Source organism: Zalophus californianus, chromosome 6 (genome assembly GCF_009762305.2).
Source record: "Zalophus californianus isolate mZalCal1 chromosome 6, mZalCal1.pri.v2, whole genome shotgun sequence".
Lineage (NCBI taxonomy): Eukaryota > Metazoa > Chordata > Mammalia > Carnivora > Otariidae > Zalophus > Zalophus californianus.
In genome coordinates, this window is record NC_045600.1 from 45,244,285 (window position 1) to 45,316,373 (window position 72,089).

At 38.5% G+C, this 72,089-nt stretch overlaps 1 long non-coding RNA gene across 1 annotated transcript; it reads right to left on the reverse strand.

Annotated features, from left to right (window-relative positions):
• Positions 1-23,708: 23,708 nt before the first annotated feature.
• LOC113910577 lies at positions 23,709-57,555 on the reverse strand. Its single transcript, XR_003516096.1, has 3 exons — positions 57,433-57,555; positions 51,113-51,183; positions 23,709-23,858 (listed from the first exon to the last, which is right to left on the reverse strand). It is a non-coding gene; the product is annotated as an uncharacterized LOC113910577 (long non-coding RNA).
• Between the last annotated feature and the right edge of the window lie 14,534 nt (positions 57,556-72,089).

Consider the following 72,089-nt stretch of genomic DNA (forward strand, 5'->3'; position numbering starts at 1 on the left):
CATTCATGCCTACGTCTCCTCTGCTTCCTCTCCCTCAAAAATACCCATGATGTGTCTCCTCCCTGTGGCTTTCCTGCCTTGGCCAGTGGCATGGACAATCTTCCAATCATACAGACCATGGTCTTGGTTTGTGTCACACTCCGCCTTCTCCCTCATTCTTTCTTTGCAGCTGCCACTTCACAGTCTTGCTAATGTTTTGTGAGAATGCCTCTTGAATCCAAGCTTCCTCTTCCTTCCCACCTCCACATCCTAGGAGAGCGTTCATTAATCTACATCTGCGTTACAGTAATGCTACCAGGCAACCTCCCTTGTGACAAGCTTGCCCATGCTCCAAGCCTTGGGAGATTGTTGATACCACAGACAAAGTCAGGAAAGCCCCAAGAGGAAGACACATTATGGGTCTTTTTTAGGGAAAGGAGGAAGTGAAGAGGAGGGCAGGGAGGTATATGCATGAATGAGTTTGCTTCTAGATATGTCTGTTTGATTTTTGGCATTTACCCAAGTGGAAAGCTAGGTAGTTCGTTGGAGATTTGGAATTGGCTCAGGTGCAGGTGCAGGTGCAGGCAAAACACATTTTAAAAAACTATTATCAACACACTGCTACTTGATCATAAGCTTTCACTGGTTGCAAACATCCCTGCACACTTGTAAAAGTGTGAAGACTCTCCCGAGGTCAAATCAGACTTTTTCCTATATAAAATTAATTACCTCCCTGTAACTCCTACCCATTTTTTTCTGCATCAGAGAGGAAGAACTTCCTTCTTTCTTCTACCAAGCTCTCCTTTAGATATTTAAAAATAACTTGCATGTGTCCGTTTAATATTCTTTCCTTCAACCTAATTCCTTTCTCCTCTCTTCAGATGACTTCCTTTTTTCAGATCCCTCATCATCCTTGTTTAGACCCGTTGTGAGAGCCCCACTTAAAATGTACAACACTCTTGAGTTAAATAATATAATTATACTTTTCTGCCTTTTCAAATTCCTCCATGACCACCCAGAGTAATAGGAAATCCCCCCCCGTAAAGTTGTTGGTAAACTAGTAACAGCATGAATATGTTTGAGATTTTAAGCTAATGTAAGAATTTTTTTTACATTCTACTTTTATCCTCAACATGGCACATTCATTTGCATTTTAAAATATTTGCTGATTAGTTAACTTCAATTAATTAGGAATAATTGTGGTTGAGTAGATGCATGGGAAAAACAAATCGAAGCTCTTTGCATATAACTTAGGCAGAAAAGAGCTCACTTTACACAGGCATTGTATCTTTAGCACCCCAATATTGTTTAAAAAAAAAAAAAGCCCAAACCAAACCAAAACAAAACAAAAAACCCTGTAGCTACTGTCAGACAAGAGTTAAGCGTCTTTAAACATACTTTGTGGGGAAACAGTCACTCCACTTTCATTCCCCAACTCTTAAGCCAGTGACCTCCCTTGATCTCTGAGGTGACAGTTTGCCAAGTTCCATGAAGACGCCTTTCACAAATGACCCCATTAGGTTTCCTAAAGACCTTAATTGCCCAATTCCTTTCACCCAGGTTTCTGAGGTTCAAGGAATGCTATCCTTCAGTTACTCCTTTGCATAGGTTCTAGCTATTGTTACCTTAATCCTTTCTGAATCCCCGAGAATGCAAAGAACTGAAGCAGACTTTGATTCTCCTACTGAATTACAAGATACTTTACATACTTCTGTCACAAAGTCATTCCCCTGTGTTTACTGTTCAACAATGACATTCACTTTCATGTCTACGCATAGACGGGAAGCACCACTGCAATAAATATCATCTTAAAGATTCAAAAGCCGATTCCCTTCAAAGGAACATGTTAAATACCTAAGAAAATTAATCACTTCCTGCTGCCCTAACCCCATGGTTCAATCTTATCTGGACAAACACTACAGGCTGAGGGCCCACATATCCACTCTGCATCTATATTCGAAAACATTTTGGGGGCTTTTACTTCCCAATTACATCAGCATACATGTATTGGGTACTCACTGTTTGAATGGTACTCTTCCCCGGGTGAGTCTCCTGAAAACAAAGAAATTTCATTTAGCTTTTCTTTCAGTGTTTGTGATGACCTTGAAGAAAGTATTACTCTGCATATCTGTAGATCTACGTACTTGAAACCAAAATGAGTATATGATGTAGGCGGGGACACCAAAATAAGCAAAAACAGATTCACAAGTTGACTGAAAAAAATAGGAACTCTTCTATATTTAAATAAGTCATACCAGAATTATAATGCTTTAATTTCCTTGTCCAAAATTCTTAACAGCATTATACTGAAACTGAATTCAGTCTCTCAATTCCCTGAAATTGCTCTGCCAAATGGAACATCTGTGGGTACTAATGTTTCTTTTACTTCCAATGCAATTTGCTTCCAGTGGCAAATAAAAGTGCATGGAGAGCCACGGGGTTATTTTATACTCCTGTCCCACCAGCACTCTCTACACACACAGCACACATGCACACACGCCTAAAGCATCCAGAGGCTAAAGGTTAAACACTCCTCTGTGAAGGGAAAAACAGGATACGTGGAGGAGGCTTTACTTAAAGGGCAGACACAAAGGAGAAAAATTACCCCATAGACCCACTAAGGGCTTCTAGCATCTCCAAGAGACTGTGACATCATTAGATAATAAATATGCAGCTAAATCACTCAAGTGATCCATGAAATAAAATAAACATTTCTTCAGTCAAAACATAGTTATTGAAACAGCATTCTATTACTCGACAAGAAATTGAGCTGAAAAAAAAATCTCCGAAGACACACACACCAACTCTAAAATTTTCTGAGTTCACCAGTTAGTCCTGGAAGAGAAAGGGTAAAAACAGAAAAAACTAAAAGAGCATCTGTTGAGGAAAAGGCTAATTACACTGTTTTGTGATGAATAGAATACACTTCAAAATTTGTATGCCATGTACTTTTCTACATTTATGTTTTATTTCAATACAAATGCCCCCAAATATGTTATGGTAAGCTCATCATTTTTCAAGACTGCTACTATTGGGGACCCAGCATCACAGAGGGAGCAGAATAGAACATGTGGTCCACAGATTAAAAGGGGAGAGCCAGAGAAGAAAGGGGTGTCTGATCAATGAAAAAACAAACAAACAAACAAACAAAAAAACCAAGATGAACTTGGTAAGGGAAAGGGATTAGGTGTTGCCTCTTCACCCTCCAAAAAGGCTGGGTCTGCACTCTGACCCTGAGCTCAGTCGAGGGAAGCCAGCACCCAGACAAGGATATTCCAGAGACCATGAAATGGCCTGAATCCCAGAAAGGCATGAGGTGCTATGTTGAATCACAATCCCACTGGATTGGCATGTCAAGATCCTGAAGTAGAAGTAGGAGGCAGACAGAGAGGAACACAGGCCAGAAGACGCCCCGCATCTCTAGCAAATATGAATCAAACGAAGGGCACCCCAGGTCTGGGAAGTTTGGGGGAAGGAAAAGTGGGTCATCTTCATATTTCAGCTAGCCATGTTCTTATTTATTGTGTTTTTGGGAAAAACCCAATTCTTTCCTTCTGTGTGTCTCCTTTGCTCGTACACAGAACACTTCGCTTCTGACACCGGATGTGTGAGGGTTTTTCCCACATCAAAGCAATTCTGCAACACCAGCTGGAAGTCCTACAATTTAACTCCATTCTGACACTATCTGGAGATAACATCAGATCCCACAGGTTAAGGGCTCAGCCACACAGACTACCTCCACCCCACCTCAGGTGCCAATTCCAAGTCCAGCTTGTCACCTGTTCTTCTGACCTAGCTGCTATAAATCTGAGGTTCTCATGACCCCCACCCTCTGGTTTGATTAGTTTGCCAGAACAGCTCACAGAATTCAGGGAAAAACTTACTTAAATTTATCCAGCTTGCTAAAGGACAGGATAAAGGATACAGATGAATAGCCAATTGGAGAGACGCAGAGCACAAGTCTGGGAGGCTTCTGAGTGCAAAAGTTTCTGTCTCCATGGAGTTGGGGGGGCATCACCTTCCCATTACATGGATGTGTTGACCAACCTGGAAGCCCTCCAAACCCCGTACTATTGAGATTTTTGTGGAGGCTTCCATGATCAGTCATTAACCCCATTTTCAGCCCTTCTCCTTTCTCAAGAGAACGGGAGAGCAGGACTAAAAATTCCGAGCTTCTGTTGAAATAAATTTCGAGGCCCAAAATGGAGCCACTTGTGTTTGAGGGGCCACCTCAGCAACCTGAAACTTGAATAACTTGCCTGTCCCTATAAATGCTTCACTTGACCAGAATATCTCCAGTCAGCCAATCCCAAACCCCAAGCCAACTCTGGGCCAACTTACTTCTTTGTTCTTTATCATTTTCTATCTTCCTCCTACTTGCTCCTTACTCTTTATCCTATAGAAGCTTCCTGGCTTCCACTCCATTTTGTAGTTCTCTGGACCCTTGAGAACAGAGACTGCCCACTTCATGAGGTGTTAAATAAAGTTTGTATCACCTAAGTTGTCTTTTTAAAAACACTTCTAGTCATGGCTTGGTCTTTCTGCTGACCAGCCCTCAGCCAGAAGCCATCTGGGAGCCCACCTAGCGTCACTCCACTGAAACAGAACACACTCTTATCACTCAGAAAATTACAGTTTCAGGAGCCCTGTGCCAGGAACCAAGGGCAGAGATCAATAAACATGATTGTGATTTCACACAGTTGTTTTCTGCTTTGTGAACTTCTCGATGTACTCTTTCTAAGAGCACTTGCAAGATGTAGTTAGTGAGGAACAAGTAATTGCCCTGTTTAGTGTGGTTAATATTTCCAGGTTCATCAGATGCCAAAGTGAGAGAATGTTCATAGCATCATTCTCTGGACCCCCTCAGATAACACTGTATTGGTGGGAAAGAAGTTTCCAATAGCTGTCCCCTTTTCTTTTATACATTATACATATACTTTTCTGCTTCTGGGAAATCCAAGGAAAACCTCATTTCTAGGCTCCATTTCATTTCTCTAGGAAATCCAATCTATTTCATTTCTCTCTTCTTAGGGAGTCCTAGACTCCACAGTTGGAGTCCTCGGTACTCCAGATATGTGTATTTGCATGGTTTGTACTAAGATATTATATGATCCTTACCCCCAGATGGCATCATCTCATTTGATTTACTCCAATCAGTCTGAAAAGTCCTTATGTGCTAAACGGCAAGTAAAGTAAAACAAAAGTGTTCTTTTGGTCATTTCAGTATGTTTGAAATCTTAGATATTAAGCTACCTGGAAAATGAAAAGAGATGAGGAAAAGAATATTATCCGTTTTTTTTCAAAGGAGTTACTACTCTCATAAGAGATAACAAAGCCTCATTGCTAAGATTGCAGACTCTAGAACTGGCCTGGCTGGGTTCAAATCCCAGCTTCACCAGCAATAGGACCATGGGCCAGTTACCTAACGTTTCCCAGTCTCAATTTAAATGAGCTAACCCATGTAAGAAACTTAGAACCTTGCCTTGCTTATAGTAAATATTAAATATGTACTAATTGATTATAATCAGATGCTAGTTTCCCTTCCATTATAAATTATAAACATAATAACTATGAATAAATACACCCCATCATAGCCCCACATACCACCTTAATGCTCTCCTGGTATTAGAGCAGGGATCCAAACATTGGAGTCCACAGGCCAAATCCAGCCCCAGCTAAGAATGATTTTTATAGTTTTAAGGAATTGCTTAAAAAAAGAAGAGGAAGAAATGCAGAAAGAGCAGGAAAAGCATACATGACAGAGACCAAACATGGCATACAAAGCCTGAAATTTTACTATCTTTCTCTTTATGGAAAAAACTTTGCCAAACCCTTGAATCGGCGTATAAGAATATCATTATAGTCTAAGAACAGGGTGGTTTTCTAGAATATTTCACACACCTGTTGATTCTTTTAAGTACCATACCTTTTTAATTAACTGGTGGAAAGAAATATCAGGGCCTGGTGTCAGCAAGCTATTAGGTGACATCATTAATGGCAGCTTTACCATTTCTTCTGCTACATCATCTTTAAGGAGGAGTATCCTTTGCACATCTTCTGCTCGCACCTGCAAGCTCTTGCTAGAACTGACAACGCTGAGATGTGCCCACCAAAGGGCAAGGATGCACACAAATCCTCTCCATTCCAAAATGGATTGAGTTGCCAGATTTAGCACATAAAAATGCCCAGATACATTTGAATCTTAAATAACGTATTTTTTTAGGGTAACTTCAGTATACACTTTAGTATATCCTTATACAGGGCATACTAAAAAATTACTCATTGTAATTTTTATAATTTTATCTGTCAACCTTAAAATGGGGCATCTGTAAAAAATAACGAAGAGGCTTGTTGAGTAGTAAGAAATTTCCTTCTTTTCTTTTTAAAATTAGTAACAATAATCAATAGCAACAATATATTCCATTTACTAAGAGTTTCTCTATGTTCGGGGCACTCTTCTAAGCACTTTATATATAAACATTTATTTGGTGCTCACCAGCACACACAAAAATGATGTTAGTTATTACTATTTTCCCCATTTCACATATGAGAAAACTCAGGAAAAGAAAGGTGAGTAATTTATGCCAGATCACACATTTAGTGACAGAGATGGAGAACACAGAATTCTCTCACTCCATCCTATTTGGCAGTTAATTAAGGGATTCCACCTAAATATAAACACAAATCATGCTGGAGAAGTGAATATACTTTGGTTGGGATTTTGATCCTGGAGCTAGACACAAAGATACCGTCCTACCAATTGTCTTAGAGCAGGCTCTCTCAGCCTTGGCACTATTTACATTTGGGGCTGCATCCTTGGCCTCTACCCACTGAATGCCAGCAGCACCTCCCTCCCAGTCATGACAATAAAAATATCCTTAAACATTGTCAGTCCCCAGGGTACAGCATTTACACGTTTATCAAATGTAAATACAAGACAGCCAGTGGAATTTGGACTTCCAAAAAGCAACAAATAATTTCTCAGTATAAGTATATCCCATGCAATATTTAGGACTTATACTAAATATTATTCGTTGTTTAACAAAAATCTAATTTTACTGTGCATCCTGGATTTTATCTGACAACCCTTCCTGGAGGACCAAAACACCCCCGACTGAGAACCAGGTTAGAACTCTGGTGCAGGAGCATCCAGGAGAAGCAAAGTTTCTCCCCCTTCTCTGTGTTGAGTCCCCATGAACGTTCCCATGAGGCAGCCAGAGAGGGAACAACAGGTTCCCTGGTGGCAAACTGGCAAAGTGTCAGAATCAACCTATCCCCTCTTCCCTGCCACCACACACATCCTTGTTTAGCACAATTCAGATATGTCTTAGCCTCTCAAACTCTTGAAAACCTTTCAGGCACATGAAAACTCCTTAGCCTTTCTTCTTGGTACTAATGAGCATCAGCTCCTAATTTCTTGTTCTCCATTCAGTTTGCCCTATATTTTAGAGTTTCATCTCAGAATAAGAATTGGGAATCATTTTCCCCCTGGCCCTCATATCTTTATGTTCTTCAATATCTTCTCCACTTTCTAGGATCCGCTAAACCATGCTCATCCCTGGATCCTGGTGTTAGGTTCCCAACCCCTACTCCTTTACCCACCTAGTTAGGAAACTGGATTTTGGTCTCATGCTGTTCCCGAATTCTGACTAGTTTCTGCCTGGTACTCTAGACCTTCTCCCTATGCCTGGAGTTTAGCCACAACTTCCAATCTGAAATGTGGGCCCTGATACTCTGCCAGGTAATTGTCAGGTATAGGATCATGCTATTTCCCACACACAGGCTGATATGGGAGAAGCCAGCGTGTGCAAATCCCTTGGAACCACAAAAGGTGCCTGGGCATCTCTGGAGTACTCCACTGCCACCTGCATGTCATGCTGCTTTGCTAGTTTAGTGAGATACAGATGCACAAGTTAGCACACATGTGCAAGGGGGTCTGCTACAGTTAAGACAAAGGAGAAATTCAAGCTCTTTCCTAGGAGTTACTCATAAAAAGGTCAAAACACAGAAAAGGGGAGGGGATTATTAACATATTGGAAGGAAGAGAGGGAGAAAGAAGAGGGACTTATTTCAGATCCTAATTCTGCTCCAGCCTCAGACAAGTTACTAATCTAAGCTTCCATTCATTTATAGGTAAGTAGAACAATAATACCTACCATAAATAGTTATTGTCAGAATTATATGAATGACATACAAAGGGTCTGAGCACCTAAGTCTTGTGTATGTCTGTGTGTGTGTGTGTGTGTGTGTGTGTGTGTGTGTGTGTGTGTGTGTGTGTGTGTCAGGGGAAGGGGGATTTCCCTCGCCACCAAGCAAGTTTCTGACATTTGCTGGGTGTCCTACAATTCAACTCAATTCTGACACTATCTACCTGGAGATAGGGTCATGTCCCACAGATTAAGGACTCAGTCCCACAAGACTGTCCTCCCTTCCCCATTTCAGACACCAGTTGTAAGCCCAGGTCATCACCTGTGCTTCTGACCAACTGGCCATAGATTGGAGGTTCCCACAACACCCTCCTTGGATTCGAGTAATTTGATAGAGTGGCTCACAGAACCCAGAAAAACATTTTATTAACTAGACCACCAGTTTATTATAAAGGGTTATAACTTGGGAACATCCAGATGGAAGAGATGCATAGGGCAAGATGGAGGGAAAGGGCTTGGGGCTTCCATTTCTTCTCCAAGTATGACACTACTAGCACCTCCAGGTGTTCATCAACCAGGAAGCTCTCCTAACCCTCACCTTTTTTGGGCTTTTTATGGAGACTTTATTGCATATTCATGACTGATTAAATCATTGGCCAATGGTGTTTGAACTCAACCTCCAGTCCCAGTCCCCTACCCAGGGTTTGGGATGGAAATTTTCAAGCCCCCTAATCACAGGGTGGGTTCTCTTGGCAACCAGCCCCCATCTTTAGGTGGGGGTCCAGAAGTCACCTCATTAACATAAAAAAAGACATCTGTGTTGCTCTCATCATTTTGGAAATTCTAAAACTTTTAGGAGCTCTGTGTCAGAAATGGGGACAAAGAACAAATATATATTTCTTATTACATATCAAAATATCACTTATGCTCTATCTGGGCCATGAAAAGCACTCAGGAAATATTAGATCCTCTCCTTCCTTGCTCTCCCTATTCTTCCTGAAATACAACAAAGATTACTATGACCTTCAAGAGTGGGCCGATTTTTTTTTCCTCCCAGCCACCCCCAACCCCACCCAGCCCACTCTTCCAACTCTCCCCTTCTCTGCCCCTTCTAATTTCATTCTGTCCTGTCATTCCTTGTGCCTCTGTGAGGCAGTCTAAATTCAACTAATGGGATCTTAAAGGGGTCTGGAAAATCAATGTTATAATAAATTATAAATACAAAAATTAGAGCAAAACAAACTTCATGCCTTGGAACAAAAGTTTAGAATTTTAATGTGTAAGGAAGCCATTTGTCCTTGGCCCCAATCCAACCCTCTCTCTAAGCATCCATAGTTAGCCTCACCCAACCATTTAAATTCATTATGAAAATATGGTTGCCTTCCTCCCAAGGAACAGCTATTGGTTACTGCTGGGGGTTATGTACTACACCTGGCAGAGCAATGTAGTATTCTGCTTTAATGGTTGGTCAAGCGCTGAGACTGCAGTCATCTTGGTCACCCTGCATTACCTTAGTCGACACACCAGCTCTGGAGATCCTGAGGAAATGATCTTATCATCACTCCATTATTAATGTACATCTTGCCAAAAGGAATTTGCCAAGCTATTAGAGGGACATGATTTGCAGCTTTTGTCACTATAAAATTCCTTCAGGATTATGAATTGAATGAATCAGTGGATTATCACATCTGGCATTATTAAGATATATCAGGTATAAAGATGTGACTCCCCACTGACTTCTGTCATGGAGAAAACTGAAAAAAAAAAATGTTTACATGTCTCTGTTCTACTCCATAACCCCACAGCCTTTCGTATTGTTCAGTTTGCTTAGCTAGTTTCAGCAACACCACTTCAGTGGATGATTTCACTGGGCATTTATATTTATAAGGGAGTATTTCTCAATTGCCTTTTTTTTTCTTAATACTTAGGTTTCTAAGGTACTACTTATCTCAGTGAGCCATCCTCCCTTGTCATGTCCTCTTTCCTATAACTTTCAAAAACTCTCTTTAAAAAAAAAATCGTACTATTATGATGATAATCTTCATGGTATTATAATGAGTGAGAATTTCTCATTCATTTTTTTCCACTGAGTGCTGACTAGTTTCATCAATCCCCCCAAATTGATAAATATTATTTCCTTTCTCAGTAGAAAAAGAAAGCCTGAGAATTCAGCCTTCCCCAAATCATTCATCTTGTACAAATGATTCTCTGGTTCTTTGAAGGGTAAATGACCTCCACTTCCTTCTGAACGGTGTTCATGAAATGATAGAAATGTCTAATTGCCTAATTACTCTTTATAACGTTTCCAACTTCTGTGAGCCTTTTAAATGGGTCTCCATCCATTTCTTTCTTTCCCTCAGCTGTAAGGACCATATTCTGTAGATTTCTTCCTTCCCCTCTCAGCATCACTTTCCTGACCCTCCTCGGAGAGCCTTTCCCCCTCCTTTCCTTCTCTCCTTCAGCAGGCTCGGTGGGTTTTTTCCCTCACAGCACACTCCTCTTGGAAGCTCCCCGTCAGATGGCTTTAATTACCACCTGAATGCAGATGACTCCCAAACCTCCAGCCCCAGCCTTGACCTCTCACCCTTTCTTCAGTCCCATATTTCTTTCTGTCTGCAGAATATCTCTACTTGGGTGTCCCACCACCTCCTAAAACTAAACATGTCAGAAACGGAGCTCATTATCTCTCCACACCCCCTTTCCTTCTCTCCCTGTTTCTCCAAGGCTGTCAATAGCACCCTCTCAACATGCTCCAACCCCTGGAGTTACCAGATGGGCACGGGGCAGTCCATCACCCCATGCTTCAGAAAAGCAGATTTCGGCCCCCACATTCCATCATAGTTGAGGATTGTGCTCACCAAATTCACTTGGAATCTCAGGAAAGAACTTTGAGAGAACAACACTGTGATCTCGATTGATTTTGCTTTGGTTTTCTTTTTCTTTTTGTAACTCTACTTTCTTATTCATCCAACTGTTGACAAATATTTAAGACCTCTGCTGCATTCCATTCCTTAATACATCTTGAAGTCCTGAGGCCCTTTGAACTGACAATCAAATTATGTACCTCCTTTTGATTCATGACTCTAAATTATAGAATATATGAGACTACATATGTATAAACCTTTTTATTTCCTAACATAATTAATAGCTGTACTTACCAATTAAATAGTAAACCAATTAGTAATTAGCCTGAGAGATTGGTGAAATGGAAGTTTTAAGTGATTGTTTCTATTCTTAATTCCTATCCTCTACACCTAAAATCATCACCACCCTATCCCTGGGACTTGGCTGCATGTCATTATCTGTAGCACTCCCACTTCTCCCCCATCATGTGGACAATAATTGTACTGCCATGATGGATGCTATCTTAGAATTCACCAGACACCCGTGTAAGATATTTACTCACACACAACCACCCTGGAAGTAAGTGTACACATTGGTTTTTGTAGGAAATAACCCAAACTTATTTAACAAACAGGGAAGATGTATTGCTTATGTAACTGGAAAGCCCAGTGGTAGTGTGGTCTTCAGGCATGGCTTGATCAGTGCTCTGGGTCAATCTCTCCATAGTTCCTTCATCTCTGTCTTCCTCCATGTGCTAGATCTGTCATCAGGTTCATTCCCCTCATAATAACAAAATGTTACCAGAAGTATTCAAGTCTACATACTTCCTCATTCACACTACAGAGACAGACATCATCCCAAAACCAATGAACAAAAATGGCTCTTTATAATAAGCTTCATACTGGGGCACAAGTTATCTGTATACCCCAATACCATCATTGGGAAAAGGTGTGGGAGTTCAATGATAGGCTAATGTTAATCAGGGCCCACTCCTAAATCTGGGGGGTGGAGTCAATTTCACCCAAAGCACACATTATACAATGGGGAGAGATGGAATGACTCTTGGGGGACAACTAGAATGTCATTGTCTCTATCATTTTCATAAGAAAATTGGCCACCATCAGCCAGTAAGTGATAAAGCATGGATTAAATTTGGGTCTCTCTGACTTCAGAGTTTGCTCTTAAGTACTAGGTAGTAGTTCCTCCCTATAAATAGCTGAGTTCTTCAAAATAATAAGGTGCAAATGCAGAATGCACATCTCTTGGCTCTTTGCAACTTATCATAGGAAGGTCATCCTTTGATCCCATTCATTCATTTTTTAGACCTAACTTTTGAACCACACTGAATTCTTCTTGTACTTTTACTGTCTGCTGATGTTCACAAGGGCTTTTCTTGACAAGGGGAAAATGTATCACTCATACTTCAACAAACCATTTTATATTTGAAGCAATTATGCTTATTCATATAAGATTATAAAATCCTCAAGTCTTGACCAATGGCTGATATATGTTCCAAGCCATTGCACCCTTGACAGGTCATTGGCGCAAAACATGTCAGTGAAGAGTGTAGATTTTAAAATAAGAAAGTTCTTATCACAAGGAAAAAAGTTGTAACTATGTATGGTGATGTGTGTTAATTAGACTTATTGTGGTGATTATTTCATAATGTATACAAATACTGAATCATTACATTTTACACCTGACATAATAACTGTCATATGTCAATTATACCTCAATGAAAGAACGAAAGAAGGAAAGAAAGAAAGAAAAAAAAAAGGAAGGAAGGAGGGAAAGAAGGAGAAAGAAAGAAAGAAAGAAAGAAAGAAAGAAAGAAAGAAAGAAAGAAAGAAAGAAAGAAAGAAAGAAAAAGAAAGAAAGAAAGAAAGAAAGAAAGAAAGAAAGAAAGAAAGAAAGAAAGAAAGAAAGAAAGAAAGAAAGAAAGAAAGAAAGAGGGAAGGAAAGAAAGAGGGAAGGAAAGAAAGAAAGAAAAGAAAAACAGACACGGGGGTGCCTGGGTGGCTTGTTGGTTAAGCATGTGCCTTCAGCCCAAGTCATGATCTCAGGGTCCTGAGATCGAGCCCTGCATCAGGCTCTCTGCTCAGTGGGGAGTCCGCTTCTCCCTCTCCCTCTGCGTTCTCTCTCTCTCTCTCACTCACTCTTGCTCTCACTCTAAGTAAGTAAGTAAGTAAGTAAGTAAATAAATAAATAAATAAATAAATAAAAATCTTGAAAGAAAGATAGGAAGGAAGGAAGAAAGGAAAGAAGATAGAATACTCTTCACAGCACTGAATGGTATCTGCCTATCGATCATTTTTGCTCACTGGCAAGTTCCTATTGAAGAGCCATTCAGAACATAAAAGCACCTGGACCCAAGTGAAGGCAATGTTGAGAAGCTGGAAAAGCTTGTCTTTCATGACTCCATTTTTTTTCTTCTTTTGATATTATTATCTAACACCCAATATGGTGGAGGAGAAAGAACATGGACTTTAGAGAGAAGTGGAGCTATTACTGGCTCTTTCTCTTCCCCAAGCAAGTTATTTAACTTCTACGATCCCCAGTGCCCTTTTGGTAAATGAGGCTACTTCATAACACTTATTTTATATATTTGACAAATGCTTATATAGAGAGCTTACCCTTTGCCGGTCACTATTCTTAGCACTTTCCATTGACTCCTCTTCACAATCCTCTGAGATAGATACTATTAGTATCTACACTTTATGGATGAGGAGACTGAGGTACAGAGAATTAAGGAATCACCCAAGGTCATGGAAGTGCTAAATGGTAGCCAGGACTCAAACTCAGGCAGTCTGGCTCTAGAGTTTCTATTCTTAACCACAGTACTATCTCCAGTTACTAGAAGAGCTGAACCAGACAACTGATGGAAAGTATATTGGTATGTTATAAATGCCCTAGATGCATTACAGCATCTCCCTTTCCTGCCCCTTAAGATAATTCCCAGCTACCAAAACACAAAAGACTAGATTTGTAATTTGATGGAAAGGGTTTAATTAGTTTACTACATTTTTAAGCCTTTCTTATTGGCACACAAAAAATTTCTTTTTAGAGAGAGAGAGAGAGCATGTGAGCAAGTGGCAATGGGGGAGGTTGGTGAGCAGTGGGAGAGAGAGAATCTCAAGCAGGTTCCATGCTCAGCACAGAGCCCAAGGTGGGGCTTATTCTCAAGACCCTGAAAACATGACCCTGAGATCACCACCCCAGTGGAAATCAAGAGTCAGACGCTTAACTGACTGAGCCACCCAGGCACCCCTTATTTGCACACAATTTTATGTGCCATTAAAGGAATTTCAAGTGTCATTGAGTAGGTAAAAAAGATATTTCAGGGATAGTGGAGGATTCTAATTCCAGTGACCCTGGAAAATCACTCTCTTCTTATTCAGACACTTGCTTCTAAAGAATCACTAGTAACTAATTGCTCAGTGCCCAGGTGTTATAGACAGGATGTTTCTAGTTCTCCTCTTTCTGGTTTTTCTATCAGCTTGAAGAAAAAGGTATGGCCATGTGACTTGCTTTGGCCAATGACATATGAATGAAGTGACTCACGTGATTTCTGGACAGAACTTTGAAGAGCTAGCATGTGATTTACTTTTCCCTTTCCTTCCCCTTTACTTAGAACTCACTGATACTCCCAGACAGTAGTGGCTCTGTCAGCTTGTCTGCTGAGTGAGGATGACATGGAGAAAAAGGCCCCGCCAGCCCACTCTGGGCATGCGGAATAAGGGAGAAATAAATCTTTGTAGATCTTACACCACTGAGATCTGAGAGTTGTTTGTTTACAGCAACATCACGTAACCCATCTTAATTGGTTCTCTAGGGGCCAGAATAAGGGGCAATGTTCCTCAGTCTCTCTCCCAAATATGTTGTCTGTCCTACGCAACAGAACAAGTATGAGACGACCAGCTCCTGTTACTCGGGATCCATCTCCTAGAGTTGCTGGGTGAGGAATGTCCCTCTGGCTGGAAAATATCCTACTCAAGCAAGTCTCACTCCCTAGCAAGATCCTTCCTCCTACTTTCCCAGCCTGAGCATAGATTCTTCCTCCTAACCCTTCCCTTCCCTGAGACTGCCGTTTTCTAAAAAGGAAAGGACACTTCCCCCTATATTTCTCTCCTCCTTATGCCATCTACTCTACCGTGTGTATATTATTCCCCTGAGCAAGATATCCCCAGGGTCATGAACCAGAGTTCCCTGGTGTCTAGACCCTTATCATCCCAGAAACTTAGAATGGGAAATACTTCAGTGCCCAACAGAGGGCAGGAAAAAGGCAGATGTGAAGAGAGTGAGGCTGTCCATTGAAGAAGGAAAGCCTCTCTGAGGAAGTCATATATTTTTAATCAAGGAGAGCACAGAATATAGGACCATTATGCAGGAATATGTGTGAGTCACCGGGTAGCATTTGTATGATTCAGATTGAAGTGTACACCTAAACTTTTCAACTTAAAGGCTGAGACTTCTCATATTTGTATCACCCAGAGCCCAGCACGATAATTAGAGCACAATAAGACTCAATAAATGTTTGATAAATGGATTTTAATTGATGATACATGATACCAATGAAAATGGCTGACAGATACATTTTAGATAATGAACTAAGAAAGCAAAGAGAGAAAGTATAAAGAATCAATTTGACTTTCATCAATATGAATTATAATAGTTTACAAGAACTGCTTACCACCTGTGCCTAATTAACACAATCTTGACCGTGACTATTATTAAATGCATGCCGGATTAATTTAGCCATGTGTTTTATTTGATGACAATAGGTTTCATAGTCGGCTGCTTATGTAAAGTATCTGTTTATGTAGCTTGCTTGTCTGTTTCCGTCTTAAAAATTCCATCAATATTGTTCATTGATGCTCTTCTGTTCGACCAACCCAATCAGAGCTGAAGTTCGCTTATGTGAATAATAACAGAATCCCAAATAATCACTAATGCCTTCTTCTGGTTAAAAGAGTGGACCTATAGTTCTTATCCTTCTTAACCTGTCCAAGAGACCATCCCTACTTGTTATAAGCAGGAGGTCCCACACTGGACTTTGCATTAAGCCCCTTTACAAGCTACCCAGCAACTCTCGTCCCCCCAGTTTCATGTCCTCAGGGAACCTGGCCATAGTGTCCATCCTCAATGCTGAGGTCACTGCTCTAGCTCCCACCTGAATTTCAGTTCCATTTTACCAGATGCCTTTAAAGTGTCTCCACTTGTATACCCCTGTACCTGGACTCATTTTCCCCCCACTCCTCCCAGTTTCTACAGCATCATCATTCTCTCCATCACCAGGATAGGAACCTTGTGTACCCTAGAGCTCCCTCTCCTCACTCCCTGTTTCTAATTATCAAGTTCCGTTGGTTGCTTCCCACCCAAAGTTTGTCAGATGTACCTCTTCCCCTTTATTCTCTCAGTCTCCACAAAACTCAGGCTTCACACTGTTCCTGAATGATAATGGAACTCATAAGTTCTCCTATTTACATTCCATCTTGGAGAGCCTGTGTCAGTCGGGCTCTGGTACAGAAGCAGAAATTATATATTATGAAGAATTGTTAACTAAATATTAAAGAACTAAAAATTCACAAGGAGAACAACTTTAAGGTTTCATAGAGGTAACAATTACAGGAAGGAGCCACAACTCCAAAAGCTATGAGATCAAAGAGAAGAGGCTGGAAGTACCAACACTTAGAAAGAGGGGCTTCACAGAGATGAAAAACCCAGACTTCTTTGTTTGGCTGGGGCCAGGTTTTCTAAGCTAGAGGAAGCTCCTCTGTGGCTGGGACCCCAGACCTCTGAACAGCGGATGCTTCTTCGCTATGGCTGGTGTTATGGGACGTAGGAGTGCAAGGAAGAAAGTTCTGTGAAAGTTGGGAAAACTGCTGATTGCTGTTGCTGCTCCTAGAATCAAGTACCACTGCCAGATTTTGTAAAACAGTGAAGCTGGGGTGATGCTCCCAGGAGCAGGATGCAAACAGGAAGCCTGCAGGAAACAGGAAAGAGCAGGTCTTCTGTTCTCCACCTAACATCCCCAAATGGCAGAGCCTCACAGGGGGCCAGCTAGCAAAACCGAGTCATTTACAGAGTCCCCACCCCAGCATCACTAAAGGAACATAGAAAGGTGGGCTTGAAGCTGAAAGACAAGAAATGGCACATGATGGCATAACGAATAAAGGTCACTTCATTTCATCATGACTCTCACCTTCTTAATTTCTTCTGGCTCAGGTCCAAGTGCCAAACCCTAGAATTAACTGTATCTTCTGCTCCTTTCCATGTTTCCAAGCATACTCACATCACCCATATTCTGCTTGAACCAATTTGTCTCTTGACTCCTACCCACTAACCCCATATTTCTACCAGTGCTACTTGCAACTGGCTCGATATTATCCTGCCTGCTATGTTCCAGTCAAGTTGTCCCAGCAGTCAAAACTCTCTGTAGCTGTTTTCAAATTGATTCATAAAGTCCAGGCCCACTCTGGAATTTCCTTTGCCATATTCAGGGAAATCCATCTCTTCCCCCAAGAAAGGAGCTCCGTTCAAGTAAGAGCGATAGACACCTAAGCAGGGGTATGCAAGCACACTAAACGGGAAGTCCATTCACATGTAGAGCTGAATATAGTTCTAGGGAGAGCCCAGTGAAGAGGTATCCATCAAATCAGCCAGCAAGATGACCCAAGTATTCCTCTATCACAACCATGGATAGGATGGACCAAGAAAACAATTGAGGGACTTCATTTTCTATGGCTTTGCTCACAGAAGCTCTCCTATCTGGAATTTCCTTTGTCCCCCACTTCTGTCCATAAAGGCAAGCCCTAAATTTCCTGGAAGGTTAATTTTCGGACTTACTTCTTTATGGTACCACGTTTATCAAGAAAGCAAACTTCCCAGTCTTCGGTAGTGTGAACAAGGAAGCAAAAAGTGTAGAATTAAGTGTAAAGAAAAGAGTTTAAATGTAACTAGTCCTCACCCATCTGTAGTCCTATACCCAGAGACATCAACTTTCACTCATTAGTGTGGCAAAGTTTTTAAAAATTGATAATAAATTTTGCTATTTTAAGGAAAAGATATCAGCATAACAGCATTTATGTTATGATCACATTTACTTATAATTATACACACACACACACACACACACACACACACACACACACACGCAAAGTAATGCATTTTACAGAAGATCTGGAAAGAAATACATTAAACTATTAAAGGGGTTAGCTCTGGGGAGGGGAGTTCGGGGGAAAGTGGGTATAAGAGGACTCACATTTTTCATTGTTTCTCTACTATGTGAATTTTTTTTTAATACCGATATGTATATTTATAATTTTAAAAATTGTAATGATAGACTCCAAGTTAAAAGTGATAGCATTGTGGAAGCCAGAATAGACATCAGAAACAGCCCCATGAAAATACTAGAAGTACACTATACTTAACTGCTTGTTGACAAGAAAAGAAAAATTAAATTTAGCACATTTTCGAATTCCATACATCAAAGTACATGTTTCTGTGTAGATTTCGAGAGACCTTCCATCTTTAAAACTGTATTTTTGAGCATTTCTATAGTTAAAAATCAGGGGCTCCTCTACAGTGCGGTGTGCACTGTACATTTTGGCACCCAGGTGAACATTTGAACAGAGCAAAGATCAATGGGAAGCCCGTGATCCTTGGGTTTGGCAAAGTGTTTAAACCTGTTTGGGTTTAAGTATTCAGAATGATGAAATGTTAGCCCGTCTGAGACTACTTCAGCCTTTTTTCAGGTGCAATTTCGACAGCTGTGTAAAGGATTTATGCAAGTTTGGATGAATTCAAACACAGGTGTAAAAGATAAAAGGAAAGTGGAACAAATGGTCTACCTATGATCATTTTTCCATGTTTGGCCATCTTACTTGTGTCTGTTGATTCCAGCACCCTTTCATGCAACATCTATCTTATGAGTCATCAAAAAAACACCACCTTATTTTAATTTATTGCTAATAAAGAGTGAAATTTTGAACAAAATTATGCCTGGTTCTTCTCTCTAAACTCAACTCTTTTATTCCCTTGTGTTGCTTCCATCTTTTCTCCATAGCCTTCAAGTGGATTATTTGCCTCCCTCAGTCTCTTTGACCTGCAGATGTATTTAGCAGATCTTACGGCAGTGTCTCAACATGATACTGTGAACTATTTCACATAATCATTCGATTATATTCTAATTGAAAGGCTTAATATCTTGTGTGCTCAGTAAGAACACAAGGCCTGGAGAGGGGCACAGCATCTTACATCCTTTGTTCCTTATCATGCTGAACACAGTGTTTACTGATGGATGTTAGTGAGGCAAAAAATAATCAGACCCTTAACATCCAATTTTAAAAATTTTGTACTCCATAAAAATAGTGTTGTTGTTGTTGTTTTTAAAGGATTTTGTCTTGGTTTTGCATCACCACGATATGTTAAAGAAAGAATGAAATGTACAGTACTGCCCAGATTTTGTCGAAAACAAAGAAAACACCCCAACACAACTAAGATGTCACCATAGCAATAGGTGAGAGTGGCCCGACAAAAGTGATAGCTGTGCCTGACAGGTAAGGAGGACCCTTCAGGAGCAGGATCACAGCAGAGGAAGGGACAAGACTGGCACATTCACCAAAGCTGCCTGAACTTGTCCATAAGCTCGTGTGTCACACAACAGTGCCACAGTCTTCTAGAAATTTTCAGAAGTACCTTGGGGTCCTGCATTAAAAACAAACCAAAAAAAACAAGACAGTGAAGCACAGAAGAGAAACTCAGGTTTTGGGTACACCCAGTCTGGGGGTGATTGAAGCACTAGACAAGATTCAGGATCCCGGATTCTAGCTTAAAATACTAGCTATGTACATCCAGGGAGGTCCCAAGTCCTATGTCTCTTTTTCCTCATATGTGAAATGGGAATGATAAATTCTATACAATTTACTTTCAAAGAAGTTATGAGGTTCAAATGAAGTAAGAAACATGAAACTTTTTGCAAAGTGTTGAGCACCATAGAAGTCAATATTGTTAGTGTCCTTTTATTCGTTTAAAGGGAAAAAAAGTGATGCATAATTTCACTTGCCCATAAAATTTGTTGGGATATTATTTTTGAAGAAAATTCTTAATTTTTGCAGAATTTGAGATTTTAGAGTATCGACTATTCCTTCTAAACTTACTTGTTGAATTTACTTGTAACAGTCTAATTTTTGTTGCAAGTGGAATTCTTAGCTGTAAAACGCTAAGACATTTCACATTTATTCATTCCTGTCAGTTTAGGAAAACAGGAATAATTTGAATGTAACAAAACCGCAAACATTATAGCAGTAATGATTATTTACTTTTCTAATGTTTTGAAAACTCTTTAGTCCAGGCTTTAATAGATTCCCATTGTCTAAAAAAAGCAATAAGGACCGAAAAAGACTCATTACAAAAATATGCATAATAGCTAACTTTTGCATCCAGCTGTCTGCCTAATCATTACATTTTTGAGCTACTGATATAACAAACCTTTTTCAAATTTTTGATGCTTTCTTTTGTCATCTTCATAGATTTCTGAAAACCAAGGGTTTACAATAATTGAATCCTGCTTCTATATTGTTCCTGGAAACAGAGCTGAAAAGAACCTCACCAACACTTTTATTTTTTTTAAGGAAGGAATCAAGCAAGGTATAAAGAGACTATATGATTAACCCAGCAAGGTATTGGAAGAACCAGGATCAACCAGGTCTCCTGATTTGGTCTTCCATCCTTTCCAGAACAACAGCCAACAATACTAATTTGAGGATTCCAAACACAATCCACTTTCCTTTATATGCAGTAGATGATGGAGGAATCTACATTAGGGAAGAAACTATGGGACCCCACCGTGGAGGGATATGCTAGAATCCCAAGCTGCATCCCATACGTACTGAAGGCCACGTCATTACAATAAAGTCACTTTCTAAGACTAAGTTAACACCTTGCTCCCACTGTGGGGCCCCCCCAGCTGAAATCCACCCCACCCCCCCACCCCCGCAACGCACACATACCCCCAACTCCCACCCCCCAGCAGGGACTTTCTAGCCAACCAAACTAAATCACCACCAACCTTTCTATCCCATCACCTCACTTTAGTTCTCTGCATTTGCAATTTTGTGTGTGTATTCCTGTCTTCCACACCAAAATGTAAGCTCCACGAGAGTAGGGGCCCTATCTGTGTTGCTTATCAGTCATTCCTCAGGGTCTAGAATAGTGCCCAACACTTAGGATACACTCAATAAATATTTGCTGAATGAATGTACCACTTGCTTTGTAACTGAATCAAATGCGTTAATAGCACTATCATCACTTGCATTTCTGCCTTAGAATTTTTGTTCCAGGAGATTCTCAGCAGCGTGCATTAACAAACAATGAGATTCTATTTGTTTTCCTATTACCTGGGTTGACAATATTAGTAAAATATTCTATTTTGCTTTCTTTTGTATTTATAAGAGAAAATAGACTTCTGCTCATGGGAAAAGAAATGTTATCTTTGCCCTTTAATTGGACAAATGGACTCATTGAATCAATTTTTCCAATTTTTGGAAAACAAAAATTTCTCTAGTCCCCCAAGAAGAGATTTTTTTTTTTCCCTTCTTCCTCGGCATTAACATGCCCAGACATTCTGTTGTCTGTTTGCCCAGAAGTCCTTTCTCAAAGTGGTCCTCTTCAAAAGCTTTCAAGAACATACCAATGCTCTTTAGTGTGGAAGGCTATTTTTTAAAAGAGAAGGGGGTGGCGAGGAGGAAGTTAAAACAAAATGAAAGGATTGAAACCTCTGGCCTAATTGACTTGTCCACTTGGGGCTGTTAAAACACAATGGTTTTGTCTCTCCCGCTTATCATGGGATAGACGCACTAAATGGCCACCACACAATACGCACTCTCCTCAAGGAATTAAGAGTTTTCTGCAACAGTAACCTTACCCACTTCATCAAATCCTGGACAATCTATGCTGAGCAGAGACCACTGAAACAACCTAAATGTCACTTGTCAAATAAATTAATTTATAGCTCTGGGAGGCTGATTTGTAACTCCACACAGTAGTAAAACCTGAGCCAACTCAGGCAAGAAGGAGAGGATGAAGTCCCACTGGCACCTTGTCTTTTGAAGTGGCCCCAAAACTTAAAGCCTGCATTTCATTTGGGAAAATCTTTTGCTAAAACCACTTCCCATATGCAACCCATCTGGAGGACTATAATCTAGTCTTGCCTGCAGCAAACCAACAATAATGATGCTTGCCTTTCATCACAGATCCCCGAGCACTAGACAAACATTAATTAATGCCCCCAACACACCTGTGAGGTAGGGAAGTATTATTATCCCTGGCTCTCAGATGAGGAAATCCAGACACCAAGAGGTTAAATGGCTTGCCTTAGGCCTCAGAGTGAGCTAACAACAATGCAAAACTTTCCACTAATCCTTGGCCCTCCTTATGGCTGGAGCTCTGAGAAACTTCCAGATCAGTTCGTGAGCAGAACCATTTCTAGATGAGGTGGGCTCTAGCCAACTTATTTTATCTTTTCCACAGGAAGTTTAGACTCCATTCCAGACCATAAATGAACTCATGCCTAAAGATCTTAAAATGTAGAAACAATAAGAAAATCTGGTGAATTTATATCTTTCAGTGCCCTTCCCCAAGTACACTTTAATCATCACATCTGAGGGAAAACAATCCACTTGCTGGCCCAAACTTCAGATAGCACTTATAGAGAGGCTACTTATGTGTCAGGCCCTGTGATTTCAGTACTGGCTCCCATCTGCTTCCCAGAAAACTCAAGTGTGACTCCAGTAGAGTAACTATTGTAACTCTGGGGTCGAGTGGAAATTAAGAGCTATTCTAATGATGGCTTCTCTCCTGCCCAAAAGTTGGCAAGAGTGTATAAAAATTACCAAGAGAATCCCAAAGGTCAGCAATGCCGTGATCATTAAACATCAGAACAGCCTTACTGCTAATGTCACAAAATCTTGCAGCCTGCCCAGACTGTCAAAAGTCCTACCAATATGTACAAGCCTACTTCTATGAATAACAAATAAGAACTGTTTGTCACTAATGGAATTTTTCTATGTCCCAGGCTTCACATAAGATATCACCTTTAATATTTGCAACAACCTTCAAAGACGTTGATAGTATTTTACTCTCGTTTTATAAATGAAAAAAACAAGCTTGGTGTGTTAGCTAACCTGCTAGTCAGCAACTAAAACCCCAGGTCTGACCACCAAGTCCATGCTCTTAGCCATAATATTTTGCTACTTCTTTTCTGAGGATAACTGATTCTTGATTGATTATTTCTCCTTTTACTGTTTCTTTGTTCTCTTAGCACTTTCTATGAAAGTTTTTGAATAGTAGCCAGGCCTCCCTAGCATGAAAATAAGCCTAAATGGCAGACTTTCCTAGGAAAATCTGCTCTGCACTGGTCCACTCAGTAGTTTGTGACACAACTACACTGAACTTTTGGGCTTTTGTCAACCAAGGTCTGGGAAGACTATCTTTTGCTTCTGTTACATAAAGGACTCTTGTTTGAAGTATAGCTTCTTATTCAAGGAGCACTGGGACTGTTTCTGTATCCTGGACCTCATATCTGGTTTGAGTCCCTGATTTCAACCTGACCTCAGGCTTCTGTGTAATAATTCATCCATTTCTTCATCCATTCCTGTATCAGTTTAGGCTGCAGATATCAGATTAACAATGTCAAATTAACCAACAATAAAAAGGATTTATTGTTTGACTAAGTGAAAAGGCCAGCAGTAATGTAAGCTTCAGGTATGGTTCGATCAGGATTCTGGCTCTGCTTCTCTCAGATTTATTCTCCTCTGTAGGTCAGATTGTTTCTTCGACTGACTCCTTTCCTAGTTGAAAGACAGCTGTCAGTAGCAATTCGGTCTTCAGCTTCCGTGTTTATATCCAGGACATGGTGAGAAGAGGCGGCAGGAGAGAGGAAGAAAGAGAAAGAGAGATGGGGGTTTTAACTCAATGTCAAAATCATTATGTGAGAATTATGAGCTTTGTGCTTATTAGACCACCCCTGGATCTACCTTAAGGCTAGGGAACTGACAACTACACTGAATGGCTCAGGGTCTGGGTTACCTGATGCTATCACTATGCCAAATGTGGGGGAGGGTAGGATTATCTGAATCGTGCCAAAACAACCCACCCCATTCTGTATTGCTGCAACACAGTGGTGGAGAGGTAGTTCCTCAAATGAAAATCTGGAGAGTACTAGGAAGGAGAAGAAAGGGTGATGAGTGCTAAGTAAGCAACCAATGAATGTCCTCTGAAGTCCACACCTTTGGCCACCCAAATTCATGCATATTCACCTTCCCATACCTGTACTTTCAAAATTGTCCACACATGTGCAAAATGAACTCACCCAATGGGATACAACACAATGCCTCGTGTAATTACTACATCCAGCTCCAAGCCTAAGAATGGCTAATAGTCAGACTACTCTGACAAATCTTGCATTAACCCCTCATGGCCCAGCGATGCATTGCCAAGTGTTGAAGTAACCTCCATCAATATACTTGATATACAAGGGTGTTGAGAAAACAAGACAACTGCAATTTTTAAAAATCCCATTTGGAAAAGAGAGAAAAGGGGAACAGTACACATTGGTCCCAAGCCTATAATATATATCATATTCTACTAAACAGTAATGTCAAGGATATAATGTTGAGATATAATATATGCATTGCATATTATATGCATATATTATATAAACATGAATTTAATAAACATAATGTTATAATATGCATATTTCACTGCCTTGACAGTGGAATTCATTCCTTTGTCAGACAATTAGCTGATTTGTCTTCTTCTGGAGGTAGAAAGTTAACACAAGTGCTTGGAAAGAGCAGGGGTGTCATATTTCTCTACCATTAATCAATCAGGATCTGCCTGTGGAGCTTGAAGCAAAGTTAACCTTGCCCAAACTTCAAGTCGGCTATACAACACACCACGGAGGAGAGGTAATTTTCTAAACGAAAATCTAGGTTCTGTTAGGACATAGGATGAAAGTGAATGGATACTGGTACAGATTGCTAGTTGCCAGGTCTAATATTCATTCTCCTCCTTTTCTCTAATAACGGAACTCCAGATTGTGCTTGACAGAATTAAAGATCTCACTGCCTAGCCTCCCTTAGAGCTAAGTGTGGACATGTGCCTAAGTTCCAACCAGTAAGATGTAAGCACAACTCTTATGTGACAGATAAAGGAAAATTAAAGGAAATTTCTGGTGCTGCTTCTCCCTTTCCTCCATCTTGCCATCTGGAACATGGTTATGAGGACTAGCACTCTAGCCACCATCTTGGACCATAAGGACAAAGGCCACTTCTTAGGGATGGTAGAGAGTAAGCTGGAAAGAAACTGGATCTCTAACTTCGAGGAGCCACTGAAGTATCCATGAATTCTCTACCTCAAGACTTCATTTACATGAGAGAAAGAATAAGTTTTTACCTTATTTAAGCCATTGTTTGGGAGGGGCATGGTAGTTTTGATTAATATTAATCTAGTAGTAAGCAACCAAAACTTTTTCATTTAACCAATATTTATTTGGGATCTTCCTGTGCTAGATTTCTTGATCTTCAGTTCCTTTTACTCATTCTACAGCCAGACTGTCCCTCAACCTACTCTGACACTTTGTGCAGTTGAGAGTTCTACCTCCACTGTCCCCTGCTTTCCAGGGCCCAGGGTGACACTAATTCCTTTTCTGGGCAAGTTTTTCTCTCACCCTATTTAGGTGGATGATTTCAGATTTTTGCATGTCCTTATTCAGTTAAGCTGGATTTTATTTAATATTCCAGGGGAAATGAATTATTGCACATTCTTAGTACTTAACAATGCATTTGACCTGGTTTGTCTTCGTTCAAAATCATGAATTCCTCTTTGACACTTCAGCCTCGACTTTCTTCTGTGAAGTGATTTTCTAATTGAGCATGCCCCAACATTTCCCACCTCAACAAAAACCTGACTTGAATTACAGTACATATAAATGTAGCTCATATTACATATTTTTTATTTTTATGGGTCTACATCAGTAACTATGCATGATTAGAATAGAATATGTGTAATTGGGCACTCTAATGCTTTTCAGTAAAAAGAATGACAATATATTTGTTCACTAATTTGAAACAGTATACTAATAATACCTGTATCTTTATTGAACACTTCCAATGTTGCACAGAAAATACTAATCACATTAAATTACATTATCACACTTAAATCACATAATGACCCTATGCTGCAGGAGCTATTATTACCCACATTCTGAAGATGAGTAAACCAAGAAGTTAAACAATTGCCAAAAGTCACACACCTAGAACGTGATGTGTTGAGTCACACATCTAAATCTGGATGGCAACAAAACCCTCAGAGCCCACATAAGGAAGAGAAATTTTCCAGTGGTACCTCACCTGCGGTCACAAAGACAACCTGCCCTCAGCTGTACAGTCAATCCTTGGATTGGATGGGAAAAGATATGCATAAGAAAAAAGATCAATGCATATATTTTTTTTGCTTTTAGAAAGTAGCAAGAGCCACTCATACACTTCCCCATTCTCTGTCTGGCATTAATCTCTAGAATCCAAGCAAAAAGTCAGGGAGACCCCTCCACTGAATAATTAATAAGCCAGAAAATCCATTTGCTTAGAACATTAAGACATCCAACACAAACTCTGTGTGTGTGTATGTATGTGTGGACACACACAGTAGTCCCTTCTCATCCGCACTTCTGCTTTCTGAGGTTTCAGTTACCCAGGATCAACCACGGTCGAGAAGCAGATGATTCTCCTCACTAATCATTAGACGGTTAGCAGTAGCCTAACGCCACGTCACAATGCTGACACATCACTCACCTCACTCCATCTCATCATGTAGGTCTTTTATCCTCTCACATCATCACAAGAAGGGTGAGTACAGGACCATAAGATATTTTGAGAGAGAGAGAGAGCACATTCACCTTTTATTATAATTATAATCATGATCATTGTTCTATTTTATTATTGTTGTTAATCTCTCACTGTGCCTAATTTATAAATGAAACTTTATCATAGATATGGTGTATATAGAAAAAAAATGTATCTATAGGGTTCGGTACTATCTGTGGTTTCTGGCATCCACTGTGGATGTGGAAATATATCCTCCACAGACAAGGGGGGACAACTGATATGGGTGTGGTCTCTTAATGAAGATCTTGGACTTTTTTGGAATTTTAGCATTGTTTTCTAAATCTGAAAGCCCTCTTTAAAGGCAGGTTCCCTGATACACATGCAAACACCAAAACACCCGGCTTCCCATTACCAGCTGTTAGAAATCTTGTAGTGCAGAGTTAGAAAAAAAGCAGGGTCAACCTTGCTAATAACAGCCCTGCCTGTGAGGGCTGTTGATAGAACACGTGACAGTGAAGCCACCAGCAAAGAGTATTTGTTTTAGCCATTTACAGTTTTACAAAGAATGGAAAGAGACTGGAATGAAAGAGCTCCAGAATAAAGAGCCATGCTCACACTGTGCCACCTGTAGGCAGAGCCGGGTAATCTCAGTGAACACCTGGTAACAGGAAAGAGACCTTATTCACCAGAAATGAGGGAATAAGCCTGGAAATCAGTGGAGTCACTGAGACAATAGCACAAGGTCAAGGGTCAACTTTGGGGGAGTGGGGGAGGGACAAATCTACCCCCCACCACCTATGGTTTCTCAGGGCTGCTACCAAAAGAAACAAATCTGTATTTCAACCTTTCATGTTTTAAGATTCCACCATGTAGTGTGATGCATTTAAATGTATTGGGGCATACTCTTTTTTTTTATTTAAAGATTTTATTTATTTATTTATTTGAGAGAGAGAATGAGAGGGAGAGAGAGAGAGAGAGCACGAGAGGGGGGAGGGTCAGAGGGAGAAGCAGACTCCCCGCTGAGCATTCTTATTGTAGGGGTAAGGGATGTTTTAAGCTCCCTTTGATGCTCACTCTACTTTTCTAAGCAGTAGCTTCAATTAGCTGTAACAGGCTTCACCAACACATTGATCATTTTCGGGATCCAGTCTTTTGGTTTAACGTGTAGCTCAAATCCAGGAAAACTGTGGATGTGTTGAGTATGCGTCAAACTCTGAGAGCTTTTCTGTTCAGTTAAGTAGCCATAAGCCATGTGTAGTTACTCAAGTTTAAATTAATTACAAATAAAAAAAATTTAAAATTCTGTTTCTCAGTCACAAAAGCACCATTTCAAGAGCTCCATAGTCATTTTTGACTAGTGGCTTCCCTAGAGATAACCCAAATACAGAACATTCCATCACTGCAGAAAGTTCTCTTGAACTGTGCCTGTCTCTAGTGTAGATCATCAGAGTCAGAGATCCCCCTGCTGAGAGATTTAGGCTGTGTATTACAGATATTAACTACAAAAATTGTCTTAGTGAATTTGAGTTATACTTTTATGGATTTGCAACCATTCATGAGCTGGTCATTTAATTCAACTATAACTTTCTACTAGCCACATGTGGCTAGAATTGAACTCACCCGTATGTGACAAAAACACAAATTAACAGTACCTTAAATACATCCAGTTCTATTAAACACACAGAGTTCCAGAGATCCCAAATCCAAAGCTGGTATAGTAATTAGATAATTCATTAGTGATCCAGGCTCCTTCCCACTTTCTGTTGTGTCACCCCTAGGAAATGGACTTCAGTGGCCTTGTCTAAGATGGTATCTAGAGCTCTAGTCTCTTTGTCTGTCTTCCAGACAACTTCAAGGAGAAAAGGGAAGGGGATTAAGTAGGCCCTCTCCTTTAAGGATATTTCCTTACGTTGCAAATGACATTCTTGCTTGCCTCCTGTTGTCCAAAATGTAAATGCGTGGCCACTCCCGGCTGCACACAAAGCTGGGGAATGTGACCTTTATTCTGGTGGCCATAAGATTAGGGGTTTTATTACTTTGGAAGGGAAGGAAAATGGCCACTGGAAAGTAATCTGGAGCCTCTGCCATGCTAATAGTGTTACAAAACGGTAAAATGGAGAAATAAAAAGAGAGTAAAGAGAATTCATTTTTCTAAGTACAAGCAATGTTGGTAAGAAGTTGAAAATATGTGAATGTATTGAATAAATTAAAATCTCTGAGTTTCTGGTGATTTTCAGCCATCTATATTTCCTTGGTGGCCACCTAAATGCTGTGATTCAGGGAGACCCTTCCACTCCTAAACTCTCCTTCACAGTGCTCAGAATTCTTCAGTTAGCTTTCTCATATGACTTGAAATGCAGATTTATTGCTTTTAACAAGGTGTTTACAAAATGCAAACATTCCTGGGGATGGTAAGAATATTCATTCATTCTCAATTTATTATGAATTAGTCAAATCCAACTTTTGATACCCGAAGGTAGAGGGATTGACTGAATGGGAACTTTTTGGTGAATGGGGAGAATGAAGAAGTAATTTTGAAAACTTGGGATTGGGAAGGCATGAGAGGAAAAGCGTTCCTGGTGTTTTGTACAGGGTAGCTAAAGAGCAGAATCAGATCATTGGAAACTTGGGGAGAAGATAAGGGAACATCAGGGAAGGGGAGTTGAGGGGAGGAGAGAGGGAATGAGGAGCACTAAAATGGATGGAAGTGAGAGCTGAGAAGGCATCAAAGATGAATTTCATCTTGAAATTTTGCGTAGAATTGACCATGAATATTCCAGTATTTGTGTGGTTTCTTAGCAAAATATTCAAGAGTACAACTTTTTATCTTTTGTTAAGAAATTAAAAGACATCTAGGAGGCTAAAATGCAGTGCTAATTTAAGCACAAACATTTTGTTTACACACCACAAAGGTAAAGAAAAAATTCTATATCTTAACTAAAAAGCCTCCCTTCCTGTTTTTGAACTGCGTTGACTCATTCACTTTTGATTTTAATTGAGCTGTCATTTTTTTCAGAGATTCCATCTAATAGCAACAGTGTCAACAGTGATAGCATTTAACAAGAACTCCGAGGAAAGCACTATTCCAAGTGCTTTACGTTATTATTTCATTTAATCTTCACAGCATCTATTTGAGGTAGATATTGTTATACCCATTTAACAAAGAAGGAAACTGAGGCTCAGAACCATTAAGTCACTTGTGTAATATAACACAGCCAGTAGTGGCAGAGTCAGGCTCCAGACCTAGAAGGCTGAACTCCAGATTCTGTGCTCTTAACCCCTACACTTGCACTGGCTCCTGACTTGGTGTTTGTCAAAAATATCAGCGATACACATTTGGATTAAAAGTGACACCTGAACAGGTCCTATGCTATACTCCTTTCTCAATACAGTATTTTCCACGTGATTGACATGACTTCTGACTGCCTCAAGTGTCCTTTATAGAGATGGACTGCCACTTCCTCCTACAACATTCTTCAGAATCCTTCTCCCCATTTCCCTGTCTCATACTCCCCACCGCAACCCCCATTACCACCACCTCCAGATAGCAACCAAGGTGTTTTCTGTCAATGGTGTCACCTAGTGGTCACAAAGAGGAATCCATGTATTTCTTGTCCCTTTCCTGTGCCCTAGATCCTATTTTCCTCTTCAAGGATTATTTTGGCAGAACATATTCACCTCTTTTAAATGATCACTCCCAAGTCATTCAGTTCTACCTTAAATAATCTTTCCACTCATATCCATTCATCTCAATTAACTCCCTTTCTTCTCATTCTCTCTCTGAGGGAAAATACCTCTCCCACTCATTTATTTTACTAGCCAAGAGGTCAACTTAATCATCAGGGTATAGTGGTCTCTGGAGTAAGACAGAACTGAATTTGAATTCCAGATCCACCACTTATTAATGATGAGATCTTGAGCAAATTACATAACCTCTCTAAAATCTCAGTTTTCAAATCTGTAAAATGGAAATAAATTGCCTACTTTGAGTTGTTACAGGAATAAAATTAATTAAAATAACTTAAGAAAAGCAATAATACCTGTCTGTGCATAGTGGGTATTTAATGAATATCATTTCAATGCCCTCCTAGGTAATGCATAAAATAATCATGTTATTATATTAAAAAAAAAGAAAGCCATACACTCTAAGCTAAATAGTTCTACTATAGAACCATTGTCTGTAATACCTAAAATATTTCAAATAGGTTCCCATTAAAATCTCCACGACCTCCATCTGCTTGCTGGTTCTTCTCTATTAAAATGTATGGTATCTCTTCTTCATGATGGATGAATCAAATATTTATGGAATAGCCTGGGTATATAACCAACATTAACAAACACTATTCCTATGTAAAAATGCATTCTAAATTCCAAAGATTCATAAATTAGGAATTTCGTCTAGTTTGGTTTTAAAATTATGAAAAACTCTAAAGTAAATGAACCCAAAGGTAAAGTGTATGTGTGTGTGTGCGCACGTGTGTGCGTGCGCACGTGTGTGTGTGTGTGTGTGTGTGTTTTCCTAATGGAGACCAGGACTTCTAAGCAGATCTGCTCACAAAAGAGAGTAGAATCTGTTGATACACTAGAGAAAAATGTTAAAATTAACCTGCTCTAAGAGGTACTGATTCTCTTCAAACATAGTTTGTCTTTTCAGTTACACATGGGACACATAAAACAGATCCAGCCATAGAAGCCTGTGAACTAGCTTTGGCAATATACGCAAATTACTAGTTTATGTTATTCACCAAAATGGAACGTTGCAAAGGCAACTCAATGGGGAAAGGATAGTCATTTCAACAAATAGTATGGAAACAATTGGACATCTATATACAAAAGAATGCACCTTGACTCATACTTCATACCATATGTAAAAATTAACCTAAAATGAACTACAGACTAAAACTATAAACCTCTGGAAGAAAATGTAGGAAAAAATCTTGAGAACTTGGGTTAGGCAATGATTTCTTAGAAATGTTACAAAAAGCATGACACACAAAAGAAGAAGCTGATAAGTTGAACTTCATTAAAACTAAAACTTCTGCTCAACAAAAAACACTATAAAAAATTAAAAAGTAAGCCACAGACTGGTAAAAATATTTCTAACACATGTATCGATAAAGGGCTTGAATCCAAAACATATAAAGGACTCTCAAAATGCAATAATAAGAAAACAAACAACCCAATTAAAAAATAAGCAAAAGATTTAAACGCTTCACCAAAGAAGATAGACAGATGCCAAAGAAGCCCATTCAAAGATGCCCAACATCATTAGTCATTAGGTAAATGTAAATTTGAACCATGATGAGATATATATCCATTAGCTTGGCTTAAAACAAACAAAAACAAAAACCTGACAATACCATCTGCTGACATAGATGCAGAGCAATTAGAACTTTCATACATTGCTCCTAGACATGAAAAATGGTTCACCCACTTTGGAAAACACTTTGGTAGTTTTTTAGAAAGTTACACATGCACTTACCATATGATTGGGCAACCCTCTCTTAAGTACAAAAGAAATGAAAACATGTTCAAATCAAAATCTGAATGCAAATGTTTATAGTAATGGATTTATTCATAATCACCAAAAACTGGAAACAACTTACATGTCATTTTACTGGTAAATGGATCAACAAGGTATGGTACATCCAAACAATGGAACAATACTCAGCAATAAAAAGAATCAAGTACTGGTACATACAGCAACATGGGTGAATGCATTGTGCTGAGTGCAAGAAGCTAGACTCAAAAGACTACATACTCTGTGGCATTCTGGAAAAAGGGGAAGCTATAGGGACAAAGAGAAGATGGGTTGTTGCCAGGATCTGGGGGTCAGGGATGAGTTGATGACAAAAGGAGGACACGACAGAACTTTTGGGGCTGATAGAGATGCTCTACATCTTGATTTCTGTGGTTGTTACATAACTATATCCTTTTTCCAAACGGTACACTAAAAAGGTGGATTTTACTGTCTATTATAACTCAAAAAAATACAATAATATAAGTGAAAGTATTCAGTTTCATGTTTCCTTTCAGGAGGCAGATAGAATTAAAATTACAAACATTTTCATTTTTGCAATTCATATGTATAAAATCATGTAAACTGTCATAGTTACCCAAAACATTAACAATGGTTATCATTGGTTGGCAGAATTACAGATGCATTTTCTCTCTTTCCTTATCTCTGCTTTCTAATTCTCCTACAATGGACATATTCAATAAGAACAAAGCTATAAATTCATTCTTACCAATATCATTAGTTTTTGACATATAAATAAGAATTTTAGTGCAAGAAGGTACTTAGATCATCTTGTCCCAAGTATTGTTAAAAGATAACTAAAACAAAACTCATGAGGTCAGATGATTTCTCTAAGGTACACAGGGGAGCAACTGGAATAATTAAAGGGAACACAAAATGTTTTGCAAATACTTTTACATAACAATAACTAGAATCAATAAATAAAGACATATTTTTTTACTTATGCCCAAAGAAATTATGTTCTTTCCAGCCTGATAATTGGGATATATTTCTTAAAAAGGTCCTGCCTTGCCATGAAATCTAACTTCTGCTTCTTGCGTCCCCCTCCCGTAGTGGTAAATTACAGACACTAGGATGTGCCCACACACTACACCTTGGCAAGTATTATCAGAGCAAGAAATCAACGTATTCTGTAGTTGCTCCTACTTAACAAAGGAAATTTTCTTTTGCAAATATGAAAACTGTCCTAAAATAAATTTGAAACGTATTTTGAAAGCATATTTTCAAATTTTAAGGTACTCTACTAAGTGAGGATGCATTGAGAAGTAATTTAAAAATGATTTATGCTTACCAGCCTTAAGTCAAAATCAAGATGAAGTAAAGAAAATCAAAATCAAACATGTGTAACTGCCTAGACTACAGAATTTATGTTGGTAAGCAGAAGCAATTCACTGACTCACAGAATATTAGAGTTTTTAGGAAATCTAAAAGATCTACTCATCAACCTCCTATATATTGCTACATTGCTTCATAAAAAAAAATAAGCAGGGAGCCTGGGTGGCTCAGTTGGTTAGCATCCAACTCTTGATCTCAGCTCAGGTCTTGATCTCAGGGTCGTGAGTTCAAGCCCCACATTGGACTCCATGCTGGGCATGGAGCCTACTTTAAAAAAATAATAATAATAACCCAGAGAAGATAAGTGCTTTGTCCCAAGTCTCACACCACATTAGGGCAGCTAGACTGAAAAAGGCCTCCCAATTCTAGTGCACCATGAGACGGGAAAGAAACCACTAGGCAGAATGGAGAAGTGAACTGTGATGGTGTAATATCACCCTCCATTTTGCTATGTGCTAGTTGAAGAACAAAGTTATTTTTATTAGTGTTGACTGGTTGTTTTGTGTTTTTTAAACTGGAAGAAGAGAGATCTAAGCTTGTAAACAATCACAGCAGATGATAGTTCTTTGGGGAGGTATTTTTTTACTATCAAGTAAGCACTGTGTTATTTCTGCTACATTCCAGAAATACTAGTGTTGATAAATTATACTGCTATGCTTGTAGCCACTCTCTAACAATATTTGTAGTCAACAAATTGGCTCACATAATTAGAAAAATGGGAATGCGGAAAGAAAAGAAGACATACTACTAATCCTAAATCCTAAATGTGTCAAGAGTCTTCTGGGATTTATTAGAGTCAAGAAGTTGCCTTAAGGATCCATTTAATAATTTCAAAGCTAAATGGGGTATAGATATCCTTGCCTCAGAAATTGTTCTTGAATTGGATCAGCATAATTTGGTGCTGGTCTCAGGACATTCAGCATAATTTTTTAATTAAAAAAATTTTTTATGCAAGAGTAATACATGTCAAATGTTTTTTAATAAGAAAATGATTTAGAAAGGTATTTTGAAGAAGAAAATAAAAATAACACATAATCCCACCATGCCAAGATAGCCACAGTCCAATTTTGGTATATTTCCTTCCAGACTTTTTTTTTGTTTATGTATGTGTGTGTATTTGTGAGTGAATTTGCAAACATTTACTTAAATGCAAAATTAATATATAATGTTATTTTGTAGTTACACTTTCTTTAGTTAAAACTAAAATCATAGAAATTTATTTTCATGACAACAAACACAGATTCACATCATTTTAAATGTTAGACAAGACTTTGTAGATGATTATTTAAGTTGATAACAGATTTTTATAAATCAAAAATGTTATCTGATAAATAACTGACATATCATTAGTTACTTGATAATTATTTCCTTTCCAAAAAAAAAATAGAAGTGAAATAACTAGATAAAGGAATATTTTTTGCATGTATGAAAAACTGCCCTCTAAAAAGATTGTGCCTACTTACACTACCATTCACAGTATATGAGACTGTCAATTTCCCTACTCCTGTATCAAGAGTAGATATTATTTTTAATACTTTTTTCACTCTGAGAGTGAGCAAATGATATAGTTTTTATTTCTGTGTTTAACTATTAGTGAAATTGACTATTTTTCATATATTTATTGGCCATTGCTTTTTTTCCCCCTTAACTTGTCTTTGACTAACTTTCTATATGGGTGTTCATAAATATGAGAGACTTTTTTCACTGTAAGATGTGCACAAAAATTCCGATTGACATTAGGTTAATGGCAGCTACCTGAATCTAAATCTTGGCACACACTCTCTCCAAAATCATAAGATCAAAAAGGGGAACAAATAAACCACACATGACCCAGGAGACAGAGAATACTTCAAATTATTCACAAGAAGAGAAATAAGTACTAAATTCCAACAAAATTATCTGGAATACTATTTTGGAATTTGGAATACTAAATTCCAAATCAAATATTAGATTTCCTGCTGTCACTACAGGCCAACTGGAATGGAAAGCAGTGGAAAGTAGTCTTAATATGCTCTCTGGGAAAAGGAAGAGATGAACAGAGGACATCGATAAACCAAAGACAAAATCCCTCCCAGAAAGAGAAAGTCCAACACTAAGCTCTAAACTAGGAAACACAAACCTGGAACTTGGTGGACCATGGCACCAGTTACATAAAAATTCAGCAAAACTGGAGGGTAGCAGTCTTGAAGAAGCATTACTTCTGGAAGAAAAAAGATAGGGAGGAAGTACCCTTCTGAGATGTGGAAGTGAAGGAATAAGAAGAGGAGAAAAGTAATGATTTTGTATAAATAAAAGAATCACAAAGCATGACAAAAGTTCACAATGTTGTCCATTTAAAAAATTGCATTTCACTGTATTGACAGATGTTCTTGAACTAGGAACTCTGTGAGATATCTATAAATAGGAGAAATAAAAACAAATCTATTCAAGCTGCTGTAGTAAGAAAACAGAACATGCAAATCAGAACATTCCACCTGATGAGAATCCTCCACAAAAAAACTACAAAGCAGAAGAAAATCATAACACAACACTCTAAATGGAACTAAATATTCTCAAGCATTTATTTGTAACTAAAATCTACTTAGTACCAGAAATCTGAAAACTGTTCATAGAAATGGACAAAAAAGGGAGGAAGAGGAACAAGAGTTCATTGAATGTGAGAAAAAAGTTGAAGAAAAAGAAAAAAAGAAATAGGAATGGAGAATAAATTGTAAGGTGCCTAAAGGAGAATATTTTCAAATGAAGAAAGGCAGGAAAACAAAAAAAATAATAAAAATGACATAAAGAGAGAGAGAAATAAAAATAATCAGAGAGAAAGTGGTTAAATAGAAGACTAGCAAATAAGATCTAACGTATGTATAATTGGAGACCCTAAACAAGAAAAAATAATGCTTTCTAAAAATAAGAGAAAATACAAATAGATATATTGAAAGGACCCATTATGTACCTAAGAAAGTTGATTCAAAAATGGTTAATTCTGAGAATATCTGCCTTTATTTTGAAGGAAGGTAAAGCCAATTAACTTTACCACTGTTAAGTATGAAGGGAGTGCAAAGGAGATGGGAGAAAAGCCTCAATGCAAAAGAGGCCAGAGAAAGAGAAAGAGAGAGGGAGAAAGAGAGAAAAAGAACAGAAAAGTTAATGCAAATACAGAACATGATAAGGTTAGAAATAAACCCAAATATATCCATAATCACAATATGTGGAAATGTACTAAACACTCCAATTAAAAAACAAAGGTGGGCAAAAAAATATTTAATACTATGGTATTTATATAATGTTTTTACATTATAAATTAAATAAATATATTAGAAATGTTGAGTTTGGTAAGATGGCTAAGTTTTAGAAAACAATATAAAAAAAATCAATTGCATTTTTTTTAAAGATTTTATTTATTTATTTGACAGAGAGAGCCACAGCGAGAAAAGGAACACAAGCAGGGGGAGTGGGAGAAGGAGAAACAGGCTTCCCGCAAAGCAGGGAGCCCGATGTGGGGCTCGATACCAGGACCCTAGGATCATGACCTGAGCCGAAGGCAGATGCTTAACGACTGAGCCACCCAGGTGCCCCATCAATTGCATTTTTATACAATGCAACAATCAATTAGAAAATGTAAATTTTAAAAAGCCACCATGCATAATAGCTACAAAACACAAAAATATTAAATATTTAGGGATACATGCAACAAAAGATGCTCTTTTATTGGTAAAACTGCAAGACATTAAATGATTAGACAGATAAAACATATGATAGAGATTTCAGTGATTGCCAAATGTATTCCTATTTTCAATGAAATGTCAATCAAATTCTCAATAATGTTTTTCATGAAACTTGAGAAGCTTATTTTTAAAAATATATGAGGTGCACCTGGGTGGCACAATCAGTTAGGCATCTGACTCTTGGTTTTGGCGCAGGTCATGATCTTGGGATCATGAGATTGAGCCCCCCATGTGATTCCACGCTCAGCGAGGAATCTGCTTGCCCCTCTCACTCCCCATCTGCCCCTCCCCCTGCTTATGCACACTGTCTCTCCCTCTCTCTAAAATAAATAAATAAAATCTTTAAAATAAAAATAAAAAGTATATGGAAGAGGACTGCCTGGGAGTTTCAGACAGTTAAGTGGCCAACTTGATTTTGGCTCAGGTCATGATCTCAGGGTTATGGGATCAAGCCCTGCATTGGGCTCCCTAGTCAGCAGGGTGTCTGCTTGAGATTTTCTCCTTCTGCCCCCCCTCCATTCATGCACTCTCTCTAAGATAAATAAATAAATCTGGGGAAAAAAAGTATATGGAAGAACAAAGGACGAAATAAACAAAAACAACTAAGACACTCCTGAATAATAACAAGGTAGGTGATCTTATATTATCAGATATCAAGACAACATAAAGTCATACTAATGAAGACAGAAGAATGACCAATGAAACCTTATTAAAATAATGAAAATTCCATTTATGTTTAAACATGGCAGATCAGTGAAGAAAAGATGGACTATATTGGCTATCATATAGGAAAAAATTGATTTGGTTATTTACCCCTCACAACTCAAATATCTATTCTAGGTGGATTAAAGTCTTAAATATGATTAGAAAAACTGAAAACTTTTTAAGATAATAAGGAGAAATTCTTTATGACCTCAGGTTAGAGAAATATTTCTTAAGCAAAACACAAAGTATATAAATATATAGGAGAAAATGATAAATTTGACTATTATGAAATTAATTTTTTTATTCATCCAAAACCACCATAAAAAGGGTAAAAAGATGAGCCACATATTGGGAGAAGACATGTATAGCGCATATAACTGACAAAAGGCTAGTCTTTTAACTGCATGAAGGAACCCTACAAAGACAACTAAATAGAAAAATGAGTCAAATACATGAACAGGAAGAGGAAACCCAAGTGCTTCATAAACACTTAACAAAGAAAGAAAATTTGTAGAGAGAGAGAGAGAAAATGTCAACCTCATTAGAAATCAGGCAAAAGCAAATTAAAACTACAATAAAACACCATTCCACATACACCAGGTTGGCAAATATTTTTAAGTTGGTTAATACCAAACAACTGCATGAGAGAATAGGATGGCATTACCTAGTAAAGGTACATTGCTAGAGGTAAAATATACATTCTGTGACTCAGCAACTCCTAGAGAAACACTTGAACATATACATCAGGAGACAAGAATATTCACAACAGCTTGTCTCAAATGCCCATCACAATACATATATATATTGTGTTTTTAGACAATGGACTACTATACTGAAATGAAAAATGAAGAAATTACACCTACCAGCAGCCTCATAAATTAGTATTATTTCACCTTATTTAAAGCTCATATATAGGCAAAATTGAATGATATATTGTTTAGAGATGCTTAAATAGGTGCTAAAACAACAAAGAAAAACAAGAGAATAATTAACACAAAGTAGAACACAGCAGTTACCTCTTGACAAAGAAAGTGAGAGATGTTTTTGGCAAGGGACACATAGTAAGCTTCTAAGTTATTAGAAATATTCTATGTCTTTATCTAGGTGTTGGATACACTACTGTTTATTTTAAATTGTACACACATGCTTTAAACATTTGTGTGTATCATATCTGCTACAATTAAAAGTCAAAAGGAAGGGATTATAGTGAAAGCTCCGTTTGGGGCTGCCTTCTCCCGGAATGTTAGCCAGATGAAATTTTTAACATTTTAAACTTGTATCTCTTGGAAATTAAAACCAAAACAGGCAGGCTCTAAGCCTCAGATTTCAGACCAGCTGGATGAGTGATTTTGCTTATGCTATCTGCTTTGGTTATTTAAGTGACAGATTTTCTTTATCTGCCATGAGAAATTCATTTACAAAGCCAGAAGACACAAAGCTTCATTTGACTAATAAAATGCTCTGTGTGTCTCATCTTCTCTTTCCTTGGTTATTTGCTGTTGTTGCACAACTCCTGGGAGGACAACTTTTTACTAGCACCTGTGTATACCAGCATCAGTATCTAATGCATTTTAGTGGGAGTTAATTTAGATCAGATTCTAAAACAGCTGGGCCAACTCTCTGATTCACAGATCGGTGAGCAGACTCCTAATTCCATCCAGCGAGAGAGAGAGAGAGAGAGAGAGAGAGAGAGATCTATTCGTATGCAATAGACAAATTGTAGATAGGGAGATGGTGGGAAAATAGGAAGATATATACATACGTAAATGGGAGAGAAAGGCAGAGAGAGAGAATAATTTGAAAGGATTTTTAATTATATTTTCATGTCAGCTCTAAATATATGACAAACTAATTCAAAATCAATGTAATTTGAGTTCTTGGGTCCAGCCATACCTGAGGTAGGACTGTACCCCAGGACCAGTTATATGAGTCAAAAAAAGTTTCTCATTTTCCTAAAGTATCTAAATTTTGGATTTCTCTTTTTTAAATAAAAGAAATCCTTACTGTAGCACAGTGTCACTAAAGAACACTGGATGCAGTGTAACATAGTGAAAGATTTGTGGAATGCAACATACTAGTTTCAGGGGCTTACAAGAGTCACAGAAACAACTGTATTTTGTTGCAGAAAAAGTCAAATCTGCAGTGATCTGGGCACCGAGCAATTGGTGAGGGTGTTCAGCACACACACATATTTAACGAGGAAAGGACAGCCAGATTTAAAATCACACCTCTCAACCCCTCAATTAGAGAATTCTTTCAATATTTGCACACATAATATCTTCACTTCCAAATCAATAAAATGTGATTTTGATAGGGACCTGTGTGGATAATTTTCTGTTTCTCATGTATCCTTCTTTGAACCAACCAGTGGCTCCACCCTGGGAATGAGAAACCTAAATAGAGAATATGGGCCCTCCTCCTTCCTTCCGTGTTTTCTGAAGAGAATAGAAAACAGCTCCACCTAAGGAATGAAAACTTAAAATGCCTGTGAAATAAGAGCTCACTGAGATTGGGGAAGAGACAGGAGGGAGAGGTATTAGGTTTGGCCAAGACTTTCAATTAATGTAATCCAGATGTTGGTCTAAAATCTAGATAAGGTTGTCTTAAAGCCCCCTTTCCATCATTTGTGGAAAGCCCAATGCCATCCCCCAAACTTCTGTGAATTCCTGGATTCCTTATATTTCCAAGGTCACCTGCAGAATTCCTTCCAGTTTTGGATCATCTTCTCATCATCCAATCTGGATAAGGGTATCAGCCACTTTTTATGATTTCTACACCAAACAAATAAGCAAAAGCAAAAACACTCACAAAAGGCTTTGTGAGTGTGGAGGTCTATAAACACAAAATGTTGTTCTTTAAAGTTGTTCTTCATCCTTCCAACCTGCTTCTCCTTCTCCTTACCCCTTACCCCATCTCCTCAGCCACAGCCCCATTCAGTTCAAGTACAGAACCAGCCATCTATCTGCTTTGTTGCCTGGTCTACAGCTAACCCACACTTCTCATTATTTACCCTGAGGTTTATTAAATGTTTTCCTGCACAAAGCAACCAAGAGAATTTTGGTTTCAAGTGTTAGATAATAAAGTTTGTCACCATGAAATTGCAAAGGACCAAAGAGCATGGAAGTGTCCCCAGAGAAGGGCATGTTCCGTGTCCCCAATTAATGGCATGTTTGTGGAAGAGGCAGAGGCTCGGGGGATGTGCGAGGCCCTCTGCTCTTGGGACTCAAGCCTGGAGAGCATACCAAGAAAGGGTTCCCAAGCCAAGAGGGCTAGAGCAGAGGACACGCTAGACACTCAAGACACCCAAAGACAGTTTCCAAGACTTTGTGAAACTCTCTCCTTATGTTATCTGAAGGTCTAGGCTTATTGATCATATTTTTTGTTCATTAAATCTTTTTCTAAAACATTCTTTGGGGAAAAAAATAATAATAAAACATCCTTTGGGGCTGACGGTGGTAGGGAAGGAGGATGGAAAGCTTAAGTTTACCTCATGTTTAGATATACTTTTAAAAAGGAATTATCTTTATTATCGCCAATGAATCTCATTTTCCCCTCAAATTCATACGCCCAATGATGGCAAGAGGAAAAAAAACATATTTGTCAGTTAAAGCTATCCCAGCCTCTTTTGGTCTAATGCAGCTGATAGGAGATTAAATATTCATTTAATTCAAAGTTCAAACTCTCTAGCAGGGCTGAGTATTTTTTCTCAGGATGCCTTTCTCCATCCTCGTCTCTCAAGATTGTGTCTGGACAAAAGTTACATAACTTTGTGGGGGGCTGGGAGGAGGGACCTCAGGGCTGTGGATCTTCACAAAGTGGAGTAACTCATCTTGTGCCTGGAGGTGAAGCTGATTCCACATCGTTCTTTGAGCAACAGCCTGGTGCTCTTTGGTCCCTGTCTTGGACTCCAGCTGGAAGCCTCTGCCGTTTATGATCTCCTTCTCCTAGCTCTTCCACTCTCAAAACTTTTGCATCTCCTCAAGGTGGGCAAGAACATCACATCCCTTCCATGTTCTTTCTGTGCTGTAGGACCAGGAAAGCTAAGAGGGCTTGACTTGCCAAGTCTCTTCCTAAACGCTCCAAGCAGCTATTTCTAGCTGCAGCGTCAGCACTGACCTGAGAGTCAAAAGGACTAGAAGTATTGAACAGTGGAAATGATCTCAGAAATCATCCAGCCCAAACACCTCATTTCAAATATATCTTTGAAATATAGAGCACAAAGGAGGGAGAAGGGGGGAAGGTAGACTTGGGGAGATTCAAAGAAAACCCATTAGTGCTCAGTCTTGAAGGATGAATAGAGGTTTGCCAGATGGACAAAGAGGAAATAGGCATATGAAAACATTATCACAATAACAGCATCGAGATAATCTCTCCCTGGATCTGTTCCGCCCCACCCCCCTTCCGGATTCACAGAGCTCATCCACCAATTCTGAGAATGTCAAGGAAGGTCTCATGGTTCTCCCACACCAGTCTTTTGGCTCTGCAGTGGCCATCCTTGCTGTGCTGCATAAACAAGACAACACACATTAAAAAAGAAAATCACATTTATCAACAATGTCAGGTAATAGGAGGTTGGCCATTGCATGACTAGACTCCAAGTGAGCGGTGATAAATTCAGAGAAAGAAGTCACCTGGCTTCTCCAACCTCCCTGGCTCTGACCTTAGCAAAGTCATCCCCATTCCATGCCCCTGTGCGTCAGCTCCCCACAGAAGTCATGGATACAAGTTTCTTCACCACCTCTTAGCTCTTCTCACCAGCCCAGGGAGGAGCATCATCAACATTATGCACTTTTCCAATGCCGATAGAACTTTCAAGTGTGAAGTTTTCTTAATAAAACAAAAACACCAAAGATAAGTAAATGCCTAAAGACATAGAACTACAAGTCTTCAGACATGGGTTCTAGTAACAAGTCTAACTAATTGGGTGACTTTAAACAGCTGCCACACCCACTCTGCTGCTTGGTGTACACATTTGTAAAATGTGTATACCTTTTGACTCTCAGGTCAGTGCTGACGCTGCAGCTAGAAATAGCTGCTTGGAGTGTTTAGGAAGAGACTTGGCAAGTCAAGTCCTCTTAGATCACCTGTAAGGCCTCTTTGTAGTTTTTACTACAAAAGTCTTAAAAGTACTAACATCTTTGTCATCTACTGCATTTTGGATTTAATTACAATTTATTCTTATTATTGTGTGCAATTCCAGGTCACTGACATGCAATAGGAACATGTAAGTATCTGAAATGATTGGCCTCTCTTATTCCTTCTTACCAACTCTTAGGACACACAAAATCCATTAACAACACAGGCATTCAAAATGGTTTTGACCTTTTGTCAGAAAATATCCTAATTATAAGCACAAAGTGTAAGTATAATGCATTTCCCATGTTGTCTTTACTTGGAGCACCTCCCATAATTCAAGCTAGCAAGATACTTTGAAAATACACATGTGTTGGAATTTGACTCAAAATAACTGTCTTTCATGGTTTACATTGACTACAAAGGGAGTTAACTGGTAAGATGTACGTGTTTTTGGGTGCCCTCTATGTGCTTTTACAAGTGTTTTTTCTCTTTGATGATTTAAACCATATGTTGAGGTATTTAGAAGATTATTTTATCAGGAATCCTCCAGTTTGAAAGAAATACCAAGGCAAAGCCCACAAGTTTATGCAAGATGTGTATGCGTGCACACGCGTGCGCGCACACACACACACACACACACACACACATGGGGTGTAAATCATCCTTTGTCTTCCAGCAGTTGGACTGCCATATTGATAAATAGGACCTGTCACATTAATTTAATCTTGAATTGCTCTGAAACATTGTTTTGGTACAAATATAAATTCTGTAGAGTAATGGAATGTGTTAACCTTTTAAGAAATGAATGTTTAATGACTGTGAAAAAAACATAAATAATAAGAAACAAAAATTACAGGATTTGCTAAATTTATCCTCTAAGTTTGCAAAGTTTGTAAAATATTTGGGGAAATAATGTTATACTTCAAATAACACCCTTGGAAAGCTTGGTCTCTACTAAGATCCTGCTCAGGATCTTGCTACCAAATAAATTCAAAAACCTCAGTATCTCGGGGCACCTGGGTGGCTCAGTCATTAAGCGTCTGCCTTCGGCTCAGGTCATGGTCCCAGGGTCCTGGGATCAAGCCCCTCATCGGGCTCCCTGCTCCACGGGGAGTCTGCTTCTCCCTCTCCCACTCCCCCTTCTTGTGTTCCCTCTCTCGCTGTGTCTCTCTCTGTCAAATAAATAAATAAAAATTAAAAAAAAACAACCTCAGTGTCTCTAAGATCTGCAAAAAATAATAATAAAATAAAAAATAAAAACCTCACCCAATGAGGCTTCATTAATAACAGTTATGTACTTAAACATAAGCACCTGAAATGGCAATAGGTTTCATCTCTTTTGTCAATCCTGATCAACAAATTCTAAGTTCAAGAATGTTGCCTTGAGAAGGATCTGAGGCTCTACCTGGGATCAGAGTCCTGACTGATTGTTCATGTCTACAGAGGGAGAGGGAAACAGCAGTGGCCACATAAGTGCTGCACATCTTCACACATCTCCACAGACGTCTATGCCCTGAAACCCTGTGTGTGGTGCTGGAAGGACAGTCATCCTCTCATAGTTTTCATCAAGTCACTAGCCCTTCCAGAATTTAAAGTTGCTCCAGATTATACTTCAGATCAACAGGTGGAAATTTGTTTCATTTACTCATTTCTCATATTGATATCAGTCTTAACTCCCATATAACAATCCTTTTTGTTTTTAATCTCTTTTTCATTGCCTTTCCTGTGCTCTCTTAGCACCCAAAACAAAAAGAGTCAAAAAAATGAATATGAGCATAACACAGGCAGAAGGAGCAGGGACGGTATTAGCTTTCATGATGAAAACGAAAAAGCCTCCCACATTGCAAAATTTTATTTATGTAAGATTTATTTTGGAAAAGGGAAACCTATAGGAAGAGAGATAAAATCAGCAGTTGCTAAGGTCTGGGGGTAGGAGGAGGAGATTGACTACAAAGGGGTATTAGGGAACTTAATGGGGTGATAGAAATGTTCTGTATCTTCATTGTGGTGGTGGTTACACAACTGTATTCATTTGTCAAAACTCACTGAACTGTATACCTAAAAAGGAGGAATTTCACTCTATGTGATTATACCTCACTAAAGCTGGTTTAAAAATAAAATTAAAAACCCTGACTAATTTGGGGGCACCTGGCTGGTTCAGTTGGTAGAACATGCGACTCTTGATCTCAGGGTCATGAATTCAAGCCCCATGTTGGGCATAGAGATTACTTAAAAAAAAAAAAAAACTTTGAATAATTTGAAACATAAAATCTGAGAGTAGTGAGATAAGTAAGTAGATCTTGCCTGCATATAGATATACAGAACTTGTCTATTACGTATTTAAGTTCAGATAATAATCTAGTGTATGGCTGTTCTTTTTTTCTTCAAAAATTTATGAGTGGCAAGAGCATTTACATTAGACTCACACAAGCTTTTGTGGAATCGAGAGGGTTCCCCTCAAAAAAGTCAAGATCATACTACCTGAGCCTTTTCTTCTGCAGTAAAATTCATTAGCTGAAATGTCAGCACAACATTGGTATGATAGATCCTTCTTCAAGGAGTTGGCCTCTGCAACCCTTCTTCCAGTCTCAGTACATTTGTAATTAACAAGACAGATGAGTTCTCTCAGCCTAGCCTTCCAATTCCCAAGAAACAATGTAACAAGGGGTTCTTAAAATCCCCCAAATTACAAATGAAATAACCCATTTAAGATCATTAAACTTCTGATCTGTCAAAGCAAGGAAATGAAGGACCAAATATTACAAACTATCATTAGTACCCTACATATCAGAAACAAATTATTTTGTTAACTTAGTTTATTAACATTATTGTAATACAATATTAGTTTCCATGGTTATATTACCCAGACTGTTCAGGAAATATTAGATCAAACCTTTCATTCTCTTCACTTCCAGTGAGACTTTTAAATTGCTTAGGTGTTAAAAATGTGCACATTATTATTAATAATAAAAACTCACTACAATTACCAATGAATTTTATGAAAGTATACCTAACTTGTCAGTAGATTTTTAGACAAATCTCTTCTTTGGGCTGTCATTATCCTTTTCTGTTATCTTCTCATAATACTTTTGTGCTTAGTTACTATAAAACTGTAGAAGTTATAGTAACCTATCTAAATTTTATGGTAAGAAATTTTAAATGTTTTGGGCTGTAAATTGATTCTGAAGAACAAGAAGAAACTGTGATCATTACCTAATTAAAGTAGCTCCTTGCCAAATGTAGAATGGTCTTTTAAATATTTTGTTTTGTTTTGTTTTTATGAGCTTCGTTTTTTTTTTTTTTTTTTGAGAGAGAGAGAATGAGAGATAGCACGAGAGGGAAGAGGGTCAGAGGGAGAAGCAGACTCCCCGCTGAGCAGGGAGCCTGATGCGGGACTCGATCCCGGGACTCCAGGATCATGACCCGAGCCGAAGTCAGTCGCTTAACCAACTGAGCCACCCAGGCGCCCTATGAGCTTGGTTTTATTTTGTTTTAGATTCCACATGTAAGAGAGATCACACAGTATTTGTCTTTCTGTGTCTGACTTAATTCATTTAGTATAATGCCCTCAAGTTCCAACAATAGTATCACAAATGGCAAGATTTTATTCTTCTTTATGGCTGCATAATATTCCACCATACATATATGATTAATGATGTTGAGCATCTTTTGGCTGTTTGTATGTCTTCTTTGGAAAAATGTCTATTCAGACCTGCCCATTTTGAATTAGATTGCTTGTTTTTCTGCTATTCAGTTGTGTGAGTTCTTTATATACTCTGGATGTTAGCCTCCTATCAGATATATGATTTGCAAATCATGACCCATGTCAAGTAGCTTACTAACTATGTTTTTTTTTTTTTTCAAGAGTTTTATGGTTTCAGGTCTATGTTCACATCTTTAATCCATTTGTGTGTGATGTAAGGTAGTGGTCCAGTTTCATTCGTTTGCGTGTGGCTGTCTAATTTTCCCAACACCATTTATTAAAGTGACCATCTTTTCTTCATTGTATATTCTTGGCTCCTTTGTCAAAATAATTGACTATATATGCATGGGTTTATTTCCAGGCTATCTATTTTGTTCCATTGATCTACTTATCTGTTTTTGTGCCAGTACCGTACTGTCTTAATTACTATAGATTTGTAATATATTTTGAAATCAGGGAGCATGATAACCCCAGCTTTGTTCTTTCTCAAGATTGCTTTGGCTATCAGGATCTTTTATGGTTCAATACAAATTTAGTATAGTTTGTTCTATTTCTGTGAAAAATGTCATTGGAGTTTTGATAGGGACTGCATTGAATCTGTAGATTGCTTTGGGTAGTATGGACATTTTAATACATTTAATAACTATTAATTCTTCCAATCCATGAGCATGGGATATCTTTCCATTTATTTGTGTCTTCTTCAATTTCTTTCATTAATATCTTATAGTTTTCAATATATAGGTCTTTTATTCCTTTGTTAAATTTATTCCTGGGTATTTTATTCTTTTTGATACAATTATAAATGGAATTGTTGTCTTAACTTTCCCAAGCAAAGGGATTATTAGCAAGAAGATTGAATCAGTAATCAAAAACCTCCCGGCAAACAAAAGTCCAGGACCAGATGACTTCACTTCACTGGTGAATTCTACCAAACATTTAAAGAAGAATTATTACCAATCCTTCTCAAACTCTTCCCAAAAATAGAACCTACCTAAATTTTATGGTAAGAAATTTTAAATGCTTCAGGCTATAAATTGATTCTGAAGAACAGAAAGAAACTGTGATAATTACCTAATTAAAGTAGCTCCTTGCCAAATGCAGAATGGCCTGACTTTTAAATGTGTTTTTAATTCTGTTCTTTCAACAGAAAACAAAACAAAAACAAACAAACAAAATGCAACTACTTAATGATCTTATGATTTCACTGCTCAACCAGGTTGCTTTGTTTTGTCTTGTTTTATTTTATATTTTTTTAAGTAACAAAAGAAGCAGATAAGAGCACTGGCCCAGAAGTTTAAATGTCATTTGTGTATAATAATGAGCATAAAAATCTAAAATCATTTTCAAATTGTAATACCAGTCAATAGTCACCCTATTTGTCTCTCCTCAAAATTCTAAACAAATTCTTTAGTAACAATTAGTTCCCAGTATTGTTAGGTTTTTACAAAGACAAATAGTTTACTTTGTAGAAAAAGTTCACCAATGGAATATTGCAATTGAGGTTGAATCACGTCCACAAATGTTAAAATACCAGCCTTCTCAATGGGCATGTATTGAAAATTGATTAACTGAGCAAAAGGAAAGAACTGAGAATTTTCTTGAGTTTCCAATTCCTGTTTATAGGTGCTATTTTCTAAAATGTTTCATTACACTGCTTCCAAAGCAAATCTTTGGAGTAAGTATAGCATTGTGTCTTTGATACTATGCTTCACTATGGGACAAATAACTCAGAGGAAAGATATTTTAAAGTCTTTATGCCTTATTTATAAAATGGAGTTAGTGGGTATCCTATAACATTGTTGTAAGGATTAAATGAGATAACACATGTAAAAGTCTTAGAACAGCACCTAAAACATAGTGAGCACTCTGTGTTACTTATTATTGTTATTGTTGCTGTTATAATAATAGCTACAGTTCTTGGAGCATCTCCTATTTTCCAAACAATAATATACATTAATATTTTAATCTCTGCAAAGTAATACATTATCTCTACCAATGGGAAAACTGAATTTAAGAGTTTAAGTAACTTGGGGTGCCTGGGTGGTTCAGTCATTAAGCGTCTGCCTTCAGCTCGGGTCGTGATCCTGGGGTCCTGGGATCGAGCCCCATATCAGGCTCCCTGCTCCATGGGAAGACTGCTTCTCCCTCTCCCACTCCCCCTGCTTGTGTTCCCTCTCTGTCTCTCTCTCTCTCTGTCAAATAAATAAAATCTTAAAAAAAAAAAAGAGTTTAAGTAACTCAAGGTGCCTGGGTGGCTCAGTTGGTTGAGCAGCCAACTCTTGATTTTGGCTCAGGTCATGATCTCAGGGTCTTGAGATGGACCCCCACGAGGGGGTCCCCATGCTCATTGTGTAGTCTGCTTGAAGTTCTCTCCCTCTGCCCCTCCCCCAGTTTGGGTTCTCACTCTCTCTCCCAAGTCAATAAATAAAATCTTTTTCAAAAAATAAAACAAAATCTTTTTAAAGACTTTATTTATTGATTTGAGAGGAGAGAGAGAGAATGCGCACACATGAGCATGCATACAGAAGAGAGTAGAGGGAGGTGCAGAGGGGGAGGGAGAGAGACAAGTAGACTCCCCTGGGAAAGCGGAGCCCAAGGTGGGGCTCTATCCCATGACCCTGAGATCATGACCTGAGCTGAAACCAAGAGTCAGAGGCTTAACCAACTGACCCACCCAGGCTCCCCAAAATAAAGTATTTTTTTAAGAGTTTAAGTAACTCGTCCAACAACACATGAATTCATACCAAGATCTAAAATTGGAGTCTGAGCTACATCTACTTTCCCACTCCAACAGCATGACCATTCGTCCTTCATCTTCACACATCTAAGAGAAGAATCAAGATGTTTTCTACTCAAAATAGTACAATGAGGCATGATTTATGAAAGAGGCAACATCTAAAGTCTTAGAACACAGTCCTTAATTCCCACTAAAAATACTCATATTTATTCTCTCATGAGTCAGATAATTAATCTTGAAACATCTCAAATAAAAGCATATGCTGGTCTCAGTGACTGCTTGGGTGATTTTTAAAGTTTCTTAGATTAAATAAATGTTAAAACCTAGTTAAAAGTGTGTTCTAGCCAATTAGCAGAATAATTAACCAGAAGCATGGTAGTTGAGTAGCCTCATAAGCAACTAGTTAGAGGCAAAGTGTTCTATTCTAAAGAGGAAGCTAAGGTTCCCCTAATTCTTTCCCCACTTATGCAGTGGCAGTTTTCCATCAACCTTTCCTGTAAAGATCTCAGGAAGAATACAAACTTACTGCTTATAACCTACTCTTGCTGTTCTCATAGCATTTACTTCCTATACCACACATAGAACATGACATATTTTTCTTGAGTTACTTTTTTATTTACATATCTAATTTTCTCAGTGAGTAAGATAATAGGTAGATTATCACATTCTTTCTTATTTTTTCCCTTAAAGTAGGTCTCAGAGCACATTTTTCAAGTACAATTGAAATTAGCCAAATTCTAAATAGAAGATGGTCCTTATCACCATATCACTGTGTTCATGACTATTAATCCACATAGACAGTCCTATTAAAGGCAGAGGAACTATTTAAACTAATGGGAATTGACCAATAAAGCATAAAATAGAACAGAAAAGCAGATGTTTAATGTGCTATGATGGACCCATTGGACAACTCTCAAAAGACACAAAGACTTGGGGTCAAATCGTTCAGTACTGACCAAAAGGATTGGAATTTTTTTTCCATGCTGGCCAATATACTCAACAAGATTCTTGCACAAAGAAGAAAACAGCCCTGTGTGTAGTAAAAACAGTTTGTCCCCAGGATAATTTCCCATTCTCAGTGGTCTGAGTTTTCCAAGTCAAACCAGCTGAAATAGAAAGTCCTTAAATGGCCATAATTCATGAGCAATAACCTGGGTAATTTATGGTTTGTAGTCCAAGAGTTCAAAATGGGAAGAGCTAGCAACTAGATTTCCCATTTAAAAGATGTGTGGGGGTGGGGGAGTTTGTTGGGGGGAGGGTACCGACATCTGCACTACCAATGCCACAATGGTTAGGCATCATCACAGTATGAAATGTGCACATTGCTGGTTAGCAACAGTGTTACCAGGTGCAAAATCTTGATCGTAGTCAATGTGGGAATCTGGACTTGCATCTGACATGTTAGCATGAAGTTGGTGTATCTCCAATTGCCATAGTTTCTTACCCTGACATCTTTCATCACACTCATTAAGGAAGAGGAGGAGAGTACATGTGGTCACCAGATTCATTTTGTTTCTGAAAGAAAGCCACATCCTTTAATTACCCCTTACCATCTTATTGCTCCAATTATTATGGGAACTTTGAAATAATTTTTATTTGACATAGGCTTTTTAATCAAGAATAAGCAAGACCACACACCCTCCTGATTGATACATTAAAAACATATGTCTATTATGATAAATACCCTCATGGAAAAAAAAGTTTCAGTGAAAAGCCAAACTAAGTGATAGACCCAGACTCACCGCTACCCCATTTGTCACCTTTCATAAAGTTGCCCTTCTTAGGATTTCAAATTCATAATATGCTAAATAGGACATTCATAGTGTATATGCCTTCTGTCAGTATATCTCAGTGTGGTGTGAAAGGTCCAGATTATGATTCTGATGTCAACTTTGCCATGATCCAAGAGTAAGAATCATAAAACCAAGGAGCAAGAAAAATTGAGTTGACATAAAAACTAAAATTTAGGACAAGACAAGGAAGTCTACAGCTAGATATCACTGACCTTTTCCATTTTCCCATCTGAAATTTTCCAAGTTTAACCAGATGATATCCAGAATAGTTGGATTTAAAAAAAATCTGGATATTGAATGGAGGGAGGATTTCAATGTCTGATATTAAATTATCAACATGTGAAATACATGCAAAATAATAGGACGATTGACATCTATTGGACATAGTCCCCATATATGGTATGTGCAAAAGCATGTAATGTACAAAAGCACATAAGGGAGAGCAATGTGAGACCCTACAACACAGCATAATGACACAGAAGAATCTAAAATACAAGATTCAAAAAAGAAGAAAGAAGAAAAGAAAGAAAAAAGAAAATAATGAAAGAGAAGAATCACGAAAAATTACAAGGTAGCATAAAGATCAATAAGTTTGAAAACAATATTATATTTTGTGAACTTAACAGGATTGCAGAGTTTTCAGCAGCATTTTGTCAGAGGATTTGTAGTCTTATTTTGTTTTTTACTTTCGGTATGATCAAAGATGGAAAACATTCCAAAGTTCTAGGCTGAGAAGCTGAAATTTGACGAGGCTGCTGGTTGGCATGGAAAAATCAAATTGTAAGAAAGCCAGTTACAAGGGGAAGCAGAGCTGGGAGACCTCAAAGTGACATGGTGGCAGCCATGGGAATTATGTCATTGTATCATGTCAGAGCTAGAGGCACAATTTGGAAGCATAAATCTTCGGAAAGAGAGGATTTTTGCAATTATGAGAATAAGTGCACTAAACATAGTCCACACTCAATAAATACTTCTTTCACTGAATGAAAAGGAGTGGGTAAAAAATAAACAAAAGCAAGGAATTAAGAACAGAGCCTTCAAAGATGCCCTCATCTGTGCAAATAAGTCAACAGAGAGAATGTAAAAACTATTGTAAATTGTAAATTAAATGTTTAATTACATTAAAAACAAATGTAAAAACAATTACAAAGAGGACAGATACAGAGAGGGAAGGCAAGGTGTCAAGGAAGCCGGAATGAAGGAATATTTAAAAGAAGATATGATCACAGTATCGAATGAAAAGTAGCAATTTAAGGAAACTGCATTATATCTGCTGAAAGTATGATTCCAAATGTTCTCTAGAAGGAATATGATTTTAAAATTTTCTGAAAAACTCTGTGGCTGAGACTTATAAGCTGAAGCAATTTATGGTAACAACAATCAACAACTATGCAAATAAAGCTAACGTCAATTTCAGCTAAGAAAAATTTTTAAGCTGTTTAGAAAGAGATAACAGGGATAAAAGAAAGAAAGAAAACATTCCCTCTAATGGGAGAAAAAAAATCATTTGGGTTTTGATAAGCTTAATGATGTAATGCTACTGCAAAACATTTATTCTTTTTCTTCTGCTTTCTCAGAAGGAAATAAACCACTTTTTCCCCAAAATGCAGGGAAACTAAGACCGTCCCTGTGAGTATTTAAAAGCAGGTTTACAAAATACCAGGAGTCTTAACGTGAGATTCCTGGGTGTTGGGCTTCAGAAGATCTGTAACCCTCTTACACTGCATTCCATTCCTGCTACTCATGAGTGGAAGAGGGTCCGTGGCCTCCATCAGATTCTCAAAGAACACGTTACCCTATAAAAGTTAAGAACCACTGTTCTAGAGAAAGTAATACTTTTGGCCACTGGGGGAAATTGTTTAAAGGAGTTTGATGGTGAGTTGGGCTGACATCTGCACATTCTTACTCATCTCACCACTTTCCCTTCCATCTCAGTGAAGTAGCACTCTCCTCTTGGGCTTTCTCAGTGCTTTAAATCTCACCTCCTCTCTGTTTCTTCTCAGTCTCCTTTGCCCCATAAATATTGTTCCCAGGACTCCAGGTCTAATCCCTTTCTCTTCTTACATTATATATTCTATCTGGCTAATCCGTATTCTATCTGGCTCTAACAAATTTCTACAGGATGGTCATAAAGTCTGGAAGCATAGGTGAATACATAAGAAATGATTTATTGATACTATATTATAATACATGACAAAATATTATTATCTATGTTTTCAGAATTTATGGTCATCCTGTATATATTTATGGTTTCCAAATTAATCTGAAACCAAGAAGTCTTCCTTGAGCTGGATGTGATTTTCAGACTGTGGACTGCCTGTGGAACATCTCTACTTGGCATCCTCCAGACACTTCTCACATAACATGTCCAACATTACCTCCCCTTGCTGTCCCCATCTTAGGGAAAGCTATCCGCATTCTTAGCCAACTCTCAAAGTACAAACTCAAGAGTTACCCTCCATAGCTCCCAGGTTTCTGAGAGTTAACCTCAGCAGCTCCCTCTTCTTCACCACCGCTCTTTCCAACTGATCATCGATCCTGTCTATTCTACTTCATAAACACTTTCACTCCAGTCCATCTCACTGATACTGTCTTAGTTGAAGCTCTTATCATTTCTTGCTTCAACTATTGTACTAAAGCCTCTCTACTGGTCTTCTTACCTTCAGTCTCACCTCCTTCCAATCAATACCTCCTCCAAAGATTCTTCCTAAAATGCAAATCCAATTGTGATAATCTCCTACTTCAGACTCCCCTCTAGCTTCAGTTGCTGAACAATATAGCCTAAACCCCTTGGCCTTCATCTTGTAACTTTTCACCTTCATTTCTTTGGTGCTACAGCCATACCCATTAACTCAACCTTCCTCAAACATGGCTTGATGTCTCTGCTTGGATTTTCCTCCCTGGTATCCACCAGTGATGAGCTTCTATTAATCCTTAAAGGCTCAGCTCCAGGGTCCCTGAAATTATCTCTTCCCCCACCTCTACTGTCACCCCTCAGTATTTGTACTTCTTTATTCTGTGCTCTGAGAGCAACTTACATCGTCATCATAATGCATTAAAATTATTTGTTTAAAATCTCTTCCACACTAGATTATGAGTTCCCAAAGGCCACTTATTCATTATTCTCCATGTACTCTAGCACCTAGCATTCAATAATTATGTGCTCAACAGAAGCATGATAATGTGGAAAGAGATTATGTGGAACCAGAAAGGATTTGCATTTTGTGATAGGCAAAAGGTCTTCTGTAACCAGTATTAGCTTCTGACCCAGATTAGGCATGGAAAGCTTAACTGAGGTAGAACTATAGCAACCATAATGGGATAGGATCTAGATCCAGGAAAGGTAATGAAAAAACAGATCACCTTTGGGGACTGAGAGGGAGCCCAGACTGGCAGAATATTCAGGGTACCCAAAAGGATAACAGACAACTGATTTCTTTAAGAAAGAAGTCCATGAGGGGGCCTTGTCAGTAAGATCTAACAGGGTGCCCTGGCAGGTGTATGGTGCACAGCAATGTCCTGAAATGGGACATATTTTAAGATTCTGATTGAAAGTAATCAGCATTAAAGAGGGCTTTGAGCAGGAAGCAGTGCCCAGTCCTGGGAGGAATTGGAAAGCAGCCCTGGTGGGGCTGGGACTCTCAGCAGGTAATCAGGACTGGAAACCAGGCACAGGGAAACAGGTGGATTTTTCTTCAATATTGAGCTTAAGGGGAGCTTGGTGTCTGGGACATACTAAACCGGGAGCAAAGCCAAAGGCAGAGTTCCAGCAACAATGACTTGAGTTTAAGACATAGGAGTATTGGGGCGCCTGGGCGGCTCAGTCGTTAAGCGTCTGCCTTCGGCTCAGGTCATGATCCCAGGGTCCTGAGATCGAGCCCCACATCGGGCTCCCTGCTCTGTGGGAAGCCTGCTTCTCCCTCTCCCACTCCCCCTGCTTGTGTTCCCTCTCTCACTGTGTCCCTCTCTGTCAAATAAATAAATAAAATCTTAAAAAAAAAAAAAAGACATGGGAGTATTGAGCTAGAGCCCCTGAAAGTCCCACCCAGGATAGGATTTATCCAGAGTCTAAGAGAGAGCAGAGTAAGGCTAAGATGTTGTCTTAGCATGAGGAGGAGTGCGAGGGCTAGGGAGTCAGGCAGGCCCTGACTATGTCTGTGGGATATTGCATTTAGGAAATTTGAATATCCTCTTAGGAGTGCAGATCTAATTTTATTTCTTTTAATTCGAGACTTTTCTATTGGCACTTTTTTCCAACAAGACCTTAGCTTTTCCAAGGAAACATGGGTTTTTCTCCTTCAGAGTAAGATAAGCAAAGATAAGTAAAATTGGGCTAAAAAATGTTTTCATTAAGATGAGATAAGTATATTAACTAAGGTAGGTAAAAATCAGACTTAAAAGTGTTCATTTTTTTATATCTTAGCTTTAAAACTGAAAAATAAAATCACTAGACTCCTTCAGGAAGCATAAAATCAAAAGTGGTCAGAGCAGAATCTGACCACTCTTTATTCAATCACTTTATACTCCAGGGTTGAGTAATGGTAACTCAGGCCTGCTGTAAGAGACAAGGTGAGGTCTTCTTGAGGTCAGGGAGGTAAGCTTAGGATTTCCTACTTTATATGTTGAAGTTCAGGTTCAGATTATACTTTAAAAATGAGTTTTGAGGCTAAAGTTTTTAAATGACCCGTCAAATACAACTTTCTTTTTCTATAAATGAAGAAATTGATGCTCAGAGAAGTTAAGTGCAATTTTAAAAACCTGTATCTCTGGTTGGCAGCAGACATTTGATGATACAGTGGGAAATTAAGTACAAAACCATTCACAAAACTACTAGAGCAGTTTTTCAACCTACAACAGAAAATCAATGTCCCAGTGCCCATATTCAGGAAACCCAGTGAGTGGTATAAAAATATTTTTTAAAAAGACATGATGGTAAAAGTAGATAGATAGATAGATAGATAGATAGATAGATAGATAGATAGATAGATGATAGATAGATAGATGATAGATAGATAGATGATAGATAGATAGATCGAAGTAAATATTTTCAGCTTTCTACATTTTTTAAAAACTCAAAAACAATGTGACAAGTAGTCCTGTCTTTACAAAATTTAAAAAGAGTTTGAACTGAGCAGACCAGCAAGAGTGCAGTCAAGAAAACAAAACCCATTTTGTATCTTTCAAATAAAAGTACAAAGAACTGGTTACATAGATGATGGAATAGCTGAAAATCCAAACAAAGAATGGCAAGACTCCCCCAAGATAAGCAAAAGCAGGAAGATGCCACCACTCCTTGGGCTGGGGGATCAATAGTGGGAGGTAGTGTTCCTAGTGTCCATTCAATGAGAGCTGAACCAAGAAGGAGGTTTCTAGCAGAGGCTGGGCCCAGAGAGGGAGAGACTGCCCAATGGGGCCTAAAATTTCAGGGGGGATTTAGCTGCTACTCACTCCAAAAAACCACACAAGACTTTCTTTCAGGGTAAGGGAAGGTCAGTTTAAATTAGGAATTGACTCTTCCCCAACTCCACCCCATCTCTCTCTCTGGTTTTGCTTGCAATCTGATTCATCTTTCTCACCCCCAGAGGCACCTCTGAGAGCAGAGTCCAGCCCACTCTCCAAAGGAAGGAAGCAGCCCAACAATACTGATGTAAGCCAACTGCCCATATCCGTTGGGGTTAGGTAAGAGGAGTGAGCCACCACAAGACAAAGTGACCCAGAGAAGTGTGCTTCCTGAGCATAATGAAAACACTAAGGTTAAAGTTGATCACTAACTACAGTCAAATCACCTTCCAAGTTCTACTTTGCTTAATTAATTATTTTCTTCTCTCTCTGACATATAGTAGACACTTAAAGGAACATTTTTAACCTACACAGCCAATTGCCTCCTTCAAGCCAGCAAAGCATAATCCAGAAAGACAGAAAACAAAGAAGTCAACCCTGCTTTACCAGTGAGATGTTTCTTGAAACCCACCATTTTTCATATCTGTTCCTTGAGAGCTGGGGACAATACCCAGGGTCTTTGGCCTTGAGTTAATCACTTGGGGAGAATCTGTAACAAGGGACAATGGATCCCCTCTTTTAAGGTCATCCTGACATGTGGAGGCCTTCTAGCATTCCAGAACCTGACTCATTCCAGAACATTGCTTTGTTATGGTGTCAGCTGTCAGTGGGCCAGGTGACAGGAGCTGAGCCACCTCTGAGCCAGCCAAGCCTGAGGACACAAAAGCAGATGTTGGATTCTAAATCTGCCCCTCTTCCTTCCAATTCACATTCCCACCTGGACACCCAGGCCACTCCCATCCACCTCTCTTCCCTTTTTCATTCATTTATTCATTCATCAACTCATGTAGGAAACATTTTTAAATCACCTACTATGTGCCAGGCACTGGGAGTAAGGGGGAAAACAAAACAAGCAAAAATCCCCATCCTCATGGAGCTTATGTTCTAATCTGGGGTGACATAGTTTGTCCAACGATGACATGATGTTATGGAAAAAATAATAAAGTAGGGAAAAGTCATGTGTTTTCCTAGGATGGAAGCACTGAAATTGACAAAAAGGGGTCCAAGGAAGACCTTTTTGTAAGGGTGATGTTTTTGAGCAAATATCTGAAGTGAGAGTGTGAATGTTACAAATACTTTAGGAAAGAGCATTCCATTCAGAGGAAATAGCATGTGCAAAGGTCCTAGGGATGGACTATGCATGATAATATGCTCCAGGAACAGCAAGAAGCGCATTGTCGTTAGAGTGGAGTTAGCACAGTGGCAAAAACAAGGAAACCAGTTGCATTAATCTAGGGGAGAGATAAAGGTAGAGGTGGTAGTAGGTGGATTCTGAATATATTCTAGCTTTTTTTTTTTTTAAGCTCCTCCAAAGTGTGAATTGTGGTCATTTATTCTCTTTACTTGAGTCTTTGGGATAAATCTAGGATTTCTATTAATCTAGGCTGCAGGAAACTGGAGCAGTGAGGAGCTCAGTTACCAAAGCTTGGATTAGTACCTTCCATTGATTTTAAAGAATCTGTGAAGTGGAAAATAAATATAATGAAGAGGAAAGAAGAGGTTAGGATTGGTTAGTATTGGTCAGGATGAGGAACATCAACGTCAATATATTGAGTTCCTAATATGGTGAAGTCCCTACATTATGAATTTAAATATGTTATCTCATATAACCCTTGGAATAACCATGTGAAAATCAAAATTTTATCTCTTTGTGAAGAAGTTATGACTCAGGAAGACTTAATAACTTAGCTTAAGTCACATGATGAATCCAAGGCCAAGCCAGAATTTGAGCCTAGCTCCCTTTCTCTAAAGTCTGTGGTATTTCCTCTACACTACAATTATTCATTCACTCAACAATGCTTATTGGATGCCTGGTACAACAGTATAAGACACAGAAATGAGCAAGATATGGTGTCTGACTGCAATAAATTTCTAATTGGAAATATGACACTTAGAAAATTATTGCTGGGACAAAGATACAAATGTAGGGACCCGAAGGGGTACGTGTACCCCAATGTTTATAGCAGCAATGTCCACCATAGCCAAACTGTGGAAAGAGCCAAGATGCCCATCGACAGATGAATGGATAAAGAAGATGTGGTATATATACACAATGGAATATTATGCAGCCATCAAAAGGAATGAGATCTTGCCATTTGCAACGACGTGGATGGAACTGGAGGGTGTTATGCTGAGTGAAATAAGTCAATCAGAGAAAGACATGTATCACATGACCTCACTGATATGAGGAATTCTTAATCTCAGGAAAGAAACTGAGTGTTACTGGAGTGGTTGGGGGTGGGAGGGATGGGGTGGCTGGGTGATAGACATTGGGGAGGGTATGTGCTACGGTGAGCGCTGTGAATTGTGCAAGACTGTTGAATCACAGATCTGTACTTCTGAAACAAATAACGCAACATATTTTAAGAAAAAAGAAAAAGAAGATAACAGGAGAGGAAGAAAAGGGGAGTATGTCAGAGGGGGAAACGAACCATGAGAGATGATGGACTCTGAAAAACAAACTGAGGGTTCTAGAGGGGAGGGGGGTGGGGGGATGGGTTAGCCTGGTGATGGGTATTGAGGAGGGCACGTTCTGCATGGAGCACTGGGTGTTATGAACAAAGAATGAATCATGGAACACTGCACCAAAAACTAATGATGTAATATATGGTGATTAACATAACAATAAAAAATTAAAAAAAAAAAAAAAAAAAGAAAATTATTGGTGGGAAATATAGTTCTCTTTCTTTCATTCATTCTACAAATATTCATTGAGTGCCTATTCAGTGATGGCATAAAAAAGTCATTCTTTCCTAAAGCTTATACTCTGATGGGAGAATCCAGACAATAAACAAATAAAAATGTAAAACCTCTCAGGTGGGAATGAATACTGTGGAGAGAAAATAAAGTCAGGCTGTAGTGTTACCACTATTCTATATGGGTTGGTCAGGACTGCCTCTGCTAGATCACTTTTAAGCAAAGACTTAAAGGAAGTGAGAGAATGTGATGTGCAAATATCTCAAGAGAGAGCCTTCCGACCAGAGGGATCAGCTGGTGTGAAAGCCCTGGGTGGGACATACTTGGTGTAGTTTTCAGGAAGAGCTAGGAACTGATATGGCAGGAGTGGAAGGAGTAAGGGAGAGGGTAATGGGAGAGGAGGTCAGAAGGCTGGTGGTGAACGGAGCAGCAGAGAGATCAATTATGAGACTATTGCCATAATCCAGGAGAGATATGATAGTGACTTTGCCCAGGATAGAGAAGTGGCCATGACGAAGAATAATAAGATTTGGGATATATTTTGAAAGTTGAGAATTTGCTGGCAGATATTATGTGAGGCGTAAGAGAGAAAGGCATTTGACCTGAGCTACTGGAAGCATGTAGCTACATTTTCTGAGATGGGAAACACTATAGGGGAAAAAAAAAAAAAAAAACAGGTTTGGAAGGGAATCAAGACATATTAAGTTTGAGATATTGGATAGGTGGTTGATGCATTAATCTGGAGTTCAGGGAAAGGAGCAGGCTGGAGATAGAAATAGAGAAATCATCGGTGTGGACATGGTGTTTAAATCTCTAAGCCTAGATAAAATCACCTAGGGAATGAGCATAGCTGGAAAAGAAAAAACATGAGCCTGGGGACATTCTAATCTTTAGAAGACAGAGAGAGGAAGAGGAATCAGCAAAGACAACTGACAATTGCCATCCTCAAACCTACTAAGTCAGAATCTTGGAAATTTGAGTCCAGAAATCTGGAGAAAAATTTAGACACCCAAGTTTATGAAGCTCATAAACCCCTAAACAGATTCAATACAAAGAAATCTTCTCCAAGACACATTATAATAAAACTGTCTAAAATCAAAGACAAAGAGAGAATTTTAAAAGCAGCAAGAGAAAAAAAGAAATTCTTCACATGCAAGGGAACCTTGTAGGCTATTAGTAGTTTTCTCAGCAGAAACCTTGCAGGCCAGGAGAGAGTGGGATGATATGTGAAAAGGGACGAACGAAAATAACTGCCAACCAAGAATGCTTTACCCAGCAAAATTGTCCTTCAGAAATGAAGGAGAGATAAAGACTTTCCCAAGTGATCAAAAGCTGAGGAAGTTAATCAGCACTAGACTTGCCTCCCAAGAAATACTGAAAGGAGTTCTTTAAGCTGAAATAAAAGGACACTAATTAGTAAGATGAAAACACATGAAAATATAAAATAACTGGTGGATATATAGTCAAATTCAAACACTCTGATATAATGGTGTATTAATTACCTAAGTCCAAAATAGAGGTGAAAAGTCAAAATTATTAAAAATAACTATAGCTACAATAATTTGTTAATGGATAAAAAATATAAAAATATGTAAATTGTGGCATCAAAACCATAAAATGGGCAGGGGACTGAAAAGATAGAGTTTTTGCATGTGACCAAAGTTATTAGCTTAAAATAGACTATTATATCTACGTTTTACCTAAGCCTCTGGTGACCACAAAACAAACACTTACGGTAGATACATGAAGGATAAAGAAAAGGGAATCAAAGCATACCACTACAGAAAATCATTGATTCACAAAGGAATACAGCAAGAGAGGAAGAAAGGAACAATGAACTATAAAACAGCAAGAAAACAAGATGCCATTAGTAAGTCCCTACATATCAATAATTACTTTAAATGTAAAGGAATTAAATTCTCCAATCAAAAGGCATAGAATGGCTGAATGGATTAAAAAAAAAAAAATAAAAACCACCAGACCCAACTATATGCTCTCTATAAGAGACTCACTTCAGCTCTAAGAGCACACATAGGCTCAAAGTAAAGGGACGCAAATGGAAACATTTGAGAGCAGAAGTAGCTAGGGTTGGCTGTACTTACACTTGACAAAATAGACTTTAAGTAAAAAACTGTAACAAGAGACAAAGAAAGTAATATAATGATAAAAGGGTCAATTTATCAAGAGGATGTAACATTCATAATATGTACGCAGCCAACACTGAAACACCTAAAAATATTAGGCAAATGCCAACAAATCCGAAGGGAGAAACAGGCAACAATACAATAATAGTAGAGGATATCCAGTGTCCCACCTTCGACAATGGCTAGATCATCCAGACAGAAAATCCATTAGGAAATATTGAACTTGAATTATTCTTTCTTTTTTTTTTTTTTTCAAGATTTTGCTTATTTGAGATAGAGAGAGAGAGCATGGTGGCAGAGAGAGGGGGAGAAGTAGGCTCCCCACTGAGCAGGGAGCCCTACGTGGGGCACAGTCCCAGGACCCTGGAATCATGACCTGAGTTGAAGGCAGATGCTTAACTGACTGAGCCACCCAGGCGCCCCTGAATTATACTTTCTACCAAATGGACCTAACAAATATACTGTGAACATTCCATTCAATAGCAGCAGAATACACATTCTTCTCAAGTGCACACGGAACATTCTCCAGGATAGATCATATGCTAGGACACAAAACAAGTCTGAGAAAATTTTAAAAGACTGGAAGAATACCAAGTATCTTTTCTGGCCACAATTATATGAAACTAGAAATCAATAACAGGAAGAAAACTGGAAATTTCATAAATATGTGGGAATTAAACAACACATTCCTGAACAACAAATGGGTCAAATAAGAAATGAAAAGGGAAATAAAAAAATGTCTTAAAACAAACAGAAGTGGAAACCCAACCATGCTTACCAAAACATGGAATGCAGAAACTCAGTTCTGAAAGGGAAGTTTATAGCAATAAACACCTACCTACAATAGGAAAAAAGAAAGATCTCAAACAGCTTAATAATTTAGTAAACTACTTTTAATTGCTTGAGTTATTAATTTTAGATACTCTAATAAAGTACTTATGAAGTGGGAATTATGAATAGACAACCAGGAAAGGGGGAAGAGTCAGGAAAGCATGGCCAATGTTTTGCACTTCTAACCAAAAGACTTGATGTTTGCTAAACTGTAGATGACTTCATTCAATTCCAAATAGGTATATCCTAAATTTCCATCTCCTGTGTGGTCTTAGATGTATTCCTAGTTTTCAAAAGGAAGTGGGGAGATGTTTTTAACTATGTTGTTGGGGTTTGTTTGTTCATTTTTCCATCACACAAGATGGCCAAAGAAATCCTAGCTGGTTTTTGTGTGCCTATTAAACATTGGAGCTGATGACAAAAAAGATTAAGAGCAATTTTCATGCAGGTTAGAGTTATCCGGGAAAGTGCCAATAGTGCCAATAGCAGACACCCCAATGGTGTCTTGATAGGTGGTACATATCACTGAGTTTGACAAGGCCATGAATCTGATGGTGAAATCGACACAAGGAAACTCAAAATCCAAAGGCCAGCAAAAGCAAAACAGCCCCAAGAGAGTCACTGCAGCTGACTATACATTTCTATTTATATGTATCTTGCTTGTCGCAGCAACAGCTACATATACAAGGACTGAAATTCTAAGTGGATGATAAATATTAACATAAGATAAACCAATCAAAGGAAATAGAGCTAAAGTAGGGCTTCATAAATCTCCAGTGTTTAGTATTGCCGAAAGGATAAAATGATCTGAAACTTCCACCTGAGGATTCAGAGGAAAAAAATAGCTAGATTTGCTGAAAGTCTCTCTAAATGTTTGGAGAATTGAATCCCTACAGAACTTTGTGTATACCTTGAGATGAAGTTATACATGAGCTCTTAATCTACATTCCAGTAGCATGGTAATCACCTGGAAGCTTGTTAGAAATGCAAACTCTCAGGCCAACACCAGACCCCCTAAACCAGAATCAGCAATTTAACAAAGACCCCAAGTGAATTGTGTGCACATTAATTGAGAAGTTCTAATGTGGGCTTCAGTTGTCCTTACAAGTATCGCTGATGAAGTGGCTGAAAGGAAAATAAATGGTGGCTGGCTCACCACTGTGATAGAGAATGTACAGATACTTAAACTCTCAGATTTCAACAAAAAATCCAGGAAGCTCCTCAGTTTGGTAGGCAAATGAAGATTGGTGAAGGAGAAATTTGGAAGGAAGGCATGAGTCCTTAATTAAGAGCAGTCCCAGACTAGCTACCAAATAAAGAATGGAAATTATAAAGAGTGACAATTCAGTTTTAGTAACTGGAATTTCCAGATGCACGGAAAATATGAACTTTAGAGGACTCCACAAACATTAACATTTCTGCAAAATCTTCAGTGGCCATGAATCGCACTTGCTCACACAGCACTGAATTCTAACCGTCTCCTATAATGAACCTCAGCCGAAGAGGCCTGACCAAGTCCACCAGGAGCGGAATCCAAGAATGTTGTGCTCTGAGACAAACCAACACACATGCTCTTGCCATTCTGAGAGTGCTTTCTCAAGAGGCCTCTTCCTTCTATACCACAGTGTTGAGCAAGGGGTGGGGAAAAGTCATATCATTATCCCATATATTCTTTTCATCTAACCATAATTACAGGGGGACTTGCAGCATGTTACACAAACCTGTCATCGAGGTCGAAGCTGAAAAATTTAAGTTACACAATAGTAAGATGGGCCTATGCAGCCACTCAAGCAAGGCAGTTCAACCTCAAACCAACTTACTTAAGACTCTTCTGCCATCCCTGCTCACTGCCAGTAACACTGAAGAATGTGGACACAGATCCATTCTGAGGACTTGCAAAGGAGCCAGAAAAAAATAGTCTTAAAGAACCGAATAGTATTGATTTTCTGTTAGGTGCTGTGTTAAGTGCATTTCATGCATTTTTACATTTGATCTTCAAATATAGTGCTCTCAAAGATTCTGATTATCTACATTATTTATATATTCTATGATTATTATGTATATTTTTAATGTATTATAACATGATTATTATTATCTATATTATTTCTCATAAGTATAGAAACAGGATTCAAACTCTGGCCACTTGCCCCAAAGCTTTATACTTCTCTACCAAAGAACTAGACTTCCTATTATTTTCTGCCCAATCTCCCAACATAAAGTTTAACAGTGATAGAAATTATGAGACAGCCTCATTTACCATCTATTTAATGGGGAACTTCTCGCCTGGACAAGTGCCTGCTTGCAAAGGAACTTAATAGGAACACGTCTTTTGTGTATCTACCAAGCATGAAAAATCACCCCAAATGAAAAACTTAGACTGTTCATGCTGATTTGGCATTCACAGGGCCCAGTTTAGACCTTTCCCACATTCTATACCAAAAATGAAGTAGAGCCATCTGCCTTCCCCAAGCCACTTGGCTGGTGGACTCGGGCTCAACTGTTCCCAGCACAAGGCAGAGATAGGGAAGCATCGGCTCTGATTTGGAGGACATTTCTGCACCAAGAGAAGAACCAAGGTGGTCCAGGTAGACACAGCAGTTGGCAAAAAGAGCAGGCATTTGACCCTAAAAGAGAATTCTACCACACAGTTACTACTTCCCAGGGAAGGGGCTGAGGTAGTCCCCTCCCTTCCCTGGAGGGGAGTGGTTAGCAGCCAGCTCCAGTCCAGGCTTCCAGGAACACTCCAAAGGCCTGTGGCAGATTTATATGTCCGCAGAAAGCCAGCTTGCCACCCAGACGCTATTATTGGAACAGAATAGAACTTGGCATCTGGCTGGCAAGGCTGCCGAGCACACCTTGCCAGTCACTGCAGGTGCTGGCTGTTGTGCTGGCTGCTGTTGGGCACTTTCTGGGAAACAGAATGCAAGAACATATTACATGAACATATTTTCAGTTTAGGGCAGTGATTATACCAATGTGCCAATGTGTCTTATCACTACGTTGCTATAGAGAGAACCTGGAGTATGATGATATTGTGAGCCTATTATAAACACTGATGCATAATCAGGGAGGGGGGCCTTTCCCTTAATAGTTTCCAGTCAAAAGAAGGTCATTACTGAGAACACACACACACACACACACACACACACACACACACACACACAAAGAAATATAGTTTAGAATCAGCAAGGTCTTCTATGAGTTTGAAGGAGCCATACGTAAAGGATCACAGTGGAGGAGAAAGCATTAGGCTATTATGGAAAGCAAGAGTGGTATCTTCAATCACCCCTATGAAACAGCCCAGCAATTGCAGTTTTACACTGAGCAAGGTAAGGGAGAGATGACAGGAGGACTAAATAGAGCACAGTGTGGGTTTTTGGATTCCCCAGAATGAAGAAACCTTACTGGAAAACTATGATTAAAAAGAACAGAGGGTTTCTAAGCAGAGGTCCTCATATAAAGCCAGTGAAAGGAAAAAAAGACAGGAAAAAAAATCTTCGAATTTAGAAAACTGAAAAAAAAAAAAGATCAAGGCCAAGTTTCACATAAGAAAATGTCTGCTCATTAAAAAGCTGGCTGTTTGTAATGGCTTCCAAGAAGTCAGCTATTTGGTTTAGGAAGGTTTCTGGTCTCCATTGTGCCACCAGTGTGTCATAGAAGCTCAGGTATGGTCTCACAACCTCTCTAAACCAGGTTCTCGGGCAATCCTGTCAGGACCCCTCTCACTCCTGAGAGCTTTTTCTGTATCCTCGTTTAATAAAACTTCTATCACTTTACTCAATAAATAAATAAATAAACAAACAAACCAAATTCTCCACCTACTCAGAGAAACTAATTATGCTTCCAGGCCCAGAATTGTCCATGCCAGAAGACAACATGCCTCCCTAAGGAGACAAGAAGAAGGTGCCTAGGACTCTCCAGGGCATGATTAGCTGTCCTTCCCCAGAAAAATAAATATTAGGGAGGTGTTAGGAGGCAATGTCATTATATTTGATTCACTAGTGTTCATTGAGCCGTACATGCTCAGCACTGCACACTAACCAGCTAACCAGCACCAGAAAGGCGCTACAGATTAATTTATCCATACCACAGATACTTACAAAGCACTTAGTTAATGTAAAACATCGCATTAGGGGCCAAGAAGGATATTTGTCCCACATCCTCAAGATGCTTACCACCCAGTAGGGAATCTCAAGAAATATACACAAATCACTATGACTCACAGTATACTGTGAGAACTACCAAATGGCATTGGCTAGATTTGTTGACTGCTTACCCATAAATACATTATTCTTAAAGTTGATTTTGCCAGTTAAAAAACTAAAGCGTTTTTAAGAGTGATTGGCGGGGCAGGTTTAGTAATTATTTCTATGTGAATCCTGCTGTTTAGAAACCGAGGATGAAGACTGGAGGTAGGAAATGGGTAAAAGGAACTCAAGCTCTACAAAAAAGGTTTTGAATGCACTTAGCTGGAAATTATCCTCTTTATTCTTGGGCTAGAAGAGTCACTATGGGTTTGAAGAGTTCTCACGCCAATTGCATGACAATGCTCCATACCATAAACACTAGGAAGCTTCATTATTTTTCCTAATTCTTTATCTTTTGCCTTTATACTGACAAAACTATATTTCAGTTTTATCCTCAAAAAAGAAAATCGAGGTAAGATAGCATTACCAAAGATTTCCAGCTCCTTATGCAAACAGGACCAAGTTCTTTCCTGCAGAAATATATCATTAACTCGCCAACATCTGGGCTGGGAGGTGTGTGATGTTTTGAATCAAATTTCAAAGGTCAAGAGTAAGCAAGGACCTAGAATTACTATTGCATCTAAAATTATTTTACAGCCTTCAAAAGAACACGGAAAAAATGATCACAATTCTCAAAATTATATGTTGTCTTTGGGGAAAACATACATCTGAGTCCTTGGGAGTGCATAGGTAATGTAAGCAGGGCTGGGCCATTTTCCACATCGGAGTCAGTGCTAAACAGGGGGCATGGAGGGCTGGGTACCGCCTTAGAGTACCCACCTGTTGTCTGAAATTAGCCTGTGGGTGTTTATCATTTTCTCCCCCAAATAGATGCCCCTACCCATTTTTTCCATTACCTTCTTGTTCCCTAAGCTTGAAGTCTTGAGTCATTGTTTACTCTTCCTGTTCTCACGTCATTTATTCACTTATTTGACAATTATCTAATGACGATCCATACCATATCAGACCTGTTGTAGGTGTTAGTATTATAACGGCCTCTAGAGCCACAGTCCAGCCAGGGATACTAATAAGTAAACAAGCAATTACAATACCCCAGTGTTTCTTTATATATTATAAATATTTTCTCCCATTCTGTGGGATGTCTTAATTTTCTTGATGGTATTGTTTGTAACAAAAACATTTTTAACCTTAATGTAGTTTAATTTGTCCATTTATTTCTTCTTCTTCTTCAGTTGCTTGTGCTCTTTGTGTCATATTTTAAAACTGGGTTTTTTTTCCCTATCAAATTGTCTTGGCACCTTGTCAAGGATCAAGTGACCGTAAATGTAAGGGCGTATTTCTAAACTCCCAATTCCATATGTGTCTATCCTTATACCAGTACCACACTGTCTAAATTACTATACTTTGTAGTAAGTTTTGAAATTATGAATTGTGAGTTCTCTAACTCTCTAACTCTGCTCTTTTTCAAGATTGTTTTGGCTGTTCTGGGTCTCTTGCACTTCCATTTGGAAGTGCAAGAGAACCAGCTTATCAATTTCTTTTTTTTTCCAAAGATTTTATTTATTTGAGAGAGAGAATGAGAGATAGAGAGCATGAGAGGGAAGAAGGTCAGAGGGAGAAGCAGACTCCCTGCTGAGCAAGGAGCCTGATGCGGTACTCGATCCCGGGACTCCAGGATCATGACCTGAGCTGAAGGCAGTCGCTTAACCAACTGAGCCACCCAGGTGCCCTCAGCTTATCAATTTCTTTTTTAAAAAAAAGACCTAGCTGAACTTTTTACATGGATTCCATTGAATCTGTAGCCCATTTAGGGAAGTATTGTCATCTTGACAATATTGAGTATTCTAATCCCTGATTATGGGATGGTTTTCCATTTATTTAGATCTTCTTTAATTTCTTTCAACATGTTTTATAGTTTTCAGTGGACAAAGTTTGCACCTTTTTGTTAAATTTATACCTAAGTATTTTATTCTTTTGATGCTGTTATAAATTAAATTATTTTCTTACTCTTATTTTTAGAATGTTTATTATTAATGTATAGAAATACAATTGGTTTTTGTATGTTGATCTTATATCCTGCAACTTTGTTAAACTTAGTTTATTTCTGCTAGTCTTTTTTTTTTTCTTTTTAAGTTGATTCCTTAGGATTTTCTATATACAAGACCATAATGTCTACAAATAGAAATAGTTTTACCATTCTTTTATCATCTGGATATCTTTTATTTCTCTTTCTTGCTTAATTACCCTCCAGTACAATGTTAAGTAGAAGTGATGAGAGTGGACATTCCTGTCCTGTTCCTGGCCTTTTGCGTCTATATTCATAAGTAGTTTTCTTTTCTTGTGGTAATTTTATCTGGTTTGTTCTCAAATGCCTATCTCAGAGAATGAGTTAGGAAGTGTTCCTTTCTCTTCTAGTTTTTGGAAGTGTTTGTGAATGATGGGTGTTAATTATTCTTTAAATGTTTGGTAGAATTCGCCAGTGTAGTCATCTGGTTCTGGGCTTTTCTTTGTGGGAAGTTGTTCTATTACTAATTCAATCTCTTTACTTATAATAAGTTTATTCAAATTTCTATTTCTTCTTGAGGCGGTTTCAGTAATTTGTGTCAGGGAATTTGTCCATTTCATCTCAATGACCTAATTTGTTGGTATTCAGTAGTTCATAGTATTCCCTGTACTCCTCGTCATTTTTGTAAGGTCAGTAGTGATTTACCTCTTTTATTCCTGATTTTTGTTCCTGTAATTTTTGCAATTTGAATCTTCTCTCTTTTTTTTCTTAGTCCATCTATCTAAATTTTTATCGATTTTGTAGATCTTTTTGGAGGTCCAACTTTTGGCTTCCTTGTTTTTCTACTGTTTTTCCATTCTCTATTTTACTTCTTTCCTTTCAAATCTTTATTATTTGCTTCCTTCCACTTGCTTTAGGTTTAGTTTACTTTTCTTTTTCCAATTTCTTAAGAGAGAAGTTAGGTTTTTGACTTGAGATCTTTCTTCTTCATCTTCTCTTCTTTTTTTTTTTTCTAAGTAGGCTCCATGCTGTGCGTGGCTTGCTCATGCAGGTCTTGAACTCATGACCCTCAGATCAAAACCTGAGCCAAGATCAAGAGTTGGATGCTCAACCAACTGAGCCACGCAGGTGGTATTTCTAGGTATAAATTTTCCCTAAGCACTGTGTTAGCTGCTTCCTATAAATTTTGCCGTATTGTTTTCATTTTAATTCATCTCAAATTATTTTCTAATTTCTCTTGAGATTTCTTTTTTAGTTCATCGATTACTTAGGAATATGTTGTTTAATTTCCACATATTGGTGCATTTTCTAAGTTCCCTTTTGTTATTGATTCCTGATATAATTCCATTTTATTTTTAAGTGCTTTGAAGTATCCAATCAAAATTACTCTTGTTGCATTCCATTTGAAATGTAAAAACAAAGTCTGTAACCAAATAAGCTTGAACAAAGCAATGTAAGGAATGAACTCTTAAAGGAGAAAAAATGTAATAAGCATCCTAATAATTTTTTTCCAGTGACTCTAACTCTTGTTATTTATTTTAAAATGAAGAATAGATATAAAATACCTTCAAGATTCTCACAGGGAACACTTAATATAGAGAACTTGAAAATACTGGTAGGAACAAAGGAATCATAGATTTTCAGATAGAGAAAAGGTGAAGTTGGAGAGGACTAAAAAATATGAGTGGTTTCTCCAATCTAGGTAAAGTGATTTCAAATAACAAGATTTCTACTACTTCCCTTGGCAGATTTATAGAACTTGTATAAGAAATATTTTCCTGACATTCAGGCTGAGTTTTCCTTTTCTCAATTTCATCATGTCAGCCATAGCTTGCCTCTGTACACCACCCCCAAACAATTCCTCTCCTTATTTAGTTTGAGTTTCAGCTCCTCAAGGACCTGCAAAAGGCTATTATATCCCCTTTTTTCATTCTTCATCCAAGCCAAACATATTTAGGCCTCTTAATCTGTCTTCTTAAGCCAGCTATTATGCTTTTGAATTTCTGTTCTTTGAATTGAGTCCAGTACATTCACTCTTTCTAATTCATGGGGACCCTGAACTGTATGAGTCACAAGGACTCACCCTTGATGTCACATAAGCAACTGTCCGCCCCTGTGCCCCTGGCATTTCACTTGAGGTATAAAGCCCAAAATAGTACTTTAAAAAAAAAAAAAAAAAGATGTTTGCTTTCCATTACCAACCACAGGTGGTTTTCAGTCTCACTGCTTTCCAAGTACTGAACCACCATCCTGTTGGATGTCTGTCTTTTGGATTATTTTTTCCTTCTTTCAGGCAGCAGAAATAAGCAAGTTCTTTCCCTGGCTCTCTCAACATTCTCAACAGTTCATCTGGTGTGGCTCAACCATTCACAGCTACAGGCCTGCCAAGTTTACAAGTGCACAAGTTCTTTCAGAGTCCTACTAGTGTACTCTGGCTATTTCCGAAGCCCTGGGGCAAATCTATAGCCTATATGCCTCCCAATATCTCGGCAAATTCCCTAGCACAAACCTAAGTCTGATCATTTTGTATGCTCAAAAATCTAGCTGAAAGTATAAGATATTCTCTATCTAATTTTTCCAACGATGTTCTCTAAAACGTTCAATAGCTCTTGGGTTCCAACGGTGTTTAAGTACTGGTACACAGTGACTACTAGTAGAATATAAGATTCACACATGCACCCTATCAAGACTGTTGATGGCTAAGCATTTTGCACTGATTTCTATGTACGGATTTTTATGAGCAAAATACACTAACATCTCACTCATTTGAATTCCACTAATTAAGAATGTAATGTTTCTACGGCTGAAACTTATCCTTGCCCTACAGATGAAGATGCCCTAAGCAAAGAAATACTATGTGGGCAACATTGGTACATTTGGCACATCTAAAGGAATAATGGGTGCCTGAGCACTGTAACACATAAATTATTGGATATTTTCTCCATGAGTGTACCTTACATATTCACTAGAGCATGCTTGGTAGCATCTCCACTTGAAAGAGAGAAAAATTAATTTGAGTTACATATGGAAGAAAGAAGACTCTATTTCTTTTCAGATGGGAATTCAGATTTTTCTTTACTTCCCACAGCATTGGAAAAAGTATATGTGTATAATTCATTTAGGTCCCAACCACAGATGCAAAGCCAGAATCCCAGAATGGAATCCATCTCCTACCATACTTGTT